A 72,089-nucleotide genomic window follows, 5' to 3' on the forward strand; every position below is an offset into this window, starting at 1 on the left:
CTATATGACGCCTCTATTTGTCACAAAAGACTGCTTCACTTTATCAAACGAGTACAAAACATGACAAAACCTTAATGTCACATAATATTATATGATGACAAATGACGTCACAAAAAACTCCTCATTTTCTCCGAAGCCATACCTAACACGACGGAGGAAATTGTCACATAATGATGTATGACGATCAGGAGTCGTCACAAAAAGTTCTCTAGTCAACACTGGCTACTTTCAATTTGTGACGGGTCATGTATTATATGACGCGTTGACCACTCTAATGTGACGACAGCTGGCGTCACAAATTATAGGAATATGTGATGAATAAGTTCAACCATCACAAAAGGTCTTGACATTTTGTGACGGCCTTCCATTTTTCGTCACGCGGTATTTTTTGTGTCGTTCATTTTGTGACGACGGCGTGACGACCACTTTTTTGTCACAAATTTCTTTTTATGACAATATCTGCCCTTAACATGACGATTACGCTTTGTCATACAATCCCAAAATTCTTGTAGTGAGTGTTGCCACCCGTTGAGCCAATTGACTTAAATTTTCAAACTCTTGCCCAAGCAGCTTCTCCCTCCATGTTGGCAACACTCCTTGAACAGCTAAAGCAGCTAGTTGATCATCAGTTAGATTCAATGAGAAGCATAAATTTTTGGTCTCTCGGAACCTCTAAAGAAACTCGGCACCCGATTTATTAGTTCTATGCCTTATGGTCGTCAAATCTATGATTTTATTTTCTCATGTCCTAGTATAGAAATACGTATGAAACTTCTTTGCTAGGTCAATCCAATTGGCAATAGAATTAACTAGCAACAATGAAAACCAATTAAAAGCTGGTCCTGATGGGACAAGGAGAACAAATGAACTTGATGAGCTTCTTCAATGGATGCTTCGCCCAACTGTGTAAGATACCGATTGACATGTTCTATTGTGCTCATGCTATCTTGACCAGTGAACTTAGCAAATTCTAGGAGCCTGTAATTTGTAGAAAGAGCAACCAAATCATACCACTCTGGATATGGACATTTGTACAAAAAGGTCTGCCCTTTTGGTTTTAAACTGAATTGATTCTTCATCATTTCGATTACTCTGAGCAACAACTCATCAGCATTTGAATCTGGATTTCTCTATAACTGCTGACCCATCTACAGATTAAAAATTCGGGTACCTTGATACCCTAGATTTGGAATCATATGAAGGGTATTGTAATATGTTCCATAATGATATCCTTGTGGAATCTCTATCTATTGGGTCCTTTGCTGATTTGTTGCTTGAAGTCTCTAGTTGTAAATGTTAGGATCTGTATCTCTACGAATCCTTTAAACTGATGGCGCTATTTTTTGAGCCAACGATGGTATTTGGCCTGATGTGCCAAAATTAACCATTTGATTCTGAACTTGCCCCGTCGACTGTTGCACATACTGCACTGATGATCTAGGATTATTTTGTATTTGATTAGTAGTGGTACCTTGAACTTGCTCAAATGAGCTCCGGGTTGGCTGGACATCATCATTACTAGTTAGTGTTGCTCCTTGATGTCTAGTACCGACTTGATTAGTCCCCTAAGTCGATGGATATGGAATATTGTAATAAGCTAGTCCAACCTGATCAATTGGACATCCATGAAACACCTCTTTTATGGTATTATGGAATGTGTTCAAGAAAGTTGTATTATGGTTCAACATGGCATCATGAATAGATTTGTTTACAGCATCTACAAAGAAACGCCTATCATCAGCTTCATCTATATCTAACTGCCCATGTATATAAACTCTTGGTAGTGGATATTTCTGAACAACTTTATTATCACGTGTCTTGGTGTAGGACAACAAACACTTGTTCTAAAATTCTTCTATAACTTTACTAATGACATCTTTATCCTCATTAGGTAAGTCTTCATAAGGCACCATAAGAATGTCCTAGTTGTTGTGAGTTGCCATGACGATTGTGGGGTCCCACCGAGCATGTCAGAACGCGTGTCGGTGCGAAAACATGGGAGCCACGCCGGGTAGACACGCAGCAAGCCAGAACGATCCAAAGATCTGCTTAGCTTCAACACAGGACTAGCCAATCCTATGAATCCCGAAGGCATACCAGTCAATTTGACCTACAATTGACAAGGAGAGAAAGTCTTATTAGTAGTTTAAGGTGGAACATGATGGTTTGCCTAAACAGTGCCAAGTGTGCCGCTTCAGGAGCAGCCAGATGGGAGAATCGACTAAATAGCCGATACAAGGAGAAATCGACTGTTAAGGACTATGATGTTCGTGGGTCACGACTGATTTATGATAACAAGTACAATGCACCTAGATATAAGTAACATCATCAGCTAGGTGGATATAACTAGTGTAAAGCATTAAGCCGATAAGTTTAACGAGAAGAGATATAACATGCAAACAAATTAGCTGTCTAGTACAAATGAATCTACAAACGCCCTGAATCTAATTTGTTACCATCAATAGTGAGGTTCGACCAGATCGATACAGCTATGATAATGATAACAAACTAAAGCCAAAGAATCCATAAAACTATCTATATATTGATAGGTTCATGAAAAACATGCTATATGTGTGAAAGCACAGGCGAATCGGCTAAAATAGCCAATTTAGGTAGAAAATGGATTATAGTATGTGAACAATCGACTGTTTAATATGGACAGATCTATAAACTCATCAAATCTAGCATGTTATCCTTAACATTGGGGTTTGACCAGATCAATGGCAGCCATGATAAAGATAATAGATCAAACCTTTAAAATAAACAGATATATTCACATTTAACTGAATCATGAAGACACACTATAAGTGTTAAAAGTACTAGCAATCAGCTATTTAGCCGATGCAGGCATAGCAAATAGCCAAGGTCACACCTGGTCAAAAGCAAATCTACCAACTAGTATACTCTAATTTAAAGTGCTAACAGTGGGGATCGATCGGATCGTTACAGCCATAATAGCGGGCTATAGACCAAATTCAACTAGCTAGTAAACCTTCTCAAGATCAGACATGCCTTAGCCGCATACTATGCACGATCAAGATCGAAGTAGAACGGCCCATAAAACATAATCCGTCGTTTAAAGTAAGAACATTCGCAATGTGACAAAATAAACGATGGACTAAAAGGATGTGAGGCCGATCTAGATTGATATCGATCGGGCAGGTTGATATTGCTGAAACTAATGACAACAAGAACATCAGCAAGATCGGTTACTTAATGAATATACCCAAAGGATGCCACCCTTAGGTAGAGCTGATAACTTGACCTTAATCTAATTCGAGCAGTGGAGGTCGAACTTAACCGATGCAGCCATACTTGAACTAGATAAGGATCGATAACTAACTTATACTAGAGATCATAAGAGGTTGGCCGGACCGATGTATCCTTACAAACAAAAGTATAAGCCATGATGGTACTCACAGATAAGCTGGAGGTCAACCGGATCGATGCAACCCTGCTTGTTCAAGAACTCGTCGAGATCTACATTACTCCTACTCCTAAGGGTTGGCGTGAAGCCAAAAAAGTAAAGACTGTTTCGATTGATTGAGAGATGTCTCTTACAATAGTTGGTGTCCAATATTTATACCCAGAACTTAAACATGAATCCTACGCAAACACGACTTATTACAATCTTTGAAATAAAAGAAAACATTCCTAATTTAAAATAACTTGGACTCTAATCCTTTCATTTTTGTAGAGTTCGACATATTTTCCTCCCCCGACGCCATCTGTACGTAATCCGTTGATGTTATCTACTGATGTCATCTATGAAATAGCCGATTTGCGATACTGCATCAAAACCGGCTGATATCGATTCACATATGATCGATCCCTTGATGATATAATCTTGGAAGCTTCGAGTTCCCATGATCTTCTCTTCCCAAATTGTGGTGTAAACAATAGCCTCTTATGATTATTAACCTTGGAGTTAAGTTCCTTTTGCTCAATCTCAAGCCTTAATCTCAAGTGGTTCATGGGAAGGGATAGAACCCTAATCACTAGATGCACTAGTTAGTGAAAACCTAAAACCTATCTAGCTCTAGCCTAGCATATTCCGAGAGTCATCGTAGAAGCTTGGTGCACATGCATAGATGTCTACTACCCCAAATTAGGAATCTAACCAACCCAAAACCTAGAGCATAGGTTCTGTTGCCCAACTCATGGAGAGTCCACCTAGTGCAGTGGAGCATCCGATAAGACTTCCCAATTTAGTAAACTTCCCTACAGAAACACCCATACCCTTGTCGAGTGGGAATAGCAGAGTGTCTGGCCATTTGTTAGAGCATCCACTGAATTATAAAGAAAAGTCACCCAGTAACCCGAGAGTACTCAGTTCATACCGGAGCGTCCGTTAGTTAGTCGGACCATTTGATGTTGCCTGTGAACCCTAGAAGTGACTAGGTCCTGAGTCTACTAGAGTACCCATGACCTCCATGGAGTGTCTGTCAACCTGAACAGAGCCAACCCTAGGATAACCACCTCGGCATCCAACACAGCGGAGTGTCCGTCATTAAGAACGGAGTGTCCACCAGCCCACTGAGATTGTGAAGATTGTTTAGCAAGCTTACCTAAGAGATCAACAACACCAGTTTACCAAATAGCATAATAGTAGAGCCATAGTAGATGTCCCTTCCCAAGTTCCCAGTATTGACCTATGCACCCATATCCTTTCTCATTATCTCGATCGTCGATGTATCTCCTAAGTCACGTCTCCCCTATTATTTTAGGAATGCCTCGAGCATAGATCGTGTACTTATACAAGTCATCATCATCAGCTTTGAGAGTTAGAGCGACAGGAAATCAGGCAGGGACCCCACTACTATAAACCCTATTTTGGATACTTATCAAGTTTTATTATGAGTCATGCATTACATGCAGTTTTTGTTAGTAAACTTGTTCACTCTACACTTAGAGTCACTCTTTAATCTGTTAGAAGCCTCTCATTTAAACAATGGGAATGGAAACACTTAATTGCTTATTGCTTAGTTACTTAGCTATGGTAGAAGTCGAGCACGAGAAGGGGACTCATTCTTGCACATGTAGGATGCTACACTTGGATAATTGATTACTAAAATCAATGAGGGTACAACTTGACTTACCTTACTAATCTAGTTAAGGCACAATATCACTAAAGGTTATAAACTTGGATACCACCTTGGTAACTTAGCTCATGCGAGGGGTAGGTCATTGTGAGTGTGGGATCTCAAGCGACATAGCCCGTGGAGCAGTTAAGGACCGTTTAGTGGGATACATGAGTTCGAGCAACCACCCATATAGACCACATGTCGTGGATGGGGTCGACAAGTGAAGTAACTAATTGCAACCAGTTTATCCATGAAACTAGCAAGGGGGTGGTGTCGGTCGGGAATGTCTGGGACATTGACCGGGCACCAGTCTAACCTTTCGTCGGACACTCAGGCCGGATTAGGGAAAGGTTGGAGAACATGAGGCAACCCTTACTACCGGACCCAGTGTATGGTGGTTAGTCCCATTTTTTGTGTGGGTATAGTTGTACACCTCTGCAAAATTTGAAATCCTAAAGCCCTTCAGGACGAAACCAATCGGTTGTTCCTACTTTCTATACCCATGGTAGTGTAAAGATGGAACATGATGATGTTGCAACTTATATGTGCTAATCACTCTTTTGGATACTACACCTGGTTAATGCTAACACCTTAAAATGAATCATGAGCATATCATTTAAGAAACACCATTGCATTTCTGCGACGTACAAATGCCTGATAATTCCTCTTGCATCCACCAAATGCTATATGTTGGAATTAAGCCCTACGAGTACGAAATGTACTCACGGTGTTGCTGATAAGTTGTTTTGTAGGTTAAGGCATTCCTCTGAGACTAGCTCCGATGAGTGCCACGGTTAGTAGACCTTGGAAGATTGTTTTCAGAGAGGAGCTGCGTGTAACCCGATGAGTAAAAGAGTGAATGAGATGTAACCTAGAATGATGGCAGTAGTTAAATAGAGGGTTAGTGTTGATAGTAGTTTCCCATCTTGAATCTATTTTATGGTCAATAACATTTCAGCTGTGTGTTGGAGACTAGAGTGTGTATGTAATTGAGTTGTTCGGCATGTCTTGTATTGGGTATGTGTGTGTAACTCGACGCAAAGATCCTGAAGAGGAGTTGCTAAGTGCACTCCTAAGGGCCTCGCGGTGGGGTGAGCGATGACCCCCAACAACATAACTCCATGTTATGTCTCATATGCAATGATCTCCTTCATCACATGTGTGAGCTTTGCAACATCTCCAAGCAATTTTCACCTCCATGGCATATGTTGCTCACACTAGTGCACCTGTGGACTATTCACCTATGTATCTCACATAAACACAAATTAGGCCACCTAGGTTGTCACTTAATTACTAAAACCAAAAAAGGACCTTCCACCAGAGAGTACAACGTATATGCACCACCCACAGGGAAGGCTACTAGCAACCAGGTACTAGTTTGACTTTGAGTGAAACTCATTCACAGAAAACTTGCAATTCATGGCGTAGTCCATTGTTCAAGTTATGGATGGGTGTAACTTGAAGCTCTAGGTGGATGTTTAACTTAACAGTCTATGCTGAAACACTCGTATATAAAAACTAGTGGGAGAAGGAAAATATCTATACTGGACATTTGAGATCTAGTGGGGGATTGTTGGAATTTATATGGTCTAGTTCCCTGAAGCCCAAATGCAGAAATTCTAATAAATCTCAAAGGCCCAATACTTGTGTTCCCTATTGGGCTTTAATGTTTAAGCCTATGAGTAAAGGTGGAAGGTACAACATTAATCAGTATCTTATTGCTAGTTGATATGGAGGTAGGGGTTCTCCTCCCTATATATGTACCAATACTCCTAAAAAACAAACACCAAAAACTAATATTGGAAGTTTTAGTTGAAAAATCCTAAGGTAGTCAATTAGTATTTTCCTCTTCTCGTTGCTGCGCTACCGTCATACTCTCTCCATTCCGATTGCCTACGTGCACCAGCAATCGGGAGAGTAGGTTTCCGAAACCCTCATCCTTGTGATCTTTGCACCAGGAGAGGACGAATAATGGAAAGCGCTCTTTGCGCGACTACTACAAACTTCCATGATGGGTCACCTTCCATCCAATACAGGCAACAGTATGTCTCGGCGTATTCGTCGTCAGCTGCTCCGAGCTCTTCCTCCACCGCTCATCGATGATTTTGCACCACCACCACCAATGACATCTCCCTCTGCATCTCCATTACCGGTAACACCGTCTTTCCTTGTAAACGAAAGGTACACGCCATAGGATCCAATCAATTGCTGTCGTTTGCCTACTGTGTTGATCATGATGATCTTTGTTATGTCACTGTTAACGTTGTCCAATAATCTAACTAGTATGTTAGTGGTTTATGAGATTGTCATGATTTATATTCTGGTTTAAATCTGAAAATTACCTAATTACTCAACAAAGTATCAAATATTATTGTCGTCAAGCTTATATATACATGAGGCCCTAGGTTTTAGTTTAACTTTAATCTTGAAAAGAATACATTGAATTTGATGTAAAGAATCAGTCAGATTCTCCTAGTAGATAAACAAGAATTGAAAAAGAATTATAGCGATTGTTATCCTGGTGGATAAACAGGAATCCGCAAGAAAAATAGTGACTGTACGAGTATATATAGAGAATAAATTTTTGCATTATAAGATAGCCATTGAAACAAGTTCAATTTTTTTTGAGAGAGCTATAAAGTACACCGACCATCTAATTGACAGGACCGATGATAAAAAAAACTCGACCCATGGTGGCTAGATAGACCTAGTATTCTGCTTAAGAAGACCTTACGTAGATCAAGAAAACTCTAGAACACTCCGATGGTAAATGTTATCATCATCATTTATTATACATGTACACATCTCTATCTCTATCTCTATCTCTACCCTTATAATACACCGGTTAGAATTATCCTAGATCCACCCCATAATTAGTTGCTCCACAGTCATAACCTTCGCAACGTCTATCAAACTTATGCACCCAGAAAAACAACATCCTAAAAATATATGGACATGATTTACTATCACTTATTCTCTCTCCTTACTCTGCAACGTCCAACGGCCATCCTTCGATGGATCTCCACCTCCTGTCGTCGCATGCTGTATCGTCGCACGCCCTCCCTCCAACAGCCACGTGCGAGAGCACCGACAACGGATCTGGCGTAGGTAAGCCACGTGCAGGAGGGCCACCGGCGGATCTGGCCGATGGGAGGGGTAGCGGTTGGCAGCGCGATGCACGGGAGGGGCCACGCCCTCGAGGCAACACGGACAGAGGGACGACTGCCGGTGGTGCGGTGCACAGGAGGGTGGCACGGGCAGGGATCCTGGAGGATGGTGGCGATCTCGATGTGCCGTGGCAACCTCCACATTGGCGGTCCCGACAGCGGCGCCCTAGCCGACCCTCGACACGAAACGGTTCCGCCGCCTCGTGCACAACTACTCCCGCACCGTCGCGCTCCTCGCCATTCACCCAAACCAGGAGGAGGTGAGGGTCATCCGAATTCTTCATTACCACTTTGCTATCAGTTCCTTGTTTGATGATCGGTATCCCAGTGTATTTGCTACGAGACTGTGCCACTGCTAACTGCTAATAGCAATCAAAAATTTAGAGAATAGTGTAGATATTGAGATTGTGTGTTGCAAGTTCAGCTGGAAAGAAATTAAGTGTTGCAGTTCCTAGGACTATAGGAGATATTGATGGATTTTGAGGAAGAGTTAGGTTCCTCGAAGGGATTGATGACAATAATGAGTTCTGAAAGTAGATTCTACAAATTGGCATCTACATACAAAAAATGGCAGCTATTTCCCTCTTGCAGTGAAGAATGAAACTTCTGATTGACCACAAGAGGATTATGCTCTTCTGTTAGTGTTAGGAACTTGGAATACTTGATTGCTACTAAATTCAAACTTATTTGAATTAAGACTATTGTATTACTTGGAGACTAACTCTGGTGCTTTGTGATGGCATAAGTACTTAGAGTAGAACCAAATAAGGCTACATATTGCTTGCATCTTAATAGGTGTCTAAACATTTGACATGTGTGCTTTGTTTTTGTTATGTTGCAAGCACTATCTATCTACGTGGCTTTATTGAAACAACCATTGTTTAACATTTATTCCAAGTGGGTACCCTGATGGAATTGACGAGAAGAAAAGAAAGCTTAGTATAAAGGCGATGGACGTCCTTAATAAAAAGAAGCATGGCCTTGTGTAGATGCTGATGGACGTCCTAAATAAAAAAGAAATCTTTCAGGAAATTTACTTGCCACTTTTGACCTGGATCACTCCGTCATGAAAAGCTTTTTTTAACAGGAAAATCTCATCATTTTTTGCAGAGATTTCAGAGGTTGGAAACATTCAACGTATATGGTTTGAATGATCACATTTCAGAGGATGAAAATGTTCTTCAATGGGAGCGACAAAGATGCACTAGCCAACTATGAGTTTGTCCTTACAGGCTTACACATTGTTTCTTACTAAGCTTTCCCTTTTTAGAAATTATATTTTTTATTTGAGCAATGGATACTCGATCATATCATGTTGTGCAATGTGTCACGACTAATTTTTTTTCAAATGTTCCACGGATATTGAAACACCATATGGCACTAATCCATATGATCTGATACATTTCTCACATTGCTCCTCACCATTTTCCTCATGCCAATGCTTTTGGTCGCTAGTTTACTTTGAATTTTGACACTAAAACATCACCATATTAATTTGCGTTTAGAATGGTTAAATAATCCGCTATCTGCTCACCCTACACCATAGGTGTTTGTGCACTTGTGTAAACCATCATTTGGTACTACCCTATTTGAAATTCATATCCTTTTTTAAAGGTTGGGTTAGTACAAGTTAGGATTTGGAATGGTTATTGTTTAGTTCTTGTTTCTTTTAGATATAGAAAAAAATTGCAGGTCGTTATAGAAAGACCAGCAAGGTGAAAAGAAATGGCTTTTGAGAAAGAGTCATACCTTGGCATGGCTCATGGTAGCCTTAAGGAGAGTGAGATCCCTACCTCCTAGGCGCCAGAACCCTTCAACGAACATCTTCCCCGCATCATGACCATGACTTGAGGCATTCTAGTATGACTACGGGTCCTTGATCCTGAATTTCTCAAGATGGTTGCACCCGCACTCTTCCAAAGCCTGAGCAAATGCATGGAGTGAGATGAAAGAAGTGTACTCCCACCCAACAGTCATGTAGTCGCTCACGGTGGCTAGCTCATTCGCCAGCCACTCCATGAAGTCGACAATAGGCGCATCGCTAGGCGCCTCCATCTCCTCGCCAACACTCTCAATGAGCTCCTTGTACATGTTCGCTGCTCTCTGGGCACCGGCGACAACCCTGTTACGCTCGTTGCGTTTTTGCTTCTGGTAGTCCTCAAAGTCATGACTCATCTTCTTGATCTACTCCTCGGTAGGTTTGTGGGTGGCTTCATTCTCTTCGGCTAACTTTTTAGCCACCTCCAGCTCCTTTTTGAGGGCTTGGATCCTTTCATCCTTAGCCACCAGATCTCTCTCTTGGCCCTAGCAAAAAGCTTGCCCTTGATGTTGAAGCCCTCGAGCCAGGAGCATATCCTGCAAAAGTCAAATACGCTACATGAGGCTTCCGCTAGGCAAAAGAGTGCAACAAAATGAATGCAAGTAAATACCATTCCACTTACACTAGCAGCATGAAAGTTTACCACCTCTATAAGAGATGAGTTAGGGACCTTCAAAAGGTCCCTCTCACTTCAGGAGCTGAGAACGAGCTAGCGCACACGTCGACGAAACTGGCCGCACTCTAGTTTGGAAGCAGACCAATCGTGTGATGATCCACGTTAGCAATCACCTGGGAGTTCGATGCGGCCCCTAAAGAATGAGCAATCCAGTAAGTCTCCTCCTTCATGGAATTCATTTCACCAGAAGAGCTCGACCCTAAATAAACCCGCATATCGCCATAATCCTCAGGCCAAGAACTCAGTCGTAGCTCCCCGTGACCGAATAGTTGACCATGGACCAAATTATCGCTTAAGCGAATATACTCTACGTAAAATCTAGACTTACCCAGTAGTTGAGAGCCTAAAACATCAGGAGACGCCATGGTAGTAAGGGTCGGGCGAGCAGAAGCTGCCTCTTCGACAGAAGTCAGTCTTGCCTTTTTCAAGCCAGTCTCCTTCGAGAGGTAGCTGGACTTCTGGGAATTCTTCTTAGGTTTTTTCCCAAGAACATCGCCAACGGACATGGTATCCACAAGCCCGAAGGTGTCGTATATGTCAGCAACTTTTGCTTTGCCGACCATTTTGTCAAAGCTCGAGGTGGCCTGTAACACCAGTAACAGCATCGCGTTAGTGAGTGGGCAAAGCCAGAATATACCGAGAAGCGAAAGGCACAGCCAAAAACAACAGCAGGAAAATTCATAAGGAAAATATAGCACTACCATTTTGGTCTAGACTTGCCCAAATCGGTGAATTTGTCTGATCATGACCTTTTTGCTATTGCCCACCTTTCCAGCAATCTCCCTTCTGATCCAGACATCGACAGGCTCCGTGAGACCACAACCTCAGCCACTAAGTTTTCGCTTGTGGGATTCCATCGCAGCGGTGTTGGTCCCACGTCCAACCATTACCTTCCGTGCTCTACCTCTTCACCCTTGGGCCCCACGACCACGGGGGGCAGTGTCATCAGCCGGAAGGCTGGTCGAAGGGCCCGACCGATTAGCGTAGCAAAGGCCCATCGTGTCGAAAACATGGTGCAATCGTTTTTATTTTGTTTTCCTAGTTATGCATCTTTTTTTAAATATAATAAAGACAAACTTGAAAACAAATAAAAGTTAAAGAAAACAAAATAGTAGAAAAGAAAACTTACCTTAGATAGCAGGGGATCCTCCTCCCCCAAGCTGGGTGTTGCTGTAGTCGGTCGATCAGAATGGCGGATCAATGTTGAGACCCTTGAATAAGTAGTGCCAATTCTCATTCTCCTACTGTTGATGTTGTTGGATGTTGGTGATGCGGTCTCCCATTTCTGCTTGCCACTAGGTGTGCTAGTGAAGCGTGTTCTGAATGTCGTGCTACGTCTCTTCTATGGCCATCAACCTGGTGTCAAGGCGGGCATGCTCCATCTGCTGGTCATGATAGCCCATAGGCTGATCATGGTAGCCACGGGCAGAGAAGGACATATGTCCACCCTGGTGGCCCCTTGAAACTTCTTCATATTGCTGCTACTAATAGTAGTTGAAGTTGTCATCCTGCCATTGCTCACTTGCACCCTGCAGCCAAGAGCTCTTAGAATGCTGAGGAGCAGGCTGCTCCCAACCAGCATGCTTAGGTTGATACATGCGGGTGGATCCTGGCTGACCCCAGCCTGCATAGCTGGTGAAAGCTAGTCCCTCCGAAATTTGATCATCGCCACGATACTTGGGTTGTGGGTTGTGAGTCAATCTTACAGAGGCACTCCTACGAGGGGCTGCCTCCTTGACCTGTAAATCAAAGACAAAAGAATCCACTGCATATAAACTGAGGTTCTGGTCTGGTAACGGTATTTTGGTTGTATAATCCGTGTACATCATGACAAGTTTCCCATCCTTATTCTTTTTTAACATGTGTGCTTGGACAAAATATTCATAGTCGATATACCAACGGGAAATGTCATCAATGTAAGCAACAGAAGCATTTTCCAAAAGACCCAAATTTTTGGCTATGCGGGTGACCAGAGAAGTACACTCAATATCTCCCTTAAGTTCAAGAATTTCTATCCATTGTTTCAAAATAAATTTGACCGGTGAAACCTTTCTTCTCTTAAACATGGCATAGAGCAGCTTAAGTTCATCATTCCTTATAGTGCAAAAATCATTTCTAGGAAATAAAGAAAATCCTAGTCATTTATGCATAAAGCGCAGGGCAGGGTGATGAATTTCATTTGTACGAGGACGGTAACAAGTAAGTTCTTTAGATATTTCTCTCCAAAATTTTGTCCTGTCGAAATCTTGTATAGCGGTGTCAACATCCACTACACACTAAGCATGGAATCCTAGAAGCTCACGAAATCTTGTATAGCGGTGTCAACTTCCACTCTTAAACCTTCTCACTTCTACTCTTAATTTCTCTCACCCTTGCTCAAACACTTTTACTCTAGAACTTCCTCTTCTTTCCTAATTCAAAAATCACTTCTACTAAGCAAATTTTCAAACTACGAAATTGGGAACTGGAATTTTGAACTTGGAGAGTTGGTTTGCAGTTGTAGTTGTGGCCGAGAGCAAGCAGGAGGGGTGGTATTTATAGGTGGCGCAGCAGCAGGCCAGTCGGCCAAGTGGTGGGGCTGGCCGGCCCCACATTGTAGCCAAATGGCCTCTTCCTCCTAATGCTTCTTTACTTCATGGTTAAGCAAGGTGAGTGCTCCTTTCGGTGGAAATGCACTCTGGATGGTGCAGAGTGGAGATGGAGGTGGAAATGGAGGTGATGGTGGAGATAGAAGTGATGGGTGGTGGTTGAGTGTGTCCCATGTGTCTGTATTTCTACCGTATACATACATATATATATATATGCAATGCAAAAATATTTTATAAAACTATGAAATATAAGAAGATCTAAGAATGGTATTTTTGATTTTTTATGCCTCCACGATAAATATTTTTTATGGTTTTTTTACGATTCATAAAAATTATTTATATGGGGCTTAAATTTTATAATGCCATGATGAAAATTTTTATTTTATAATGTAGGTGTTGAAAAGTAAATATGCTAAGATAAAATGATTAATGCAATGTGAAAAAGTAAATATGGATAACTACCGATTTTACCTCCCGACGATGCTTCGGGATTTTAAGTCCACCAAACCGGACTTCTTCTAGTTGTATTTATTCCTCGGGTGCATCAGTTGGTCTCAGTGATGGAGACCTTGATGGTTGTACTGGCTTTTCTTGCCACTCCAAATTAGAGCATTGTTCTGGTCATGGCTTGAAGCCAAATCGCTCTTCCTTGCAATTGATATGGAATTTGATTTCTCCGGCTCTGACATCAATGTGTGCATTTGTAGTGCTCAAGAAGGGTCTCCCAAGAATGAGGGGTGTCTTCATATCCTCCTGCATGTCAAGTACTACAAAATCTAGTGGAACAAAAAAATTTCATATTTTTACCGAAATATTCTCGACGATTCCTGTAGAATAGCGAACCGATTGGTCGGCTAGTTGCAGGCACATCGACGTAGGCGTGAGCGTTGAATAGTTGAGCTTATCAAAAACCTTCTTGGGCATGACACTAAAACTTGCTCCAAGATCGCATAGCGCATTCTCAAAGTTTTGGTTTCCGATCGAACAATCAATAGTGGGACATCCTAGATCCTTCTTCTTGACAGGTGTTGTGTTCAGGATGGCCGCACTACACTCCTTCATTAACTTGATTACCTCAGTGGTGGGCAGTAGTCTTTTGTTGTTTAGAATGTCTCTGAGGTACTTCGCATAGGTTGGTACCTATATGGCATCTAGCAGAGGAATATTGATATAAACCTTTTGAATTACCTCTACAAACTTATCGAACTGCTCATCCATTTTGGATTTTTGATTTCTGCGTGGAAACGGTAGGAAGGTGGAGTCATGAAAAATCTTGCATCATTTCCTATGCTTGTGGCTCAACTTCATCATCCTTCTTCTCTTCTTGTATTGATGCATGTGTCTTACCTGTCTTTGTCGGATATGGCGGATCACGAGTAGACTTGGCACCTCTTTAGTTATGGCATTAACCTGCTCCAGATTAGTGGCAAAAGGCAAGGCAGCAGCCAACTGGGCTAATTGTAATTCTATCTTTTTATTATAGCTAAGTTGGTCTTTTATGGTAGAAGAAAAACTATCTATTTTAGTATTTATGTTTTCTAGGACCTTATCATTAAAAGCAAGCTTTTTAGAAATATTCTCGTTAATCTTAGCTTGTTCTAAGATCACATCTTTCAAGGACGGTTGTTTAGGATTAGAAGAGTTATAGTAATTACCTAGGTACTTACCTTGATAATTTGACCATTGTCGTTGTTGCCCCCATCCTTGTTTCTGTTGTTGTGGAGCAGAGTTGACAATATTTGCATCTTCTTGATATTCGAGGAAATCAACCCCCAAATATTCTCCACATATGTTTTGGGAATTAAAAGCATCTTGTATGGCCTGATGATCCTTCTTGTGATTGGCTTGTTGTTCAAGCCAATTCAATAGTACGTCCATCTTGGTTGATAGTGCACACACCTCTTATGATACTTCCTCACTCTTATTGCATGCTTGAATATTGCATTGAGACCAGCCTTGATTAGAGGTTTTCTTCTCCATAAGAGTTTTAGCTTTTCCAAGGGTGAGTGACATGAATGATCCTCCAGCAGTTGCATCAAGTTGCTCATGAGCTTTCTTAGTCAATCCATGGTAAAAGCTTTGCATGAGCAACCAATCTTCCATCCCATGATGAGGACAATCTAAAAATGTATTCTTGGAAATGTTCCCATGCTTCTAGAATGCTCTCTCTTTTCTGTTGCTGGAAATTGGAAAATTTTCCTCTTAAGGCATTGGTTTTGCTTATAGGGAAAAACTTCGCTAAAAAGGCCTTCGAACATTTTGCCCATGTGTTGATGTTATCTTTATTGGTGTAGAACCACTGCTTCGCCCTTTCCACTAGTGAGAATGGAAACAGGCGGAGTAGTATGATATCTTGAGCAACGTCCTTGATGGTGATTGTGTTGCTTATCTCTAGGAAATTTTAAAGATGAGCACTAGCATCTTCATGTGTCTTTCCGCTAAATGGAGTAGCTTGCACCATGTTGATGAGGCTTGCCTTGAGATCAAATTCAAGGTTGTTAGTTTTGAGTGTTGGTCTAGTGCGGATGTTCTCAGTGCTTGGAGTAGAGAACTCACGCAGAGTCTTGTCAGCCATAGCTTTAGAAACTGGTGTTGAGCTTCCTCTTGATTGGTTTGATTTTGATGGATGGAACTTGTTGATGAATTAGAACCAATCCTGCAATACCCTATATAAAATATGAACAAAGACAAACAAGGGTAAGCCTGCTAAGGCAGAGGTGTTATGATTTTATCAATAAGTATTTATTTGATCAATTCTCTTAGCCTTGTGCCTCTCCCCAACAACGGCGTTAGAAATGCTTGTTGATATTTCTTAGCATCACTTCTTTACTAAGTTGTCATCCCTAACAATTATGCCAGAAATGTGTTGTTGGTAATTATTTAGAACACTTATAAATATATATATATATATATATATATATATAGTATCCGCAAGCACATAGATAATATACCATTATAGCATTTCTCTTGGGAGTATATCAGGTATCGTTATTTATATTTTATCCACAGGGAGGAGCAATGGGGTGGCTGGAGATATTAACAAATATGCATACTTATGACAAGATCATTAACTCACATGCTATAGCATGGGTAAGTCAAATGATAAATAAATGGTAAGTGTAAGGCATTGATAGTAATTCAGAGATAGGAATAGATACTCATAAATGTAGTATGGCTAGGCATGAGATTAATTACGAAGTAAAAGATTCCTAAGTCATTTCTTATTTACTAAGTCTTTTGTACACCCAAGTATATACACTTTCATCTATACATAATTAACTTTGTATCTATGCATAAGGAATATTACTAAGGAAGATCAAGAACAGAGCTTGACTCCCTTCGCAACCGGGTTCTACTTGCCCTACAAACGGGGAGTGGGCTACAAAGGACTCAATGGGAGTGTCACATCCACGATCTACCACATGACCCAGAGTGTAGAATGCATCCGTAGGTAAACAACATTTAAGCACCACGCTTACATAATATTGACCACTTAACTCACTCGAGTATTGAGCTAAGCGCTTTGCAAACATATGCATAAATTCATCATCAATCATAACTATATCAAGCATATAACTAGAGCAAACTAGGAACATAATAAATAGCAACATAATATTGAAGTAGCACAAAGTCATAAAATAAGAGGGATACAATGGATCTACCAGCCTCTAGACAACGAATCCGGAATCCTGAGCAATAGCCCAAACTCTACTTGAACCTTGCTAACTAGCCTATACTAGAACTTTGAAGAATTGGAGTTCTATTCTCTTCTCTCTGAAAACCTTAATTTTTGGTCTACTCTTGACGTATGGCCGATCTCTCAGGGCAGGGGTAGGGGTTGGTATATATAAGCCGGAGCATCAATTCTGGACCTTCGGATCAAACCGACTTGAATAAAAGGCGTAGATGCAATCCTTAAGGTGGTGGAGAACCAACATACGAAGCGGGGGCTGACACGTGGGCCCCAGGGGCCGGTAAGCCTCTATCATCCTCTGTAGGTCTGCTTTAGTGACGTGGCTTCTGGTGTCTTCTAGAACCTTCTGTAGTTGATTTCGCTGCGGATAAGCCTAATTTTATTTGACGTTTTGATTCACATTGACGGTTTTCTGGATAAACCCTACTAAAAACATAGATTCACCAAAACTCGTGGAAATTGTCAGTTTATCGAGATCAGCTTCCGTAACGCACGAATGGCTTATCCGATAGGTAATCGGAGTCAAATCCAGTTGGCCCCTTACGGCGGCTGGCACCGGTCCCGTAGTTTCGCCCTCCTCACCCTCCTCCACGATCTCCACATTAGTATCGGTTTCTCCGCCAGCATCATCATGAGAAGGGCCCAGGCCACCTCCAGCAGGGCGTTCCGGCGCCAAGTTATTGTCATGCGCTTTTAGTGACTGAGCCATCGCTTGCTCAGACACGCTTCGTGACTCGGTGCGAGATCTCGAGCTAGAGCTGTCAGATGAGCTCCCGCTAGACGAATTGCCGCCAGACGACGACTCACTTGACATCTATCCAAGCGAGTTACATACGAAAACCCCAAAAAACCAAAAATAGTAAAGAAGCAAAAAGAGCTAAAACGCTAAAATAATACAAGTGCGCAATAAGGAAATAAAAAGTGAATAGAAAAAAGCAAAAACCAATCTGTGGTCTAGGCGTCTAGGCGAGCACGAGCGAGCTACCGACCAACTCAAGCGAAAAGCCGAGAAGCGAAAGCTTCTTTCTTGAGTGGGACTGGAGGAAAGATGAGAGCGCACGGCTCTCCCAGCATGGGTGGGGCTTATATAGGCACCCACCGCGCGCAGCGCGACCCTCGAGGAACCGACGCTTCGCATAACCGTCGCGACGGTTCGAATTCCATGAAACGGCAATAACAGCTCGAAAACCGAAAAAATGGAAAATGGTCGCCGCCTAAAAAAAACCGATCGCCACATGAAGTACAACCATCGTTGTGGATCTCCACCCTTTGCCGGGGACAGCGTGCGAGCCCCTTGGCGCAGTGATCCCGTGAACGCGCATGGCACCCGCAGAGAGATGGAGAGCCTCTTCGCGCGATGTCGAGGGGCCAATGTTGGGGGCAGGCCCCACCTTTGGGCACACCAAAGGGCTCGTCCACCGCCCCACTCACACCCTACTGACGTAGATGGAGTCTCGCACCGGCGAAATGATGAACATCAAGGGCACGGGCGATCTTGGCCCGTCGGCGCACCTAGCATTTCGCGCTTCGATCTTGGCCCGTCGGCGCACCTAGCATTTCGCGCTGGCGAAATGACAAGTGTAATACCACAGGAGAAAGAGAGCATGTGTGGTGTGCTTCTTATCTCATCAAAGCGAAATGACTCATGGTAACCACTGCCCTGACTCCCTTTTCATCGAGGCAGAATGGTGGATCCGACGGTGAGGGCTCGCCCGAACCCCGCGCCGGGCTCAACTCTTTTCGCCTTGGCGAAAAGAACGACCCCACTTGAGTTTGCGTGGCCAAGGCATGGAGCCGACTTGAGCTATTCACTCGGGCAAATAGTAGTTAATGGTTTGTTTAGTCGGTTTTGCATGTTTCGCCAGTGGAGGGGGTCAGTCGCCTTTGTGTGGCCGACAGAAGGGCCCACTCAGTCGGTCACGGAAGCGACATGAGGCTAGGCTGGTCGGCTCTCCTCTGGTCGGCGCTACCCAGGGCAGGCGGGGACTCCGAATGGCGAACAAGCCCACGACGGCGTGGAATATTCTTCGAATGTGTAGTAGTTGTAAGGGCATTTTTGTCCCACGAGAAGCCTACAGGCGTGTATAAATAGCCCCGTCGGAGGAATGTAAAGAGAGAGGCACAAGATCAATAAAATTGTTCATCTTGCTTCGCTTGTGTTTTTCCTTTCGTCTCATCCCATTTTAAACTTCGTTTGCGCGACAACCTGGTGTTCGAAGTCTCGGGCCTTGAACAACAGCATGTATGATTTCAAATTCTTGGCTAAACATTAAGCTAATTACATTGTGGGTACAATCTGAGTACACATGGTTCTTTTCCTTATGTGCCAAATTCAGTTTTTTCCCTCAAAAAACTGAGCAGTTATATATGAAAATGCAAGTTCATTAATATTCAGTTGTCTTCCTCAAATCCTATCATGCAGGATTGCATGGATCGAAATACTAAAAAGAGTGCGTGGAATAGGGACAAATGCAATTGGCTTGCTGCAGTCCTGACTTTACTATTACCTTCAAGGTTATTTATTTCCTGATTTATAAGGTTCTGTGTTCGGAACTATAACTGCCAAATTATACAAGTACAAATCAGATTCACAAGGCTCTTATTTTCAATTTTTTCATTTGTTTCTCAGAATTTTCTGTAGATCTAAATTAAATTAAACTCCAAGTTTTTTTGGAGATTCATAAGGTTGTTAAGACGAATCTATTCGTACATTTTTCACATTTCCAAACTTAACACATACAAATTAAATTATACTTCAAGTGTAAAACATTTAATTTAGAACAATCTCATAGCATAAGTTATTCCAAGGCTGAAAGGAGTTGTCTGGTTATGTGTTGATGCTAGTATAACTAATCCAGTGGATCGAGCCACTCTGGCGCCGTGCGCGCGATCTGGCGAACGCTAGACCGCGGTCAGCCGGTCACGGCATGCACAAGGGCGCTGAAGACTCCCCCACTTACACACCTCGCGAGACGTTCGTAGGTCTGACGACGCACGCACGCGCGTCGAAAATGCAGGACGGGGCGAAGCCGACACCAATGCCAGTTGCGCCTCGCCCAGGAATAGGATAACTGCTACCTGCTATGCACGCCACACACGGACACGGACGCTCTCGCTTCCGCTACCGCTTCGTAGGTGCGTGTCGCCCGCCGGAAAGGTCTCGCCGCACACGCGTCGGCGCGGCGCGGTGGTACCGACCTCGCGAGCTGTCCCTGCGTCGCGTACGTCCGCGTTGGTGCACACGCGCCGGCGCCTGGCCGCCTGCCCTCGCGGCGCACCGCCCCATCTATCAGCTGTTATAAAAGGGCGGCGCCGGGTCCTTACCGTCATCAACGACAACCCCAGACAACACTCACCTGGTAGCTAGTAGCGCCGCTGACGTTTCCAGCAGAGTCCAAGACTCCAAGCACCTTGGTGAGCTAGCTAGCTATAGCTAGTTAGACGACAATGGCGTCCGGTCAGGAGAGCAGGAAGGAGCTGGACCGCAAGGTCCGCGAGGGCGAGACCGTCGTCCCCGGCGGGACCGGCGGCAAGAGCGTCGAGGCCCAGGAGCACCTCGCCGAAGGTACGTAATAATAACCAACTGCCAGTGCCAGCCATCTTTATTGATTTCCTGTTGTGATTGGCTAGCTTAATTGCAGGAGTGTGGGCATCCAGCACCATACCGATCTGAATTGTTGCTTGATTGCCCTCGACGTTTGCATGCAGGGCGCAGCCGCGGGGGGCAGACTCGCAAGGAGCAGCTGGGGCATGAGCGGTACAGTGAGATGGGGAAGAAGGGCGGTCTGAGCACCACGGAGCAGTCCGGCGGCGAGCGCGCCGCCAGGGAGGGTGTCGACATCGACGAGTCCAAGTTTAGGACCAACGAGCAGTCCTAGACGCGTGCGTATGTACGCAGCGTTCGTAGCTGTCTGTTAGTGTACCTTGGCCGTAGCTAGTACTGTACTTTGGAGAAGTAGCACAATAATAATCAGCCTGTTCGGTTGCTGGTTTGTAAAGAACTACTGGCTGGTTTGTGTGAGAGAAAAATACTATTTCGGATAAAAATTTACGATCGTTTACGACAAGCCACAGCCAAACGAACAGGCTGAATGTAGGATGTCTCAGCATGCGTGTAGGCGATCATGCATATGTGTACCTGTATGTATGATCATGCATGCTTCGAGAAGGTTTCAGTTAGTTCCTAATCATGTCAGTCGTCAAAGTTCAGTTGTTAGTTCCTAATCTTGGCGGTCGTCAAAGTGGCAGGTTCGCTTCAGGCTTTGTAGTTTGCTAGCTTTTTTGTTTCCTTAGGCGCTCGTGTCCACCTGGTCAAGTGGTTGAGCTTGAGCATACATATAGTCCTCTGTTTACGCTTTGTTTCCATGTTCCATGGCTCCTCATAATCAGTAATGTAAATCTAGTCTGGCGGTTCCTCGTCATATCTGCTGCTCTGCACTGGTTGCTCATGTTTTTTGAGAGAACAGGAGGGATCAGAGGCTGATCCCTACTGAAATTATATTAAAACATAAAGGAGTACAGCAAAATAAACAAGAACAGCGAACCAGTATCACCACGTCGTCGGCTTTTCTTGATTGATAGTACTAATACTACTACACACAAAACAGGATGAAATTGTTTTAAGAAAGGGAATTCATTATGTGTTGGAACTTTACACTCGTGGGCATTAGTGCATCACGGAGAATTTTCATCTTTAAGACAGTCAGGATCACAACATATACCGATATGATTGCAGTGTCATTTGACCCATTTCTACATGGCCTTTCAATAAATTCTACTCCTGACCAAAACAAAGAAGGTTTTGACGAACTATTTCCTTTTATGTATACGTTGGAAAGGAAAATGAGAAGACTAGTATGGCACTCTTGGCATTGCTCGTGTCTGTCTCCGTATGGGAGGACGACGACAGCGTCAGGACAAGATGGACGAGATGCAGGAGGCTTTAAAGGTGAAATAGGCGGAATCCTATCACGTATCAAAGAACAAGGGATATCGAAGCCTGAAAGAGTCTACTAAAAAGGTACGGCTACGAGGAAGGTTCAGTCACATATCTAGGACCATCTAAGGTGCTCATAAAAAAAACGTATCGTTTGTATGGTTAAACTCTTCTTCTTTATTATAATGATACCATCTAAGGCGCTCAAAAAAAACGTATCGTTTGTATAGTTAAACTCTTATTCTTTATTATAATGATATGTAAATCCTCTATGTATTTGAGAAAAAAGAAAGATCCTTATAAAAAAAAGAACAAGGGATGATATTCTTTTCTACAGACCCCAGCAAAGCTGCACAGGCAGATGGTCACATCGGTAGTAATTCAGTGGCGGAGCCGGCCGAAGAAATGAGTTAGGGCGATACATAAATAGAACTTCACCGATATATCGGTCTGTATGTATATCGTATATATGTCGGTGTGTCACGTAACAATTATATTCTAATATGTAATTCAGCAAATAAATGGCACAGAAAGATTAGTTGGAACATGGTTACCTTTCACATGAAAAAGACATAAGCAGAACTTTTGTTCCATAGTCCAAACAATTAACCATGTCCATACATCAAATGATAAAAAAGCATAAACAACCTGCAAAAAAAAGTCCGGCCTCTGGGCGACTGGGCCGGCCGGTGGCGCTCGGCGCGGCTTGGGGCTTGGGCGCAGCGGCAGCCGGCTGGGCCGTCGCCTCCGGTCGATTCCCGGCGTCGGTGTGCGGCGGGGCAGTCGGTAGCGGCAGCCGGCTTGGAGGCGCGGTCGCGCTGACCGGGGCGACGCGGGCGCGCGGTGTAGAGACGCGGAGTCGCGGAGCGGGAGCGTGGTGCGCGGAGGCGGAGGCGGGGCGCGGTCGAGTCAGCCGAGCGAGAGCGATTCGAGAGCGGAGCACCTATTGATTGACCTAAGGCCTGGCTGGGCTGCGCGATGGATGGGCCATTGGGCCTGGTTGCCAATGCCAAGACGGCCCAGCAGCGCACAGACTGCCCATCTTCAACCTTTGGCCGTCCGTGCCTCCTCTCTTCCGCTCGGCAGCGCTGCCGCGGACGCCGTCGACGCCCTGCCGGAGGTCGGGGTCCTAGGTCTGGTACTCGCCGGAGGGGAGGTAGGGCAGCCGCCATAGCTCGCCATATAGGTGGCTCCGCCTCTGTAGTAATTATAAAAAGGTTTTTGTTTGCAGCTAAACTATCATAGACGCTACATTGTGAGTTTTTTAATCCGCGATGGAAATTTTTCATCATGGATTAACAGGATTCTTATAGTATTGAGATTGTGATGGTTTTCTGATCCGCGATGGAAATTTTCCATCATGGATTAACATGATTCTTATAGTGTTGGTAGTGCCCTAGTAGTTCAAATTGAATTTCTCATCTAATAAAAATTTGAAGCTAACTCTCATCTAAAATAACTATTAGATCTAATAGATGTGAACAACTTAGCTAATATATTATACATCTAATATATGCCCTCCGTTTCAAGGTCATTTTAACTTTCTTAAATATATAATTTAAATATATACTATGTCTATATATATATATATATATATATATATATATATATATATATATATATATATATATATATATATATATAACATCTAAAAAATATAAAACGATTTATAATTTGAAACGAAGGAAAGGAGCAGTATTCTAGCTAACAGAAAAATATTAGCCGTCTCTCTGTGACTGCTATGTATTAAAACGAATAGTCGTCGAGAGACTGCTATATATAAAAACGAATAATCTAGACGACTAGACCCTTAAAATTGAGGTCAAGCTTTGTAAAACCATTCGTGTTTTAAGAAAGAACCTATCTGGTTTTTATAGGCACGGTAAATGCTTGTTGATTGTAGAAAAAACATTCTTATCCCGTGTGAAGTTTCAACTGCCATACATCTTTTTTGGCTCGACTTTGAAGAAAAATCTCCACCACTTACATTCGAACATGTCGTCCGGTCTGGAGCTATATAGAATATCCTAGAGCTATGTGGCTGAATTCAGGGGAATATAATTGTAACCCACTCCACTATAGACATGTATATACATATAATACATGGGCGAAACGCGTCATATATACACGGTGTGCCTCCATGGTGAGGGACCAACAGCTTCTCAGACAGAAAAATGCCAAGACGAAGTGGGGCAACAGGCGGTCCATGCCATCCCTGTACACTGTCTCGCCGGGCACCTGGTGGTCTCGTCCGGTCTGTCATGCCTCTCGGTCTCGGGTGCCGAGCGCATGCATACACGCGGCGGCAATGCAGCATGGCCGGAGCACCAGCTCGTCCCATGCTACAGTAGTGCTGCTACCAGCTTCCAGGCGCGGTCGTGCGTGCTTCCTCCAATCCTCCGCCTCCCGGTCGGATAACTACGGTCTACGGCGCCGGCGCACGCGCACGCATGGCATCTCTTCCCGGGGACATGCGTTCTCTCGCTCACATGCGCGCGCGCAGGCCCTCCTCGCTCGACACGCACGTACGTGTCGCCCTCGCAAGGCCTTCTAGCACACGCGTCGCGCCGCACGGGCGCCGAGGGACCCTGCATTTCGTCCGCGTCGGCACACACGTCCCCAGCCCGGTCGGCTCCCTGATGGGCCCGGCCTGCCTGGCCTCGCGACGCGCCGGCCCTTCCTTGCACGGCTATAAAATGGCGACCCCATCTGATCCTCCATATCACACAAGCAAGCGAGTAGTACGTAGCTAACAGTAAAACCTAAGAGCAGTCCTGCGTACGTCTAGCAACAATCCACACCGAGCTCGTGAGCTTTGTTCGTTAGTTTGAGGACGGCGATGGCGTCCGGTCAGGAAAGCAGGGAGGAGCTGGAGCGCATGGCCGAGGAGGGCCAGACCGTCGTCCCCGGCGGCACCGGCGGCAAGTCTCTCGAGGCGCAGGAGCACCTCGCCGAAGGTTTGTAACCTACGGCCGGGCGGCCGGCCAGCCTTTTTTATCATCTCTCTAGCTTGACTAGTCTACTATAGGACCACTACTACTTACTGCGTAAATGGCCAAGAACTGACCAATGAAACGACTGTGTTCCTCTGTTGATGTGTGCGTGCAGGGCGCAGCCGCGGCGGGCAGACCCGCAAGGAGCAGCTGGGCCACGAGGGCTACCAGGAGATGGGCAGCAAGGGCGGGCAGACGCGCAAGGAGCAGCTGGGCCACGAGGGCTACGTCGAGATGGGCAGCAAGGGCGGGGAGACCCGCAAGGAGCAGCTGCGCCACGAGGGGTACAGCGAGATGGGCAGCAAGGGCGGGCAGACGCGCAAGGAGCAGCTGGGTCACGAAGGCTACAGCGAGATGGGGAAGAAGGGCGGCCTGAGCACCAAGGAGGAGTCCGGCGGCGAGCGCGCCGCCCGGGAGGGCATCGAGATCGACGAGTCCAAGTTCAGGTCCTCCTAGATCTGATGCGTGCGTGCGTACGTGCCCCGTAGCATATCTAGTAGCTGCAGGAAGGTGTGTGTAGGCTAGTCGTAGCACGTGCCACTCCAGGTTTGGCACGTGTGCACTGAATAATGTAGGGCGTACGTCAGTCGTCGCAGCACGCATGTAGGCGGTCATATGTGTGCATACGATCATGCGTGCCTTGCTTCAGTTAGGTGCTGATGATGGTCAATTGTCAGTGGTCGTCGTGACTGTGTGTTGACTGTTGAGGCAGGTTTCTTCAGGCTTTGTCGTCGGAGTTTAGCGCCAGTTTAGCAACCTGTGTTCTGGCTCTACCCAGTGTGTGGTGGGTGGTCTAGCACCTGATGCCTCAAGGTCGTCGAGTTTGTTTGTATCCATGCTTTGGTTCGGTAACGTAGTTGTTGGTTAATAACACATAAGGATCTTCTCTGCTCTTTCGACTGCTGCAATTTGTTTGGAGTGATTCTCTTCATACGAGGAAGGATATAGCTAGTTTGGCACAAAGAGAAACCAGAACGGAAGCGAAACATAGCACCTCGCCTGTCCCAGACTCGTAGGTATAGATAGCCTGCGCAATATATACAGCATCGTCAGTAGAGCTTTGACATTCATCTTATTTCTCCCGATGAGAGTGCGCAAGCACATTGGAAGTAACAATTCTAATAAGGACTTTGATCTGCTCGCGCTCCCACCTCCCATAGTGTTTGCTTTGAGAGACAAGTCTTGAAACCAGACTGGGCAAACTAGTCAATTACATCGAAGAAACTCGATACACTACCGGGTGAATACATGGAGCCAGCTTTCCTGCTTTCACACATTTGATATGGTATGACACCGCCGATTGATGCTCTTTACGAAACCTGAATGCTGTGAACTCGTTCCATTGTGGATGGGCAATCAGCAACAATCTTTCAGGATTGATCATATAGCAACACGGTCGTTACGCAAAATGTCGCAGAACCGACCAATTTATAAGAATACAAGTATAATGGCAATCCGCAAGCGGTTGCACTGTCATACTTGAACCCATATAAACCCGGTAGTCCGTCGAGTATCACGACGGGTCTCGATAGACGATTTACAACAACCAAGATCGTACAGGATTCAACATACATGTCACATATTACATAAAGTTCACAGATACTTTTCATCATTAGAGTACGAATAAAAGTTATTACAAACCGAGTTTGATAATTTAAGCGGAAGCAAATAAGTTCGAAGATAAGTTTCCAACGTAGTTTGATACAGTGCCATGCCAGATCACGATCCACAAAAGCGAAGATAGGAATTACTAAGGAAGCCTGCCCAAGGCTTACTCCTCATCCACAGCGGGATAGAAGCAACTCTTGCAATAACCATGATACACAGTGCCATCTGCAACAATGGGAAAATAAACCCTGAGTACGAGAAGGTACTCAGCTAGACTTACCCGTCATGAACCAGAAATAAAATGACTCCAAGGATTATGCAAGGCTGTATAAGTGGACGTAACTTGACAACATTTTTGCGAAAAAGGCAATTAATCTTTGTACACTTGTGATTCCTTTATCAAGTTAATTATAACTATCCATTTCTAGATTAGCAACTATCCTGGGCCAAACATGTGGTATATTATTTAGAATCATACAATAGTAACCATAGCAGGTATTGTAATTCCATATTCATCTGAACCATCATGTTTCATAATACAGTTACTACGATGTTGGAGCTAGCCAAGTTTCTCACTATCCGGGAGAGACGGCGATTCGAATCGATTTCAACCAGCTGTGAATTTATTCCTAACACAAACCCAGATCTACCAGCCACGATAGTCTTAGGTCACCTTTGGTACAACTCAGGTACACATTTCGCGGGTCCGTACCGTGCCGCACAATCTGGAACACCAGATGCCAGGATGCTCAGGCCAAGCCTGCCCTTGGGCTCAGTCTGATCGTTCCCCGGAAGGAGCGCACAACAGAACGGTTCCCGGCCTGAGTTGAATTACTCGGCTTCGCGGTCGGAACGAATTATCCGGCCAGCTAAGTGAGAGGCATGCGTTCAATCTTGTCAGAAGTTCCAACAACGGTACGGTCCTTAATCGACACGGACGGGGATAAGTCCACACCCAAGACCTCCATGCCCTGTTGCTTCCCTATCGACCTCCCGTCCGGTCTCAATTTACTTTTACCTCATGGTTCTGTTCCACGATAGCAGATATAGCCAACCGTGCTCCGGTATCCACCTATATCTCGCAGGTGACAGGACATCACCCGACTTCTACCGGTCTAAGCATGGCTAAGCATATATATTCGATCCTGGACCTATACCGGTTAAAGGGATAATATCTGGACAAGGATTGTACATGCATCAAGTGGTTTCATTCAACTCTTATAACCTAATGCATCAATCATAAGTACGTAAGTAAACATTTGTAAATTACTGGGAGACTTATAATGCTCCGGGGCTTGCCTCGCAGAAAGGAAGTAAGGCGATGGTCAGGGCACTCCGGAAGCTCTTCAGGGTTCTGCTCCACGCCTTCGGGAGCTGCGGCTTGTGGATCCTCCTACGGGTTCCCTTCCTCTGCTTCTTCGAATTCCAGCAACGTGATCTCTTCCTCCGATCCTAGATGCATGAGTATGGTATGAGTATTACGAATGCATAATGTTAACAAGTGCATCGCGTTGTTGAGTAGGTGCATATCTCTTCTCGATTACTACTTAACTATTTCTACAATGCATCGACTACACTATAAAATAGCAGCTACTTGTTTCACTCATAACTGGAGTTCTACAAATCCAAAAACATTGATCCTGGACTTTCTGGAAAGCTTACCAAATTCTCTACAACTTTGTTATTAACCATTTTTACAGTCTACATCAGTTTCAATATGCAACTCATCATATTCTAGAATCAGTCCGGAAATGATTTAACATGCAAAATAAAGTAATAACACCTCTACTTCATGTAATCATTCAAAATTTGACAACCTAGAACCTACCAACAGTTTAAGCATACCAAATATAGTTAAGATAATATAATGGTGAAGCCCAAACTATTTATTAAATTGCCTTTATTATTTTATTTAGATATCTAGGTTAAATAATAAATATATATCAGATGTGCTTAATAAATTCCCAAAATTTTACAGAGCCTTACTAATGCTATCAAAGGACTACTATAAAAATTTCATGTCATTTTATTAAGTAGAACATTCTATACAAAAATGATAAGGAAGCAAGGCTTGAAATAGCATAAATGGAAAATCCTATTGAAAAGTGTCAAGCAACAGATTTCTTATTTTTCCTAACATCCATATGGTACTAGTATCACCTCCAACAAATTTCATAAATTTTGGACTCATAATTAATTTATAAAAATTCATGCAAGGATCAACTATTTATAAAAGAAAAATCTATAACTATAGATCTACACATGCACTGGTCTTCAAATTTTTATCCAAGCTCATATATAACAAGAATAGCCTACCACAAAAATTTCATAATTCTTGGAGCACAGGAACTCTAGATATAAAATAAACAAATTTAAATACATTCAAAAGCACATTTCAAATCCTGATTTAAATCTCCATAAATTTCTACTGTTGAAGCTAAGAACATATTTTTCCTAAATACTACATTTCCTAAGGAACACTCACAAATTTATGTCACAATTTTTGGAGCTATCAAACTAAAGATACAAAAATAACAAGATACATGAAATCAGGGTTCAAATCTGTAAAAATGAGCTAGCTTTCTATTTAACCGACACTGACAGGCGGGACCCTCCAGCCAGTTGGGCCCACATGTCACTGAGACGGAACAGAGCAACAGCGCAGGAATGACATGGGAACGGCGGAGCTCGCCGACGGCGAGGTTGCCGGCGGTGAGGTCATCACGACGTGCTCCTAGTGACCTAGCGCATCTATTGAGCCACTTGGCCGGCCCTATCGTCGACGGTAAGGACGACGGCGGCGGCAATGGCGGAGCGGCGGGGCTGGACCACGGCAAAACGCCGGTGTGGGCTACGGTGGCTCGAACAGACGCTGTGCCGAGCATCACCGAGCTACGGCGGAGCTACCTAGTGCCCTAACGCGGCCTGGGATGGACGGTGGTGACGTGGCCACGGAGACGGAGCTCACGGCGGAACTCCGGCGAGCTTAAACGCGCGGCAATGGCTTACCAAGCTTGGTCAGCGAGCACGGGAGGGAGCAGTGGGTCGCTGAGAAGACGGTGAAGCTTTGGTGGTGGTGCTGGAGTGGCTAGGCGCGGGCTGCGCGCGGCTATGGCGACGGCGGAGCTGCGGGCGCTCGGCGGCTGCTGCAGCGGGGAAGAAAGGACGCCAGAGGGAAATGGGAGCGCGGGGCGACTCAGGCGGACGCTGGCGGTGATGAAGGCGCGCCCAGGCGCGGCGTGGCCTGCGCGGACAGAGCGTTGGCGACGCGCGGCCGTCGCCGGGGACACGCGGCGCGCGGACTCTGAAACCGGTCGGCCATTCGAACGTCAATTCAGTTCGTCAGACACGATCGGAACAGCCTGACAGCGAGTTTTGGCGATGACTTAACTTCCAATCCGTGACGAATTAGCGCTAGGTTACTAAACCGACTTTGCAGACCTAAGTACCAGTTACAATTGTTGTTCAAGGATCGCATTCTAATTCTCACCCGAACTCAAGTTATAATGCCCTGAAGGTCAGCTTGTCAAGCTGTCAGTCAATCCATCACTTAGAAAATTTGTTAAGTGTTGAAAGCTGAATTTTGCTGGTTTTTGTGGGACACATTCAAGCATGTTAGGAGCTAAATCAGTCCATGACCCAAAAATCAAAGTTGTTCCTTATGTCAAACACTACAACATTGCTTTAGTGAACTCCTCCATGCAAGGTCCCTAACACCTAGTTCAACTTTAGTCAAACATGTCACTTTGAAATCATGATACATATTCAAACCATGGCTAAATGACCAAACTAGCCTTAGCACTAAATACCAAAGTTGTTCCTAATGATATCCTAAGCATGTTTGAGCAATTCGCAAGGTCATTTAAGCATTTCATGTAGTAGTCACTCATATAGCTATCCAGGTCAACACATGAAATATCACTTAAGTGCTTGATCAAGAAATGTGGCCTTCATGAACAAGGTTCCTTTGTTAACCTAAGTGTAGCTAAGGTGTTTTAGTGACCAACATTACACACTTGCATTTATTTGCACATGATCATATGAATATGTTCTAAGAAACACGAGATAACAAGCAATGTTTCATATGTTTCGATCAAATGTTTCAATTGTAAATGATGATTTATGAATGCTTGATGCTCATGCTCATGCTATGCAAGTCAAGTTATGCAAGGCTAACACCCGAGGTGTTACACAAAACTGCTTGTTCAAAGCATTGCCAGTTCAGCAGCTAACAATGGCACAATAACAATCTTACCATGCACCTACTGGCCCTACTACAACATCCAGTGATATTGCTAACGTTAACTTCTCCTCCCACCACATAACCCTTACAAAATCGATCTGTGTTCTAGAAGTAAAAGGACGTTCTCTTCCTACCCTGCACACAAGCAGCTACTAGCTTATTAACCGGTCACCACACTTGGAACAATTTGCCTCTTCGGTAGCAGAACGGTTGCGGGTTCGGTTTAAGTTGGATGCTTTCATCAATGGCTGGTTGCCAGGGCTGTCACCAGTAGGCCGAATACGAAGAACGGCTGTGCGCTTGCCTATCAGCAAAGTAAGATTGTCCGGATCAGATTATGGTTACCTCAAGCTGTTCCCTACTTGTAGGTTCCGACTAGCTAAGAGCTTCAGAACGGGAAAGACTGGATCGGAAGTAGTAAAAGAGTGGGAGAAGCAGCTGAAGCACACCTGATATTTGACATCATACTTCACAGGGTCCTTCAGGAAGTACTGGAACTGCTCCAGGAAAATAAGAAGTATTAGAATGCACAAAAACGGAAGTGGAACTGATAATGAAACAGAGTAACAGACAACCCTGTTACCTCCTCCACTACGTTGTTCATGTTTCAGACATGCAGTGTTAGACAAAAGAAATGTGCTTATCTGCGATGTTTTATTTAACACAAACCAAACCTATGTTCAAACTACTATTTGGAGGATTATAGTCTATATAGAGTGCACAAAAAAAAAGTGGATGTGCTAATGAATTAGGCAGCCCCTCTTGTCTCCTCCACTCTGTGGTATTGTTCGTGTTTCCTTTATGCATTGTGGATAAAAATGTCCTTAGTAGCAATGTTTCATTCAGAGCAGAGATATATTCAATACTGTTTTCTGGAGGTAACCAAAAGATACGCAGTTTTGCAGCCTTACAGATAAAGCTATTCCTCATAGGTCAAAAAGTTTGAACCTAGTACCACGCAGGGAGAAAGGGACTTTGCTTCAGACATTAAAACATCTGGAACAAAAAAAATCAACACACACAAAAAAAAGGTGCAACAAGAACAGTCAGGTATACCTGAAAGAACACCTGAGGAATTGTTAGCCCAAGCAACGCCAGGGCATAATACAGCTTACCAGTGCTCAATAGGTAACCTGAAAAGATGAAGAATGGAACATTAATGTTACAATTTCCTATCAAAATTCAACATAATAGCATCAAGCTATGGATGTGTTCCCTATTTTCTACTGGTAGAATATGGCAACATGCAAGACTTGAAGAAAATATAGCTACAAAATCTCGTGCATAGTGTGCTGACATTTCAAATCTTTGGAATCTAAGCTGAAAAAGTTTCAATAAGCACATCTTGTTCAAAGCTGTATTATCATGATATAGGGGAACTTCAAATCTGACGCATTATCATGATAGCAGGAGTAAGAAGCCGTGAACAGCATGACAACCAAAATATGGTATGCAGATCGAACTAGTACAGTAAGAATTAAAGTGAAGGCGGATTGTATGACAAAGGAAAAAAGCAACAGATGCCTTGCCTGCAACAGATAATTGAGTGATATCAATTGCTCCAACACATATCCATTTTGCAGTTTCCATCCCAAAAGCAACAGGAAGTGACTACAAAATTTTAAACAGTTTTTTTTTTAAAAAAAGTGAAACTGTTATTGAGAAGCACGTTAATGATAAATATTTGCACAAAAAAGGAGTATAACCTGAAGCCCCAGAGTTCTATCCCCTTCAATGCTCTTAAAATCATTTACAATAGCGATCCCTAGCTGCATAATCATAATCAAGAAAAAAGGTCAATCATCATGACATGTATGAATGATCAAAAGAAAGCCAAACAGGATGTGGAGACGAAATACCCCAGCTATGCTGTACAAAGTAGTCAAGACAATGATATCCGGTGTAAGAGTTCCAAATAACGCCTGGCCAGCCCACCTGCAAAAAGTATTTTATACCTTTAAGCTCTTGTGAATATAATGATGGTAGCATCAAAACCAACATTGTTTGCGCAACATGAAGAGAAATCAGCAATGTTGATCATACCAGGGCAAGCTGATGTAACTTGCACCCAGAGCGAAGTTCCCAATCCATCCATTCTGCTTGAGCTGAAATGATGAAGTTTTGTGAGCATCTTTCAATCAAAACGCATGTTGCGTCCCAAGGAAGTATTTTTCAGAGAAGAGAATCAGTAATAAAGAAGACACACTCAAGTACCTTGAGAGGTGGTGCTGAATATATGTAAGAAAGTAAGGAGCCACCCACAGCAAGATAAAACACAATAGGAAAATCGTGCCCAGCCTGAAATGGCAAAGCATTATAAGATGCATGAAAATTTTAATTTCACCAACTTGTTGGTGCACGAAAACAATTACTTAAGGACTTACCCACACATCTAGCAAAGCACCCAATCCAAGCCCTCCTAGCAATAGCACCCAGATCTGGGTTATTACCTGAAGAGAATAATTTTCATCAGTATTACAGGGAGTCAGGGATGACATGATAACTTAGCCAGTTGGAGTTGGCAAAACCCTTGTAAATGATACCAGAATATCATTATCATCAAGAGTCAATTTCATTTCAAATGTTACGCAGCAGCCAATGGCATTACATGTGCCACAATGGAAAAACAAATCCATTCAGGAATTAAGGCCAACTTGAAAGAGGGGATTCACAAATAGCTACAGGGCTACAACACCAAGCAAGATATCACATCTAACAACCAACCATATATATGACAACAGATATAACAACAAAGTACTAGCACTATAAATCAACCAAAGATTAAATGCAAGACCAAACAGGACGGATAGATTGAAATGATAAGCTACCTAGATTTCAAGTTTTGGAAAAACATGATGTCATTCAAAAGATGGCAACATCTCCAAGTTTATACTTTGTTTATCCACCCCCATAGACACATGTGTCCAGGTGGATACTTTTGGTGCAAACCAGTAGTGCCATTGTAAGACAAGCATGCCGGTCCTCAAACTCAATCTATTGTTTGTTGTCTAAATATAGTATAAAACCCCAATGCTTCAACTTGCAAAATAACATTCTGGAAAGGAAAGAAAAGAATGGCTCATTGATGGAAAAGAAATAACTGGTGTATGAATGGGTTTTATTTTGTGGATTGCTGGCATCCCTAAAATGGCAAGTTTGGACTCATGTACCTACAAACTAGTCAATAGTTGATGAAACTAAGCATGCATATAATTACATATGCCGACAAGGGATCCCATTTTCTCAAATATAGACATACCTCATTTTCTGATATAGCACCCGATGGAATAGGGCGATAAGGTTCATTAATTGCATCAATATCTCGATCATACCAGTCATTAAGTGTCTACAAGCAAGAATGTTTGGCTGACATACTTATTAGTAAAAATAGTCTCCCACACAGCATGTCTGAGGATATAAATGAAGGCCGACAAAGAGAATTTAAAAAGTAAACCTGTGTGTATCCTGTGAGGCATGGACCAGACATTATCATGCATACAATAGATTTTGCGACATCTTCAACTGTCCAGTGGAAATTTCCTGAATGTGACAGATTAGGGGAAAAACAACATAATCATACATACTAGTCATACGCCAAAAGGAACAGTGTTCATAAGCACAACAATTGGACACTGTACTCTGGTTCCTTTATCCTAAAAGCCTAGCCATCTGGATCAAAAGGAGTTTGATGTTGTTTTGTAAGTGCTGGGCTCGCTAGTTTGCACTCAACAGAAAGAAGGATGGACCTCTATTCTAGGCTACATTGCTTTTCCGATGCAATAAGTGTTGGTCGCTAAATACTTCGTTATAAGGATGAAGATTCAATAACACTATAGTTGATTAGCAAAGTAGGAAGCCCTTAGGAAGGTGGACAACCAACAACATAGTAGCAATGCACTACTAGATTTAATTACACAGGACAAATGCAGTTCCCAAAATTCACAGGTTGGGTTGTTTTTATGAAGTAGAGACACAAAAGCATTCAAGGAACAGATATAAACTGTTATAGGCAGCAAAGCATACCAGAGGCAGCTGCTCCACAGAGAACTCCCCATACAAGCGGAGGCCATGTCACTGGCTTAGTAAGTTGAAGACGGATCTTCCATATGTCCTGTGTCAACATATGAAAGAGGGCATTGGTGAATATTATTACAAGTTTCCAGTTTCTAGGCACAAATGGCTAGATTGCAAAAGGTTAAAGAGGTATTCATGTTATTAACTGCTGGAGATGGTAAACAATTAAAATTACACGTCTGGGAAAAGAATGCTCGAAAAGGTTTTCTGAAAAAAGGGTCAGGTTCACTTTTTTGGCCTCCAACTTGCACGACAGTTCGATTTTCAACATAAACTACGAAGTCGGGTACCGGACGCCCTCTAAATGTTGAAATCGGACCAATTTAGTCATCTTGCTCTAAAAATAATAAAAATTGGTTTAATCTCTAAAAAATCATTCTGAATTTATTTTAAATCAGAAAAACATGAAACTAGTACCAATTGTTTTCTAAAAATGTAACCTATCTGTTGGTGATTTATTTGTAGTTATTTGGATCTAATTTGTTTATGCTTCTAGTGTTTCATTAACAGGTGTGACTATAAGCAATTAAACACTAGGAACATAAACAAATACGATCCATATAACTCCAAATAGAGCATCAACATATAGATAACACTTTTAGAAAAAAAAAATCAGTACTAGTTTCATATTTTCCTGATTTAAGATAAATTAGTTGAAGGGCAGGCCTGGTGCAGTGGTGAGAGCTGTCTCACTGAGTCACCAGGTCGTGGGTTCGAAGCAGCCTCTTCGCAGATTTTCGGGGGAAAGGCTTGCCTCGGTTTTTCCCTTCCCCAGATCCCACTCATGTGGGAGCCTTTGGCACTGGGTCTGCCCTTTAAGATAAATTAGTTATGAATTTTTAGAGATGAAACCAGATTTTTATTATTTTTTGGAAAAATAGAAAACCATCTCTGAAATGAGCAAGAGACCAAATTTGTCCGGTTGCTACATCTGGAAGGTGTCCTATACCCAGTTTCATTGTTCAGGGCTGAAAATCAAACTGTTGAGCAAGTTGGAGGATGAAAAAAGAAAAAAAATAGACTTTACCCTAAAAAAGTGGTGACATGTCACTTGAAAACTATGTTGCAAGCTACGAATATTACTCAACTTTTCCATTGCAGGAAAATCCTGGCTATGTGCAGGATGAATCATTTACTGAATGTAGGGCAAAGCGTATCAAGCAATTCTGCCAAAATAATGTAACACATGCAACCTGGTCAAATGCTTAGCTTTTAGAGAGAAGTAACATGGTAGCAGCATGCACAGAAGGCAAAGCTTCATTTCCGAGAACCAAATTAGTTCTTTGTTTGTGGATCTAAGCCGCTGCTATATTAGTTGTTTGTACATACCCACATTCACCGGTTAGCAAAGACAATGGCGAACCAACAAGGCGACGACGTTGCAATGTGTAACTGTGTAAGAGACCAGAGACCACATTCAAATTAATTTGATTTCGCAGCAATAGCAATTTGGGCTTTCTCATTGTGAAGACCAGCGCATGGAAATTTGGAAACCATGTAGTTCTAAGATTTGTACTCCTATTTAATACCCAATTATCCACAATACCGGGCCAAAGTCACCCAGTGCAATATATACCCAATGCACGGGAGGAGGTTGAGGGAAGACTCACGCTCTCCTGCTTGGCACCCTTGATGCCGAGCAGCTGGTTGAAGCTGGAGCCATCCGCCGCCGGCGCCTTCTCAGGGGCCTTGGCGTTCGCCTTCGCTGCGCAACCAATCAATCACGCCCTAAAAGAGTTAGAGAGCAACGGAAAACGGCAGAATAGCACACGGAGGGGCCGTGAAAAGCACGCACCGTCTTTGGCATCGGTCTCAGCCGCGCGTACCACCGGGAACGGCCGCCTCCCTGCGAATGGAACCGACATGCATCAGGGGGTCAGTCAAACTTCTCTCGACAGTGTGTTGTTGCGTAGGCTGGAGAGAGACTACGGCAGTACCAGTTCGGTTGAAGCGGAGATATGGTGGATGCGCTGGAGAGCGGAGGCGGAGAGGAGGGCGGAAGGCAGTGGAGGAGGACGAGGCGGCGGCGGAGGCAGCGAGGAGGTGGGCAGCGGCCATGGTGAAGAGCCGAAGCGGGGGAGTGAGGCCGGGAGGGCCTGAGAGGGGAACCGATAAGGTGGCGCTCGTGTGTCGCCACTCGCGACGAATAAAGAAAAATAAAAGAAAAAATAAGAAATGTTCGCAACAAGCAGAGTGGAAACGAAGCCCAGCAACGGCCTGTTACCATTCAGGCCCCATTTGCAACACGGGATTTTTTTTTTTCCATTCCTGCATTTTTCCATGAAAAATATATAGAATTCCCCTGAAATTCCTAGGTTTCAAAGGTGCCCTTAGGCGTGTTCCTGTCTCCCACTGGGACACCACTCTCCTCCGTTTTCATCTATCTCTCTGATCATTTTTCCCTAAAAATAAGATTTTTATCTTTTTTAAAGAAAAAAATATGTCGGGGACCAATACTAGGTATCCGAAGAGAAGGAGCTAATGACCATTAACATTAATTCATCCGAACAGTCAAGAGCGCGACTACAGCTCCACCCGATCTAAGGCCGCAGGCTCCGCCTCGCCCGACCCCGAGGCCACGGGCTCCACCTCACCCGACCTCTAGGGGCTGGCTCCGCCTCGCCCGACCTCGAGGTCACGGGCTCCGCCTCACCCGACGGGGACCCATACCACCGTCAATCACTCCAGGTCCAAACATATGGCCCTGGGCCAAACTCTGACACCAAAGAAGAGACCGGCACGTCCTGATATAACGCGTGGCCATGACGGGCCATACCTAAGGATTCACATCAAGAACAGCATCGGGCGTATCGGTGTTGTTCTGCCTAACCCCCGTATGAGCGCTGACAGGCGCGTCAGCTCACCACGACGGCAGCTGCGACGGAATGGAACGCCATAACCGGCGGACGACGCCTGCGCATGGCACCAATAACGGACAGGGCCGCGATACGGAGCTGTCCCTGTTGACATCTACAGGGTCAGCGGGACCCACATGAAGGATAAGAAGAACCCGGCGATCCTGAAAGACTTCTTCCCTCTCATTCTTCTTTTTTTCTCCGCTATAACTCGTGTTTTCCCTTGACCTATAAAAGAAAAAGTGGGGTGTCCCATGAAGGGGGCCGATCCGATTAAAATCGATCAATCGAGATCGACACAAGCACTCGGCTGAGCAGCAATTGAGCTCTCAGCACCCGTTCACTCCTTTCACCAGAGACTTGGGATCATTTTCCTCTCTCGTCCGTTTGTACCACCTACTATAAACTTTCAGTGCTAGTAACACGAGCAGCAGCGATGAATTGGACGTAGGGACTTTCTGTCCGAACCAGTATAAACCTCATGTCCTATAAGCACCCCATCCGAGCCAGACGCGCAATAATACAAATTTATTCATCGGTGGTAACTCGAAACACCGACAGTTGACGCTCTAGGTAGGGGCCTTTTGCGTGTCTCGACGTCCACTTCAGGTCTTAGATGGCCAGTCACGGCATCAGCTGGGTCCCGGGCGCGCACGTGCGCTTTGGGAACTTGGACTTCATCATTACGATGGAGGGTGGGTTGGTGCAGGCTCCCATCGCCATCCAACCTTTCCACCTCGCTGGCATCGACAAGATCGCCGAGGCGCTTGGGGAGCTACAGCTGCGCGTACCGGAGCCTCGTGTCCTCGGGAGCGACCAGCTCCTCGACTTTGACTACGGGAGGTTAGAGCGCCAGCTCGACACCTTCTTAAGACATCGATCATCCTGAGAGGACATGCGCCACCTCACCTTCTCGTTCATCAACGTCATGACGCAGCTTGCCGGAGGAGAGTCACTCTCCCCGAAATACCTCATCTAGAGCGCCTCGATAGGGCTCCTGTTCGACCTCCGCAACACGCATGCCTCCATCCCCCACGAACGACAAGTTCGTGGGGATAACCGAATATGTCGTGGAATCTTTTCACAACCTCCTCATGGGAGAATTGGGGTCGCCCTATGACTCTAACTCTAGCAGGGGGAGCCATCACCCTTCTCATGAATGTTTCATAGGAGGTACCCTCGAGGGACACATCGAAAGCATCCACGAGGGAGAGGCTACCACAATGAATGACCTCGATGACGAGGTCGAGAGGGATGCAGGGGGGCCCACCTCGCCTGCGTGTGGAGCAACTGAAGGCCCAGCACCAAGAGCTCGAGGAAGCACGACTCTAGCTTGAGCAGGTATGCACGGTGCTCGAGCAAGAGATCGAGCACCATGGAGACGGCGGGCATGCGCATGCCGTGGCTCGCGACGTGAACCGGAGGATCATCGAGGATGATGAAGCCCTTCCACACTTCACTCGGGCAAGCCACAACATTGCTGCTGCGGCGGCCTTACTCCAGGGGCTTCTAGGGCCTGCGACGCCCGAGAATAGCCGGGCCCATCGTGAGATTCCCACGCTGCTCGAGAGTACGGTGGCACAATAGGCTGAGAGCTTGCTATCCCGACGATGCAAGCTCGATGCCAGCCAGCGTGCACCCTCAGAGCGACCCAATATGGACGTGTCAGTCCGCCAGGTGTAGCGAGGCGGTAAGCCACGCACTGCGGTCCCGATGCATGAGCGTCTCGGCTATAACCTTGACGCGCGCGACACCCTCGATGCCCGTTGGCGTGCCTGCAGTGACGCGAGGGAGGGGGCTAACCATGGCTACTACCCTCGTCATGGCAGACGCTACGACAGCGACGAGGATCGAAGCCCGAGCCCCCACTTGCTGGGACCTCAGGCCTTTGGCCAACACATCCTCAATGCCACCTTTCCACTATGGTATCGACCGCCGACCAACATCCCAAAATACTCCAAAGAAATGAACCCCAGACTGTGGCTCGAGGATTATCGGCTTGCTTGCCAAGCCGGTGGAGCGGATAATGACAATTTCATTATCCGCAACCTTCCATTGTTCCTGACCGATTCAGCGCGAACGTGGTTGGAACACCTTCCGCCCAACAAAATCTAAAGTTGGGCAGACCTAAAAGAGATCTTTGTGGGAAACTTTCAGGGCACATACGCGTGTCCTGGAAACCCATGGTATCTCAAAAACTACTGACAGAAAGCTGGGGAAACTCTTCATGGGTATATCGGGCGCTTCTCCCGGCAGTGCAGCGAGCTGCCTAACGTCGCCGACGCCTACGTCATAGGAGCCTTCTTGTCTTAGACCACTGTGGGGGTATTAACCCCTATACCCTTACGGCTAAGCTTAGGCCAGCCCGGATCAATAGGTTCGGTCCACCCGAAAGACGACGTGCGGCCCAGCCAGCCTGATCGAAGTCCCGCACAAGGAGTCAAGGTGGATTTGGCGATCAAGCAGGATCTTGGTCGGTTAGAATAGGAATCCTTATCCGGCCACATATGGCAATTGCAACTGACTAGGATTGGTTTCCAGATCTGTAATCCTGCCCCCCGGACTATATAAGGCGGGCAGGGGATCCCTCTAAAAAACATCTCTCATTGATATACAGTAATACAAATTAGACATAGGATGTAGGTATTACGCCTTCTTAGCGGCTGAACCTAGATAAAACCTCGTGTCTGTCTTGCGTCACCGTCTTGTTTGTGGCTTGCGCATCTGTCTGCCAACAATCTACTACCTTGGGCATACCCCTAGGTAGACTGCCGACCATATTTCATTGACAGTGGCGCGCCAGGTAGGAGGTGTGCATACTGCTCTCCAAGCAAACAAGATGGTCATCATCTCCGGCTCCATGGCTACGCCGAACGGCCTCACGTTCATCGTCGGCCAGATCACCTGGACCACCAGCTTCGACGACTTCATCGCCATGACCACGGAGGAGGCGTGGATTCAGTCCACGTCGACCACTACTTCACCTGCATCGGCTACGGCTCCGACCACTACGGATACGGCTCCGACCACGATGGATCTGGCTCCGACCATGGTACATCTGGCTCCGACCACGCCTATGTCACCTTCAGCCACGCCGACAACCCGTCATTCGCTTCCCCGCTACAAAGGGAAGCAGATCGACAACACCGACCTGCTCGACTCCATCGATCGGGTTGGCACCAAACTCGCTGAAACCCTAGCTCTGGTAAGTACGATTCAAAGTCAACCTAATGAGCAGGTAACCGCTCCCCACAATAGATCTACCCGACCAGCTCGGACCAGTCGTCCTGCACGACTTGGTACAGATCTCATGGTCACATCTACTCCTGAAGGGCGCTCCACTCGTCGCCGGCCAGCCTCTGCGACGGGTCTTCGGCTCTCCGAGTACAAAGCCTCGATGAAGAACCACCAGGTCCAGCCCTACGGCCTACGAAATGCTGCCTCCAGCTACGCGTATAACCTACAACGTCGCTTGGATCTGTGTTTTATGCACCGACCTCAGCCGAAGCCGCGCGACTTCGTCAACATGATCCGGACTGAAGATTATCAAGAAGGATCCGTCCACACAGTCCAAGAGGGCGACTCCAGCTCCTCGTCTGGCATCACATCTAAAGCATCTATACACACCGAGCTTTAGCATCACAAAGACGACGGCACCAAGTACGATCTGGATCTGCCAGACCACGCCCTGGGGTTTTCGCAATTCCTGTCTTTTCCGCCAAGACGAGGGGATTTGATCCATGTTGTCAGCAATGATGAACCATCGGCGGTTGGCAAAACAGAACAAGAAAGGACCACGCGTGAAGCACGCAATATTGACCGGTTCAATCACCGACAAATCGAAGCCAAAGCAGACCAGGAAGCGCGACGCATAAGGGTCCAGCCACGTGACCTCAACGATGCTTTCGATAGGGTGGGGGACAAACAGGTCTTCAGGACTCCAAGTGCCAACGTAGCCGTCGCCATGGCAATAATGCAACGGCTACCCAACACCCCGGAAACCCAAGCGGTTCGCGATGAAATACAAGCCTATCTGACGGCTACCATGGCCCAGACCGCAGAGATTGTAAATCAAGTCCGGGCTCCATCCATCTCAGTCGAGTCAAGCCACAGCCGCCAGCTTCCAAGTCGCTCACAGCCACTCAACCCACGTGGCTCGTGCAACAATGACCCATCAGACAATCGTCAAGGCGGAAACGGTGGCCATGACGGTGGTCGGGATGACAACCGCCGTCGGGAGGACAACCGTCGCGACGTCCGGGACAATAATCACCAAGACAACCGCGACAATCGCCGCGATAACCACGGTTGCAGGGCTAATACAGATGGCAATCGAGATCACCGCGATGGCAATAATGATCTCCGCCATTACCTCGGTGAACGCGACCTGCACGCTCGCATCAACCAGAGAGCCGACGATCGAGCATCCCATGAAAGCTATCGCCGTATGGAGTATGACACTGCCCACGGTCCGCCAGGTTTGAAGCAGTTTACTCCACACCTTCGCCAAGTCATATGGCCCAAGAATTTCAAGCTCGGGAAACTTCAGAAGTACGATGGCAAAGAAAACTTCGAATTATGGGTCATGCTCTACGAAACCACGTGCAGATCAGCCATGGCTGACAAGCACATCATGTCTAACTACTTCCTAGTCACTGTTAGCCATGCAGGTCACCAATGGCTGGTCAGCTTGCTGGTGAACTACTTTGATTCTTGGCAGGAGCTTAAGCAAGCCTTCATCGACAATTTCATCGCTACTTGTGAACAACCGGGCAACAAGTACGATCTGCAACGGATCTGAGATTGGAAAGATGAGCCACTGCGCGAGTATGTTCGGCGTTTCTTGGAGATGCGCATCAAGGTCCCATCAATCTCCGACAACGAGGCAATCGAGGCTTTCATCACTGGCCTCCGCTTCCACGACGCCCTAAGAGACAAGCTCCTCCGGAAGAGACCTGAATTGGTCACAGCGCTCCTATCCACCGCTAAGAAATATGCGGACACCGACGACGCCAAGAAGATAATTATTGAAGAAGCAGCAAGGGTTCCACGCTCCGACCACCATCCACACCGCGACGATTACCACGGCAATCGTGGTCGGAACGACAATTTTGACCGCCGCAACCAGCGCAATGACTCCCGCGACCACCGTGACCAACGTAATCAGCGGCGCAACCGCCGTGACGATTACAGGAGCAAGCGTGCCCGGGAAGACGACGGCGAGGTCAATACCGTGAAAAAGGGCGGCGGACGTCGTAACTATGAAGATGACTACGCCAAAGCATTGAAGGGGCCCTACCAGCTCCATCCTAAGTCGAACCATACCATGGAGAATTGCCGCGTCCTCAAGTCTATCTATATGCGTCAACAGGCTCTGGATACATCCGACAAGCCTAACGATGCAGCGGAACAGCGCAACGAGGATAACGATGATGACGATGCAGACCCTCGTCACAAGTACGTCAAGCCAACCGATCACGTACACACCATCATCAGAGGCAAAGTGTCCATCGAGACCAAGAGGGAACGCAAGCTACTCGCCCGTGCTTGCTTGAACGTGGCCAACGCCGATAACCTCCTCACCGATCCCCGGCTCCCTCTGTGGTCTCACCGCGAAATCTCTTTCAGCAGGAAGGACCAATGGGCTGCAATACTGGAGCCAGGATGTTTTCCCCTGGTCCTCGATCCTTATATCAACAAGGTCTAGTTCGATAGAGTACTGATCGATGGCGGCAGCTCCATCGATATACTGTTCAAGAACAGTCTGCCCGCCCTGAAGATAGCTTAGGCGGATCTTAAGCCATACGAGGCATAGTTCTAGGGTGTTCTCCCCGGACAGAGCTCTACACCTCTCGGGCAGATCATGCTACCTGTCCAGTTTGGGACCCCGGACCACTTCCGCACCGACTACGTCAACTTTATGGTCGCTGACTTCGACGGCACCTACCATGCTATTCTTGGTTGGCCGTTGCTCACCAAGTTCATGGCCATACCTCATTATAGGTATCTGGTGCTCAAGATGCCTACCGAGAAAGGAGTCCTAACCCTTCGAGGTAACGTGTACGCCGCTTACACCTGCGAAGACGATAGCTTCAAAATAGCAGAGGCCCACGACCTCTCTATTCGCATGGCCGAGACTGTGCTCGACGCTAAGAAGACCTCAGCCGACCACCTAGAGATCCTAGAGCTCGAGGCTCCATGCAAGAACATCAGGTCCAAGGAGCACAAGGCGATCCAGCTGGTCGATGGCGATCCCAGCAAAATGGCCCTTATCGGGGCCAACTTGGATCCCAAATAGGAAGACACGCTCGTCAGGTTCTTAAGGAGCAACGTGGATGTGTTTGCATGGAAACCTTCCGACATGCCCGGTGTACCTCGGAACTTGATCGAGCACTCCTTAAATGTCAACAGCAAGGCCAAACCAATCAAGCAGAAGCTACGACGGTTCGCTCGTGACAAAAAGGAGGCGATTAGGGTAGAAGTTACATGGCTTTTGGCAGCCGGATTTATCAAAGAAGTGTATCATCCGGAGTGGTTAGCCAACCCGGTTCTTGTACGCAAAAAGAATAATGAATGGAGAATGTGCGTTGATTACACTGATCTCAACAAACACTGCCCTAAGGACCCCTTCGGCTTACCTCGCATAGACGAGGTCGTAGATTCAACTGCCGGTTGCAAGCTGCTTTCCTTTCTCAATTGCTACTCTGGTTATTACCAGATCACTCTCAAAAAGGACGACCAGATCAAGACGTCTTTCATCACGCCTTTTGGCGCCTACTGCTACACGACTATGTTGTTCGAGCTCAAGAACGCCGGGGCTACATACCAACACGCCATTCAGGCCTGCCTCATAGATGAGATAAAAGACGACCTTGTAGAGGCCTATGTGGATGATGTAGTTGTCAAAACCAAGGAAGCACATACCCTTGTTGACAACCTAAGATGCACCTTTGCAGCCCTCAATACATTCCAATGAAAGTTAAACCCAAAGAAGTGCGTCTTTGGTGTTCCTTCTGGTATATTGCTAGGCAACGTCGTCAGCTACGACGGCATACGCCCTAATCCGGAGAAAGTCAAAGCTGTCTTAGACATGAAGCCCCCTAAAAAGGTAAAGGATGTCCAGAAGCTTACCGGATGCATGGCTGCTCTCAGCCGTTTCATATCAAGATTAGGAGAAAAAGGGCTACCGTTCTTCAAACTGCTCAAAGCATCCGAGAAGTTCGAGTGGTTGGAGGAAGCAGACGCTGCCTTCATGCAGCTAAAACAATACCTCACATCACCTCCGGTCCTTACTGCTCCCAGAGAAGACGGAACTCTCCTAATTTACATTGCGGCAACCAATCGGGTGGTCTCCACTACCATGGTGGTCGAGCGCGACGAGTCGGGCCACGCCTATAAGGTACAGCGGCCAATTTATTTCATCAGTGAGGTCCTCAATGAATCCAAGACCAGGTACCCACAGATTCAGAAACTACTCTACGCCATACTGATAACATCCCGAAAGTTGAGACATTACTTCGACGAATATCGTGTGGTGGTCATGACCGAGTATCCTTTGGGGGACATCATTCGCAATAAGGATGCGAACGGGCGCATCGTCAAATGGGCAATGGAGCTATGCCCCTTCTCCTTGGAATTTGCAAGCCGTACTACAATCAAGTCTCAGGCACTCGTCGATTTCATCGTCGAGTGGACAGACTTAAGCACGCCTGCCTCTCTAGGATCCGACAAATATTGGATGATGTACTTCGACGGCTCTCTCAACATTGATGGTGCGGGAGCAAGAGTTCTTTTCGTGTCACCATCCCAAGAGCAGCTCTGGTACATTCTCAGGATTTATTTCCCAGCATCTAATAACGCCGCCGAGTATGAAGCATGCCTGCATGGTTTACGCATTGCGGTTTTGCTTGGTGTTAAACATCTTTATGTCTACGGAGACTCGGCTCTGGTCATCAACCAACTCAACAAGGACTGGGACACGACCAGCGAAAAGATGGACGCATACTGCAGATTGATAAGAAAGCTGGAAGGCAGGTTCTATGGCATCGAGTACATACACGTGGTCCTGGACAAGAACCAAGCAGCGAATGCGCTGTCAAAGTTAGGATCATCCCGAGCCAAAATCCCACATGGCGTATTTATCCAAGACCTGCTCACGCCTTCCATCGAAGAGGAAGATTCCACGGTCGACAAGGCTCCGGACCAGCAATTGGTGGCTACGGTTCCGGCGCCGAGCACAACCGAGCCGCCTCCGACCACTCATGAGCCTGACTGGAGAGTACCTTTCATCAAGTACTTAACAGATGACATCGGTTATACTGATCGGACAGAAAACGAGCGCCTGATGCGTTGCAGTAAGCAGTACCTGCTCGTCGATGGCAAGTTATGGCGCAAAAACACAAAGGAGGAAATCTTGATGAAGTGTATAACCCAGGAAGAAGGCGAACATCTCCTGGACCAAATCCACTCTGGCTCCTACGGCAACCATATGGCCTCAAGAACACTGGTCGGTAAGGCTTTCTGAGCAGGGTTTTATTGGCCGTCAGCAGTAGCCGATGCAGAGAAGCTAGTCCGCCACTGTGAGGGTTGTCAGTTTTTCGCTAAGAGAATCCATGTACTAGCACATCAGATACAGACGATACCAGCCTCTTGGCCCTTCGCATGCTGGGGACTGGATATGATCAGGCCCTTCAAACCAGCTCCTAGGAAATTTACATGCGTCTTTGTGCTGATTGACAAATTTTCTAAGTGGATAGAATACATGCCTTTGGTACAGGCATCTTCAGAAAAGGCTATCACGTTCCTCGACCAGGTCATCCACCGTTTCGGCATATCCAATAGCATCATCACTGATCTAGGTACTTAGTTCACCAGGAACGCTTTTTGGGACTTCTGCGATGAAAGGAGCATAGTAGTAAAATACATCTTGGTGGCGCACCCTAGAGCTAATGGACAAGTCGAGCAGGCAAATGGAATGATCTTGGATGCATTGAAGAAGAGGATGTACAGAGAAAACGACAAAGCTCCCGGAAGATGGCTCAAGGAGTTACCAGCCATGGTCTGGGGCCTCCAAACTCAGCCCAGTCGTAACATAGGCGTATCACCATACTTTATGGTTTACGGCGCTGAGGCAGTCCTCCCACCAGATATAGCTTTCAGATCAGCATGGGTAGAGAACTTCGACGAGGGCAAGGTCAATGAAGTACGGGAGCTAGAAGTTAACAGCGCAAAAGAAAAAAGGCTCGATTCCTGTGTATGTACGGCCAAGTACCTTGTTGTTTTGCGCAGGTATTACAACAAGAACATTAAAGAGCGTTTCTTTGTGGTCGAGGACCTGGTCCTGAAGTGGAAAATGAACCAGGCTGGCGTCCATAAACTCGCAACCCCATGGGAGGGACCCTTCATGATCAAGGAAGTCACACGACCAACGTCTTACAGGTTAGCTCACCTAGACGGTACAGACGTACCAAACTCGTGGCACATCGACAAGCTTAGACGTTTCTATGCTTAACTACTGAGATATGTACTCCTCTTGTACTTTTGATTTACTTCAATAAAGCAATTATGATTTCTCCGACCACTCTAATGTGTCACTTCGAATTTCATGATTATTCTAACTTAGCCAGTAAAAGCCGATCACCACTCCTTCTACGGTTTTCGGAGTAGGCCTTGTCTCTAGTTCCTCCCAACACGTGCATGGGATCCGCTCTCTACATTATGGGTGATCGGTAGGTCCCCCTTGGTTTGACTTGTCCGCGTCTACGTGTGCACAGGTCACTGTGCCTCACACTCCGACCACATGACAAACTAAGGCCGCACAAACTTTCCAGGATGATGTGTCGAGCAAAATGGTACAACTAAACAGAACGTTAACATGTTCTCACTTAGTTACACCACATAAAGTTTCAAGCTTAAATATGTTTTATACAAAGCAAACAAGCTTATAAGGATATACAGTTACGTTATTACAAGCTTGCCTAAAGAGGCTAAAGTTTACAATAACACAACTATGTCCTCCTTCTATAGCTCTAAGCCTATTACATTGGCTGGTCGGGGCACGTGGCACTTACTGCTCGCCGATTCCAGCATCCTACTTGAGTCTCGGGGACTCTTGTGCTAGTCGAGCTAAAGGGGATGGCCCCACCGATGCCTGGCTGGTCGAGACCGCAGGCTTCGTTGGTTGGCTTGCAACTGATGGCATTTCTAGCTGACTTGTCAATGGCGTACCCTGTACAGGTGTTGCCCCACCTCCACACAGGTTAATGTCGCCAATTATCTTCGATGACAAGTCTAGCTAGGCCATCCGAAGCTCCTCCGCCTTGTCTGGGTCTACCTCCTTCGGGTACCCAGCCTCCAGGCGCTTGAGATTGATCAGGGGGTAGTGAGCACGTACTATGCTTAGTAAATGGGCACCCGTGTACTCACCCGCCTCCTTCACGAACTCTTGGAACCATCCCCACGCTTGACTGCATCTCTCGACCAGTCTAAGCTGGGGCGTCTTTGGCTCTTCCTCTATGAGCGCCAGGTCGATAAGGTTGAGGACGGGGACAATGCCAGTTGCCACTTCTTGGCACCGATTCTTCCACATGTCCCGCTCCTCAGTGACCTCGAGGCATCGTGCTTTCCAGCCGTCACGCTCTTTGATCACGGCCTCCAGATGTCTCTTGGCATTGACTTTTAAAACTGAACATCGTACAAGACATCAAATGTTATGGCACGACAAGACAAGGCGGGCAACAGAATGAGAAAGGTGGTCTGGAATACTTACTTTTCAGTTCCTCCTTCATTTTGGTGGTGTGGTCCTGGAGTTGAGACTGGCTACGTGCCAGTTTCTCGTTGTCTTCCTTTAGACGACCACACTCTGCGGTCACGCGGCTATTCCCCTCTTGGAGGCGGGTTACTTCAGGTTCTAAGCCTGCGTTACAGCTGTCACTACCAACAACACAACAATACATGTTACACACTTGCTGTGATAAAGTGACAACTTACTTATTCTTTCCCACTCTTTGTTATTAAGCTGGCCGACCAGGTTCTGGTTCTGTGCCTCTAGCTCTGCCGTCTTCTGGTTGGCGGCTTCAAGTTGGCGGCGCAAGTGTTCCACCTCGGCCACCAGTTCTTTATTATTCGCCGTGATCCCCTCAATCTGGTCGAAGCACCTCTTTCGGTACTTCGCGGTCTTCATCAAGTCCTACACATAAATAAGCTAAGTTAGACAGATCGACTACATAACAGGGTCAAGTGGTCAAGCCAAACATACCTGGACTTCTGTCACCAGACGCTTTGCTACCCGTTCGACTCTTAGGGTCTCTTCGACCTCTGGGATTTCTTCGTGCATAACCTATTCATTGTTCCGCCAGCGCGACACATATACATGTTGTCGCTTATCTTGGGGATGGCCCAGGACCTCTTCTACTTCATCCTCTTCAGCCTCCTGTTCGGGGGGCGGCGCTGGTCTGGAGTCTGCAGTCTCCATGACCACCATGGCTTTTCCACGAGCTGTCGCATTAGCAAGAGTGCTCTGTGCCACTTCCAGCTGCTGCTCCTCGGCTTGATTCAGTTTCCTTGGCGCCAAGGTGTCCGCCTCAGTAGGGTTTGTGCTCGGAGTACTTGTACTCTGTTCGGCTGTCTTCTCGACCAGCCATTTGGGGATTGATATCTGGTCGTCCGCCTGCTGAGGTCCTGGCAGAGTTCCTTCTATAGGTTCCTCCACGGCTGGTTGCTGGGCAGTTTTTCCCGCCATTGCTGGCGAAGTTGTGTCACACCCGGCTAGCCGGTCGGGGTTCTCGGTGGATGCCGACCTAATGTATCAGAGAAAAGTTCAGAAGATAATAGTATTCAATACAAATTACAAGCTTACATCAAAGTTATAGATACTTATAGCTTCGAAGCGCGGAATGATGTGGCGAAGGAGCGTCTCCTCGACCGCCCCTGCTCCGCGTTCTCGGCAGGTTCCACCGGAACTTTTTCCACCACCGGCACAGGGGTCGGGGTTGGATGCTCGACATTTCCCTCGCTTGTCCTCTGTGTTGCAGTGGTCGGTGATGCGATCACTGCCGGCACAGAGGAGCCACCCTGCTCCGTCGACCCCATTTGTCTCCTCCTCTTTCGAGGGACGAGTCAGAAGATGTCCGCATCCTCTGCTTCGTCGTCCGAAAGGGGGAAGATGGCCTGGCATCGTTTGTTGGCAGCCGGATGCTTGCCAGCGGCTCTGGTCGATGCATCCTCCACAGCCTCGAGTGCCGCCCAGTGGACGTCGTCGGTCCTGGCGCTGGTCTGGGCGGCTGGGCCGACAACTTGCGGGTAATCCACACCGGGGGCGGAGACACGAAACACTGCTACCCGGTCACGACCATTAATCTGAGACACATAACGGAGACAACAGTCAATTTCTTGTTACAACATGACTCTACAGTTAAAAGGAAGCATCATTTACCTTTGGGGGAGGTCGGGCTAGCTTGAAGGCGTGCTCGATGTCGTTCAGCCTGACATAATTGGGATCGGTCAGGTTGAATAGCTCCCCAATCCTGGCCTTGATTTCTATCTTGTCGAGCGCCTCTTTCCTGGTCCTTGTTGGATCTGTGCTCCCCTAGTACTCGAAGCCAGGATGAACCCTCTTCTGGTAGGGCTGGATCCTTCGACTGATGAAGTTCCCGACCACACTTGGGCCATCTAGCTTTCCCCATGGGATCATCCCGAGCAGTTCGGCGATCTGCTCCAAGTTCTCGGGCTTCTCTGTCCAGCTATTCTTCTTCTCCGAAATCAGCCCCACGTCGCACAGGGTGATGGTGTTCGGCTCTTCATGGATGTAGAACCATTTCTTGTACCACTCGTCCAGTGAGGTGTTCCAGGGGCAGTGCAAGTATTGGGCTTTCATACCATCGCGCAGATTCAGGTAGATGCCTCTAGCTATCTTCGAGCCACTGCTCCCTTTCTTCCGAAGATAGAACAGGTGGCGAAAGAGGTCGAAATGGGGTTGGAAGCCACCATAAGCCTCGCAGAGATGGATGAAGGTGGAGACAAGAAGAATCGAGTTGGGATGCAGATTGCAAATCCCAATCTCGTAATACAAGCAGAGACCCTAAAGGAAAGAGTGCACTGGAATCCCAAAACCCCGTTTGAAGAAGTCTTCGAAAACCACAATCTCACCTGGTTGTGGATCGGGGAAGCTTTCTCCTTCTGGCGCATGCCATCCCGCGAGTGCCTTGTTGTGGAGCACTCCCATGGCGACGAGGTCTTCGATGGTCTGCTCATTGCTCCGTGACTTCCACCACTCCTTCGCCATGACTCCGCCCTTCTTCTAGGCATCTCTCTTCGCCATTAATCTGTCCTTACTAAGGGGGTGGATGCGGTGGCGAGGGGGTTGGCGATGATTTTCGGAGGAATAGGGTTCGGCAAGAGGAAGAAGAAGGTTGCGGCAGTGAATGACAATGGGGAACGGTGTGAGTAACTTACCAGATCTACATTATAATAACAAAGAGCTTATTGGGAGATGTGCGCACGCGCCGCAGACGGTTGTTCACACAACCTCGAGATCTACGCCAATAAACGCGCCACTTCATTACCAGTGTACGCGCCTCTTTGTTGATAGTGAAAGAGGGTCTACACTGATGCACCTCCATACAGGTGCCAAGCGACTGTTTGCTAGAAAAGAGTAAGAAGACAGAATGACGTACTATACCCATCTATTTTTTTGACCAGGCGTGTCAGACTGGACTTAGCAGAGAAAGGAGATAAATAAATACACCAAATAAATACATCAATGGTGTTCGTATTTTCGATGCTTGTTTTGTGCTCAAGGATGGATCAGACTCCTACAATGCTCGGGGACCGCCCAGACCACTGCCGTGCTCGGGGACTGCCCAGACCACTGCCGTGCTCGGGGACTGCCCAGACCCCTGATATGCTCAGGGACTGCTCCAACCACTACCATGTTCGAGGATTGCTCCGACCACTGACGTGCTCGGGGACTGATCCGACCACTGCCGTGCTCGGGGACTGCTCCGACAACTGATGTGCTTGGGGACTGTCCCGACCACTGCTCGGAGAATGGTTCTCCTTGACTACATGTGATTTGTACTCATATACAGTTGAGAGACATTTATTTAGACCTTGCTATAGGGCTCATATTTCACCTTTCAGCAAGCTCGGGGACTACGTCGGTACGATGCACCTGCCGGTGCATCTTGTATCGCCTGTACAATGATTGGATTTTTGACTTCGGTGGAAATTCTTTTTTAGACCCTAGCACCACATGCCTGCGTCACCTACTACCAGGCTCGGGGACTAAGTGGGCACACTTCACCTTGCGGTGAATGTGTTTTAATTGACCCATGTGCTTTGAATGATTGTAAGGATTATCAATGTGCTCGGGGACTGTCCCGACCAATGCTCGGAGAATGGTTCTCCTCGGCTACATGTGAGTTGTACTCACGTACAGTTGAGAGACATTTATTTAGACCTTGCTACAAGGTTCATACATCGCCTTCCAGCAAGCTCGGGGACTACGTCGGTACGATGCACCTGCCGATGCATCTCGTTTTTGTTTGTACGACAATTGGGTTCTCAACTTAACTGAGAATTCTATTTAGACCCTGGCACCACATGCCTACGTCACCTACTACCAGGCTCGGGGACTAAGTGGGCACACTTCACCTTGCGGTGAATGTGTTGGTTTTTTCGACCCCCTACACTTCTGACGATTCAAGGACGCTATGCTTCAAAGACCACTTACATTTCTTTCTAGAAATACAAGTGGGCACACTTCTTAGGACAGAAATCTTTTCTTTTTTCTTAAGAGCACCATACATTCTTGGACAACTTACTTCTTCGGCGATGACGGTGGTCAGAAATGTCAGAACTCAAGCCTTACTTGTTGGAGAAGGTTAAAATGGCGTGTCTCAGCATAATACATGGTGCTCGGGGACTAGCTGTGGGGGTATTAACCCCTATACCCTTACGGCTAAGCTTGGGCCGGCCTGGATCAATGGGTCCGGTCCACCCGAAAGACGACGTGCGGCCCAGCCAGCCTGATCGAGTCCCGCACAGGAGTCAAGGCGATTTGGCGATCAAGCTGATCCTGGTCGGTTGACTACTAGTTAGTTTCAAGAAAGCATAGGGGCATTTTTGCAAAATCGCCAGACCGGACTGAGCAGGCCGCGGGACGTTTTGCTGGGCCACCGCCTGCGCAGCACCGCGCCACGCTCGCTGTGCCGTGGGGCGCGGCCTGTGGTCGCGCGCCACCCCCGTGCGCTGGGCTATCCTACCGGTTACTATCGTGCGCTGGACCGACCGTGTGCTGCTCTCGCGCCCTAGGCCTTCCCTTCTAGGTCGGCCTAGTCCTACGCGCCCGCATGGGGCCATCCACTCCGTTCCGCCGTCGCTGGGCCATGCCTGGCCAGCAGGCCACGCGCGCATCTACCCGGCCAAACTGAGCCGCATAGGTCCTTTTCTTTTTGTGTTGATTTTCATTTTGTTGATTCAGTGTTATTCAAAAATTGAAAATAAATCGTACAAAGATCATAAAAATGCCAAACCAAGTTTGTTAAGCTTCTAAAATCATAAGGTATCTAATAGTGTATTTTGTTCGCATAGGTTCGATGTGTTTTTAGGGTTGCTTTAATTATTTTAACATGCTTAATATTGTTAAAAGGTGAATTTGTAGGAATTTCCATTATAAATCGGTGATAGTGTTGACTCTAAAAACTTACAGTAAATTACTAATATTATTAGCTGCTCAATGTAATTTTTGTAGTTCCAGAATAATTAGTTTGTTAGATAGATAATGATACCCTATTTCAAATCAAAATTAAATTGATAAAATGGAATAAAGAAACAACTTGGGTTTGTATAACTAAAACAATTATTGGGAAATAATGCCTTATTCGACAACATGGATACGTAGCCTAAGTACGGTCGTCATTAGAACTAGCTTGTTAACTTAAGAGGCGTAAATTGTATTTTACGAGTCACGGCTGTAATCGATTAATTATGTCTTTGCATTGCATCGCATTGCATATCATAATAGGGACGTTCGATGGATCATGGAGTCATCGAGAGTTGCTAGAGAAATGGTGCTTTTGGAGATTGTGTCGCCATGATGGAAAGCTAACTTCTGATTATATTTTACCTAGGCAAGCCCCCAGTGCATAACCCCTATTTTACTGCACTTTAAATTATATTTGTGCATTAAGTTTTAAGGAGTTGAATGAAACCCATTTGCATATATATATATATATATATATATATATATATATATATATATATATATATATATATCCTATGAGTCTTACTAGTATGATATGATCGTGTAGATTGCTATGCTATAGGGACTCCGGTAGAAGTCGAGTGATTGCCTGTCACTTGCGAGATATAGGAAAAATGTTACTATATCATTATCACTTGAAAAATATAAATGGTGGAAAGGAAAAATGGTGACCAGGCAGGGATATAGTTGGGTATTGGTAGGTGTAAGAGGTTGTGTCCCGTGGCCGCGGGGTATAGCTTGGTTACACTACTTTCTCTATCTGTGTCGGTTAAGGACCGGCCATTGCATAAGACCTAGGCAAGTCATATACTTATTATCCCGAGCACAGACTTGGGTATGGGCGCTTGAAAGACTTGTTGCTCTCATTGTCATGGGTTCCAGCTCTTTCCGGACCGACTAATTGGAGGCGGGGATGGTGGAGGTCCTTGCACCGCACTAAGTCCGGGACTTAGGAGCGGGGGCTTGGATTCCAAGTTTGGACAGGGACCTGGACCCCATGATAGAAGGGTGATAGGTTGGTTCTATTTATGCCTAGGGTCTAGGCGAGGCATGCGTTTTTGGGATACCCAGCCGGGGGCATTGATTCGCGAATCGTCGGGCGATCCGGTATGGCTTGTCTGCGGTCTAGCACCATAGTAAGAACTGAAAGATAAAAGATTGGAAAAAGGAAAATCTGATTGCTTACCACTTGCTTGAAAAGTAGCACAGGTGCTTACATAGAATGGTTGGTTAATGAACTAATACGACTGCTAATAAAAATCAAATATAAAGGATGCACTTATAGTAATGCTCCTGCAGATGCAATAAACCCACCAGCCAGATAGCCTTGCATATCCTTGGAGTCTTTTCTTTCCTCCTGTCAGGTAAGTCTTGCTGAGTACAATTGAGTACTCAGGGTTTTATTTCCCCCTATTTGTAGGTGAAAGGTGGATTAATGGAGATAGGGATCCCGATCTTCTGTCAGGTGATGGTAACTATCGTTGTGGCGGAGAATGACACATTGATCCGGCTTCAGATCGAAAGATTGAACCCTGCAATCTTAGCACCACGGCACCTCTGGTTATCAACCAAGTCATAGATCAGGTGACCTCGCCAAGAAGGCTAATCCTTGCCTACGCAATGAAGAACATAAGCAAGAACAAGAAAGAACACAACCAAATTGCAGATGAATGATTATCTCATGAAGTTGGGGTCTCACAAGCCGATGAACGACGAAACTGTTCTTGACAGAATAATCTAAATAAAACCCCCACCCTAATGGAGGAGTGGTGGCTGTTTATGAAGACTCTAGGGTCGTGCAAGACCCCTAGATGCGCCCCTAGTGGGCCCAAACATGATACATGGTCCAACGGACCAAAAGACGGTGTCGTAGCACCCTGATAGATTCTGGATGCTGACTTGTTTTGATGATTTCTATTGATTCCGAACTGCTTTTGATGTGAGACTACTTGGATTGGTTTCCTTATCAAATTAGCTTTCCATCCATATGTGGATCTTCAAAAATGGAGTCTAGATGCATCCTGGGTGACCAGTTTAAGGCAGACTGGTCCTGAAGGCTGAGGCAGATCCGAATTCTTGTTGGACTGGGCCTCCGGCTTGTGTTGGACGTTCTTGCTGGTCATCATCACCTCCACCACTTCCTCTAAGTCCTTCATGACCCTCTCTAATGTTCCTAAGCAAGATAACATCATTAGGTAGTAGTCTATTCTCAAAAGTATGAAAAGTATCGCTTAAGAACGAGCTCACCTCTAAATTGAGTTGTTGCTTTCGAGCCCAGGTCATTGGACCTTGCATGACGGTTGGAGGACCAGTGGGTACCTCTGAAGAAATGATGTCCTCATCATCCTCCCCCTCTTGAAGTGGAGTCATCCTCGACTCAAGCTCATCTTCTTCTTCCCCAAATAAGGTTTCAAATCTGCAATGTTAAAGGTGGGACTAACCCTGAACTCGGGTGGCAATTCAAGTTTGTAGGCATTATCATTTATTTTCTCAATGATCTTATAAGGACTAGCTGCTCTTGGCATTAATTTAGACTTACACAGCTCAGGAAATCTATCTTTTCTCAAATGTAACCAAACCAAATCACCCGGTTCAAGTTTAATCTCTTTCTACCTTTACTACCAGCAATTCTATACTTTTCATTCATTCTTTCAATATTTGCTTTAGTTGTTTCGTGCAACTTATGAATAAAATCAGCACTCTCTCTAGCATCACTATGTATTCTCTCAGTGGTAGGTAAAGGCAAAAGATCAATAGGAACATGGGGGTTAAAACCATACACTACCTAAAAAGGACTTACCTTGGTGGTGGAATGTTCTGCCCTGTTATATGCAAACTCCACATGCGGCAAACACTCTTCCCACATCTTGAAATTGCGCTTCAAAATAGCTCTCAACATGGTGGACAATGTTCGATTCACAACCTCAGTTTGTCCATCAGTTTGGGGATGACATGTTGTAGAAAACAGCAGCTTGGTCCCCAATTTATTCCACAATGTACGCCAAAAATAACTCTAGAATTTTGTGTCATGATCTAAAACAATAGTAGAAGGCATACCATGCAAGCGAACGATTTCTTGAAAGAAAATGTTAGCAATATGAACAGCATCGTCGCTCTTATGACAAGGAATAAAATGTGCCATCTTAGAAAAACAATCAACCACCACAAAAATACTATCCCTCCCCCTCTTAGTCCTTGGCAATCCGAACACAAAATCCATAGATATATCTGCCCAAGGAGTAGAAGGAATAGGAAGAGGCATATACAAACCATATGGGTTCAACCGCGACTTAGCTTTTTGACATGTGGCACACCGAGCCATGTACCGCTCTACATCTCGCCTCATCCTTGGCCAAAAGAAGTGTGTGGATAGCACCTCCTCCATCTTCTTAGCACCAAAAAGTTCCATCAATCCGCCTCCATGTGCCTCCTGCAACAACAAAAGATGAACGAAACCAACTGGAATGCATAGGCGGTTAGCTCTAAACAAAACTCATCATTGATCATAAACTTATTCCATACACGTCCCTCTCTACAATTAAGCAACACGTCCTTAAAATTAGAATCAAGCACATATTGTTCTTTTATTGATTGAAGACCAAAAATCTGACAATCAAGTTAGGACAACAATGTATATCTTCTAGACAAAGCATCAGCAATCACATTAGTCTTCCCTTTCTTGTGTTTGATAATATAAGGAAAAGATTCAATAAATTCAACCCATTTAGCATGCCTACGATTCAGATTATTTTGAGAGCGAAGATACTTAAGCAATTCATGATCAGAATGAATAACAAATTCTTTAGGCCACAAATAATGACGTCACGTCTCTAAAGAACGAACAAGTGCATACAATTCCTTATCATATGTGGAATAATTAAGAACAGGACCATGCAATTTTTCACTAAAGTAAGCAACTAGTTTACCATCTTGTATCAAAACACCACCAATGCCAACTCCACTAGCATCACATTCTAGCTCAAAAGTCTTACCAAAATTTGGAAGCTGCAGCAATGGTGCGTGTGTAAGCTTGTCCTTCAAAGTGTCAAATGACTCCTCTTGTGTCTCTCCCTAATGGAACACCACTCATTTCTTCGTCAACTCATGCAATGGGGCAGCAATGGTGCTAAAATCTTTGACGAAGCGGTGGTAAAATCCTGCAAGACTAAGAAAACTCCTCACCTGTGTGATGGTTTGGGGAATCGGCTAGCTCTTTATGGCTTTAATTTTCATCTCTCCACCTCAATTCCCTGTGGAGTTACAACATAGCCAAGAAAAGAAACTTGATCCGTGCAAAAGATGCACTTCTCAAGGTTACCAAATAAATGTGCATCACGTAAAGCATTAAAAACAACACGTAAGTGATCCATATGTTCATCAAAAGACTTGCTGTAAATCAATATATCATCAAAGTAAACTACCACAAGATGAACAATAAAAACTCTTAAAACCTCATTCATTAAGCGCATGAAAGTGCTAGGTGCATTTGTCAAACTAAAAGGCATAACTAACTACTCATACAACCCAAATTTGGTTTTAAACGTAGTTTTCCATTCATCTCCAAGTTTCATTCTAATCTGGTGGTAGCCACTTCGCAAGTCAATCTTAGTGAAAATTATAGAACCACACAACTCATCAAGCATGTCGTCTAGCCTAGGAATAGGATGACGATACTGAATAGTAATATTATTGATGGCTCTACAATCAACACACATACGCCAAGTTCCATCTTTCTTAGGAACCAAAAGTACAGGAATGGCACAAGGACTAAGGCTTTCACGTACATACCCATGGTCCAAAAGGTCTTGGACTTATCGCTGAATTTCCTTAGTCTCCTTGGGATTGCTTCAATAGGCAGCATGGTTGGGCAAGGTTGCTCCCAGAATCAAATCAATTTGATGCTCTATTCCTCTCATAGGTGGCAGCCTCGAGGGTATCTCAGCTGGAAAAATATCCTCATACTCCTGCAAAAGGTTAGTGACAGCAGGAGGTACCGAGCTAACAATATCATCAAGCGAAAACATAGCTCGTTTGCATATCAAAGCATAGCAAATATCATCATCAGAAATTTCAGCAAAGTCACATTTTGTTGCAAGCATAACACCACCCTTCAATTTAATCCCCTTAGCCTTAGAAATAGATGTAGACTTATCCTTTTTAGGTGGGAAAATAGAACTAGCAACTTGCTGATTTTCAGATTGAATATCATTGAAACTAGCAGCGTGTTCTCTATTAGCTTGTACAATTTGAGCAGGGGTCAAAGGTACCAAAGTAATTTTCTTTCCTTTATGCACAAAAGTGTATTTATTACTTCTACCATGGTGTGTAGCATCATTATCATGTTCCCAAGGACGACCCAATAAAAAGTGAATAAGCTTGCATAGGTACCACATCACAATCAACAGAATCAACATAAGAACCAATGGAAAATGAAAATCTGCAAGTTTGTGTTACCTTTGCTTTACCAGAATCATTTAGCCACTGAATATGGTATGGATGTGGGTGTGGGCGTGTGGTCAAGCCAAACTTCTTGACCAAATCAGAACTCACCAATTATTGCAGCTACCTCCATCAATAATGACACGTGCTCGACGGTCGCTGATGACGAAGAAAATCTAGAACAAGTTATGGCGTTGTAGCTTCTCAAGTTGCTGGACTTGTGAGCTGAGCACCTGCTGTACAATGATGCTCCTATAGGATGCCATGGCCTTGTCACTAAGGACTTCGCCATCGTCCTCATCTGCATCTTGGTCTTCTTCATCCTCAATGTCAGAGGTGCTGATGTAACCATCTTTTGTAGCAATATATGCCCACTGACTTGGGCAGTCCTTCTACACATAGCCAATGCCATGGCAGCGGTGGCACTGAATACCTGAAGTACGTCCCGTCGATGCAACGGATGAGGAACTCTTGGTAGGCACCTGCAAAGAATTTTACCTAAATCTGAAGGTCGTGCGGGTGGTGCCTTAGGTGTAGCGGAAACTCCAGAGGCTGCTGGTCGCTTGGTCACTGGTGGAGGCGCTCGAAAAGTGGTTGGCTTGGTCAGTCCCGAAGATGGTGCCGAGCGTGGCGTGTATGTGCTGGTGCTGACCTTGCTCTTGCCCTGTTGTTCACGCCCCTGCAATTCCTTTTCTGCAAGCATAGCAAACTAAAACAACTGGTTGACAGTGTTAAATTCTTTATAATCAACAATGTCCTAAATCTCACACCTCAAACCCGAATAAAAACGACAAATGGCATCTTCATTTCCCTCCACAACACTACAACGCATCAATCCCTTTTGGAGCTCACCATAGTAATCCTATACAGATTTATCTCCTTGTTCTAAACGCATCAATTTCTTACGCAAGTCTCTATGATAAGAAGGAGGAACAAAACGATCACGCATAGCTACCTTAAGTTCTTCCCACGTACCAGGTAAAGCATTCTGTGCAGCTAGCCCATTCCACTAAATAATAGCAAAATTCTTAAACTCACTAGTAGCTTGTCTAACTCTATGCTGCTCAGGTACAAGGTGGGCACTAAACTTTTGTTCTACCGTCATCTCCCAATCAAGATATCCCTCAGCATCATAATGACCCAAAAAAGATGTATTGTGAACTTAATTTTAGCATAAGGATCATCGGGCACACGGTGATTATTACCTTGACAGTTGTGGACACCACCCATACCTGTCGTGTTGCAGTGAAGGCGTTGTCATAATCTCTCTTGCTGGAAAGCTGCTCGACCTATGTTCCCGTTGGCATCATACACCATGTCTTGACCATCGGTGTTGCTGCCGGAGACGTCGTTGTTGCTCGCCACAAAGGTTTCCAACTCAGTAACCTTATCGGTTAGCGTGGAAATTCGCTTGTCCAATCTCTCCATGCTATTGCCAATGTTGAGTTCAATGAGTGCGTCAGTGACGGCCTTCCTAACGGCCTCATTCATCCTTTTTTTGGGCATCCTCTACAACAGCCTGTAGTTGCTCTTGACTACCACACTCGCTGAAACCCTTAGGATTGTTATCTCTAGTCTGTTCACCTCCTGCCATTGAAAACACAAAAACAGGAACAAACGGTGAAAGTTATCCCTATCAAATGACTACATGGTTGTAGTGGTGTCACTTTTCATAGCAAGTGGAAGCGTCTTACCAAGCTCTTACAAAGTTCTTACCAACACAAGCAGTGGGCGGTACAACCGGCGGCTGGTTCGTGATACCTATGAGGCAGTGATACCGAGATTGCAAGGCCCTTTGTCTGTACTGATCTGAAGAGTTTGTGGAGCTTGGAAGGCACACAAAGTGTAATATGTATATCTGGTACACAAGTCAGTAACAGAAAGTAATGTTGAATTATAGTCCAAAGTACTTGTTCTCGTTGCTGGTCTAAAATGTTGCAAGTACTAGGTGTGTGACAAAAGTATGGTGGATAGCAAGGTGATAGGTGTATGAAAAACAAGTATGGTGGATGGAAATAGCAACACAAATAAGGAACCAGACAGCACACGCAAACACAGCTCACTTTGGTCTTCTCTATGTGCTCCTGTAGATATTGTTCCTCTTTTGTCCCTCTCTTTTTTTCTATTTTTTTGGCTGTCGTTGTTTTTTTGGGAAATTTCAACTTTTTATTTTATTTTTTTGATATTTTTCCTTTACTTAGGAGCACAAAAGAAGTAACCACAAAAAATATAAGCATAAACAAGTGAAAGACGTGGCCTGTGAAAATTCAGAAAACTTGCTCAAAATCGACACAATCCTTGTGACCACGAAAAGAGGATCTTGTGACCATTTTTTGACCAATTTAAAATTTTCGAACCTCGATTACGCGGAGGATGGACGGATCCGAATTTTTTTTCTAATTGATTTTGATATATGGAACGTCGAAATCAGAGTTCGTATGCGAAAACTAGACCAGTTTTAAAAATTGGCTTTGTTGTTGTTGTTGTTAGAGAACAAAACGGGAACAATGTGCGCAAAACTGGTCACAACAGCAAAGATTTAATGGAAACGATGGGGGAAAACACACTAATTGGACTCTAACGTGACCTAACCAGCAACAAGACCTCGACCAGGACACAAACTCAACACGACGGACTCTGAAACTAAAATATGCAAAGGCTATGGCGCGAAAGGTTCTAGGATAGGACAAACGAGTATAGCACTGGACTATGGGATGAATGTGAAACACTCAAAACTAGGGAATAAAAGTGAACCTGATGGTACACCTTAGCTCTGATTATCACTTAATGGAGATGAGGATCCCGATCTTTCGTCAGGTGATGGTAACTATCGTTGTGGCGGAGAATGACACACCGATCCGGCTTCAGATCGAAAGATCGAACCCTACAATCTTAGCACCATAGCTCCTCTAGTTATCAACCAAGTCATGGACTAGGTTGACCTCACCAAGAAGGCTAATCCTTGCCTACGCAATGAAGAACACAAGCAAGAACAAGAAAGAACACAACCAAATTACAGATGAATGATTATCTCACGAAGTTGTGGTCTCACAAACCGATGAACGACGAAACTGTTCTTGACAGAATAATCCAAGCAAAACCCCCACCCTAATGGAGGAGCAGCGGCTGTTTATGAAGACTCTAGGGTCATGCAAGACCCCTGGACACGCCCCTAATGGGCCCAAACATGATACACGGTCCAACGAACCAAAAGACAGTGTCGCAGCACCCTGACAGATTCTGGACGCTGACTTATTTCGACAATTCCTATTGATTCTGAACTGCTTTTGATGTGAGACCACTTGGATTAGCTTCCTTATCAAATTAGCTTTCCATCATATGTGGATCGTCGAAAATGGAGTCCGGATGCGTCCTGGGTGACCAGTTTAAGGCAGACTGGTCCTAGAGGCCGAGGCAGACTCGAATTCTTGTTGGACTGGGCCTCCGGCTTGTGTTGGACATCCTTGCTGGTCATCATCACCTCCACCACTTCCTCTAAGTCCTTCATGACCCTCTCCAATGTTCCTAAGCAAGATAACATCATTAGGCAGTAGTCTATTCTCAAAAGTATGAAAAGTATCGCTTAAGAATGAGCTCACCTCTAAATTGAGTTGTCGCTTTTGAGCCCAGGTCATTGGACCTTGCATGATGGTTGGAGGATCAGCGGGTATCTCTGAAGAAGTGATGTCCTCATCATGGATGCTAGAGTTGACTCTTGTGTGTGGATTCCTCCTGGTGGGCTCAGAGAGGATTTCCTTTGCGCTGCGATCATAGTTTTATTTATAACTCTCACTAAATGTTTTTATAAATGAGATTTTTATAATCTATTGCCATAATTTATATATCAATATTTCATCATGTCATGAATAGATAATTATTTCTGATGTAACTCTGTTCACATGTTTATATGTTGCTGTTCAATTAAATTGTTCATAACTCTAACAATATGATTATATTTCGCTGTTATAAAAATAAATATTATACTTTGATGTTGTATTAAAAGTAATGTAAGAAATGGTTAAGAATGATGTAAGCTTTATTATCTCATTTGTGATCCTGATGGAAAAATGTAGATTTTTTGGTTCTCCCTCGGGATGTGCCTAATGAAACTACGTAATTTGGTGTTCTCCACTGAGTACTTAGTGTCTAATAGAAGACGAGTACTCCTGGGAGGCATTAGATTAGGCAGTTCTGCCACAGGTGGTATCAGAGCATAAATGAGGAAATAAAGCTTCAGAACCTTTTTCTAAATAAAATTAGACAATAAATTCTTTTCAAAAGAAGGGGACGTTGTATGCGAAGTTATATAAGTAGCCCTATTACTATGGTTATGTATCCAAGATAGATGGCACTCTGTTGACTTAGGTAGGCTTAATCAATTTTCTGCAGGTACACTGACCCTGAGCATAGTTCGATAGTATCGACTAGCTACAGGGAGAGAACGATGTGCCAAAAATCTGAGAACAATTGCCCTATATGTTGGCAACAGTGGAAGGACGTATAGAATGTGCATTCATGCATATCCTGTTTGTGAATTGTAGCGCTCGTATTACTTATAGATATGCCATTCATAGGTGTCACGCGTGTCGTATTATGCAAGACTGAACCATTTCTGTTCTGGAATTATTCTGCACTATGGCTTCGTGCTCTGCGTTTGCACGTGGTTGGCGCCTGTCGTGACCCACGTCTTCCTATACTCATTTTCTGTGCTCTTGTTGGACCCTTGCCCTACAGTCATACTGGTCAGTAATGGCCTCGGACATCACTCACCTCGAATGCGCGAAAAATTTGGTCGATTCATTCGTAAGCGATCCCATGCATGAACCCTAGACCACGCTAGGACCACTGAACGCTCCGCCTTTATAAGTAGACCCTGGCTTAGCCATTGCTACCACCACTCGGTGCACTTTAGCTAGTCTAGCTTTGTAACACCCCAGTGTTATGCCAGCATTTAGGCACAGCAAATCATGCATATCATGCATCATCAAGCATCCTAATCATACATGCCTAATCATGTAAATAACAACTGAAACACTGCTTCGAAACATACAAAACATGTTCGTGAAACGTAAATGTTGCATACACCTGTTTAAGAGTTGTTTTGCCCAAATTATGCTTGCTAGGATAGTAAAACATGTTTGGCTATGCTTGTAAATCATCTAGAATTATTTAGCACAATTTTTGGAGCAAAGTTTGTATTCAGATTTTTGCAAAAGTTTGCTTTAAAAATAATTCCCCAAAAATTAGGGTTTTGAGTTAAAATTTACTTTGAATTTTTAATTCAAAATCTAGATAGAATTTGTAACACCTCGGGTGTTAGCCTTGCATAACTTGACTTGCATAACATGAGCATGAGCATCAAGCATTCATAAATCATCATTTACAATTGAAACATTTGATCAAGACATATGAAACATTGCTTGTTATCTCATGTTTCTTGGAACATATGCATATGATCTTGTGCAAATGAATGCAAGTGGGTAATGCTAGTCACTAAAACACCTTAGCTACACTTAGGTTAACAAAAGGAACCTTGTTCATGAAGGCCACCTTCCATGATCAAGCACTTAAGTAATATTTCATGTGTTGACCTAGATAGCTCTATGAGTGACCACTGCATAAAATGATAGGATGACCTTGGAAATTTCTTAAACATGCTTAGGATATCATCATGAACAACTTTGGTATTTAGGGCTAGGGCTAAATTGGTCATTTAGCCATGGTTTGAGTATGTATCATGATTTCAAAGTGGCATGTTTGACTAAAGTTGAACTAGGTGTTAGAGACCTTGCATGGAGGAGTTCACTAAAGCAATGTTGTAGTGTTTGACATAAGGAACAACTTTTATTTTTGGGTCATGGACTGATTTAGCTTCTAACATGCTTGAATAGGTCCCACAAAAATCAGAAAAATCAAGAATTCAACACTTGTAAAATTTTTCTAAGTCTAGGTTTACTGACCGACTGTCGGGCTGACATTGGTGATGATATAACTTGGTTTTGGTTGCGAAATAGAGCATGATCCTTTAAGAACAATTGAAGCTGGTACATGGGTCTACAAAATCTATTCAGGATGTTTGCACGAAGGAGCCACCGATTAGCCGATAAATCAACTTGAAAACACGCTGTCAGGCTCGACTTCGGGACTTAACTGACGAACTGAATCGTTTCGGTGGCCGACCGGCTTCAGGCTTCGCACGCCGCGTGGCGTGGGAAACGGCTGCGCGTCGCCGCCGGTCTGTCCGCGCAGGCCACGACGCGCCTGAGCGCGCCTTCATCACGCCAGCGCCCGCCCGCACTCAGCCGAGCACCCATTTGCTTCGCCTCGGTCTCCTTCGCCGTCTCGCAGCGCCAGCAGCAGCCGCCGAGCTCCCGCAGCTCCGCCGTCGCCATAGCCGCGCACAGCTCGCGCCTAGCCACTCCAGCACCACCGCGATAGCTCCACCGTCTCCCCAGCGACCCACTGCTTCTTCCCATGCCCACTAACAACACTTGGTAAGCCACCGCAGCGCGTATAAGCTCGCCGGAGTTCCACCGTGAGCTCCGTCTCCGTGGCCACGTCGCCACCGTCCATCCCAGGCCGCGTCAGGGCACTAGATAGCTCCGCCGCAGCTCGATGATGCTCGGCGCAGCGTCCGTTCGAGCCACCGTAGCCCACACCGGCGTACCACCGTGGTCCAGCCCCGCCGTTCCACCATGGTTGCCACCGTCAGCTCTAGGGTCGGCAATAGGACCGGCCAAGTGGCTCAATCGCTTCGCTAGGTCACGTAGGTCGTGTAGTGAAGATGTTACCGCCGGCGAAGCTCGCCGTCGACGAGCCGCAGCCGCGCAGTGCCCAGCAGCGCCGCTGCTCTACTCCGTGTCACTGACGCGTGGGGTCCCCTGACCAGCGGGTCCCACCGGTCAGCGACAGCAGTATTGAAGGCTAACTCATTTGATTCCAGTTTTTGATTTGTTTTGTGAATTTTGTATCTTAAGTTTGGTAGCTCCTAAAATTGTGAAATAAATATGATTGTGTTGCTTAGGAAGTGTAGTATTTAAGAAAAATATGTTCTTGGTTTCAACAGTAGAAATTTCTGGAGATTTAAATAGGGATTTGAAATGTGCTTTTGAATACATTCAAATTTGTTTATTTTATATCTAGAGTTCCTGTGCTCCAAAAATTATGAAAATTTTTGTGGTAGGCTATTCTTGTCATATATGAACTCTGGTAAAAATTTGAGGACCAGTGCATGTGTAGATCTATAGTTATAGATTTTTCTTTTATAAATAGTCAATCCTTGCATGAATTTTTATAAATTAATTATGAGTCCAAAATTCATGAAATTTATTGGAGGTAATACTAGTACCATATGGATGTTAAGAAAAATAGAAAATCTGTTGCTTGACACTTTTCAATAGGATTTTCCATTTATGCTATTTCAAGCCTTGCTGCCTTATCATTTTTGTACAGAATGTTCTACTTAGTAAAATGACATGAAATTTTTATAGTAGTCCCTTTTATAGCATTAGTAAGGCACTGTAAATTTTTGGGAATTTATGAAGTACAGCTGATATATGTTTATTATTTAACCTAGATATCTAAATAAAATAATAAAGGCAATTAAATAAATAGTTTGGGCTTCACCATTATATTATATTAAATGTAATTAGTATGCTTAAACTGTTGGTAGATTATATGTTGTCAAATTTTGAATGATTACCTGAGTAGAAGTATTCTTACTTTATATTGCATGTTAAATAGTTTCCGGACTGATTCTAGAGTGTGATGAGTTGCATGTTGAAACTGATGTAGACTGTAAAAATGGTTAATAACAAAGTTGTAGAGAATTTGATAAGCTTTCCAGAAAGTCCAGGATCACTGTTTTTGGATTTGTAGAACTCCAGTTATGAGTGAAACAAGTAGCTACTGTTTGTGGCATAGTCGATGCATTGTAGAAGTAGTTAAGTAATAATCGAGAAGAGATATGCACCTACTCAAACAACGTGATGCACTTGTTAACATATATGCATTCGAAATACTTATACCATACTCATGCAATTAGGATCGGAGGAAGAGATCACGTTGCTGGAATTCGAAGAAGCAGAGGAAGGGAACCAGCAGGAGGATCCGCAAGCCGTAGCTCCCGAAGGCGTGGAGCAGAACCCTGAAGAGCTTCCGGAGTGCCCTGACCATCGTCCTACTTCCTTTCTGCGAGGCAAGCCCCGGAGCATTATAAGTCTCCTAGTAATTTACAAATGTTTACTTATGTATTTATGATTGATGCATTAGGTTATGAGAGTTGAATGAAACCACTTGATGCATGTACATTCCTTGTCCAGATATTACACCTTTAACCGGTATAGGTTCAGGATCGAATATATATGCTTAGCCATGCTTAGACCGGTAGAAGTCGGGTGATGTCCTGTCACCTGCGAGATATAGGTGGATACCGGAGCACGGTTGGCTATATCTGCTATCGTGGAACAGAACAATGGGGTAAAAGTAAATTGAGACCGGACGGGAAGTCGATAGAGAAGCGACAAGACATGGAGGTCTTGGGTGTGGAATTTATCCCCGTCTGTGTCGATTAAGGACCATACCGTTGTTGGCGCTTCTGACAAGATTGAACGCATGCCTCTCACTTAGCTGGCCGGATAACTCGTTCCGACCGCGAAGCCGAGTAATTCAACTCAGGCCGAGAACCGTTCTGTTGTGCGCTCCTTCCGGGGAACGATCAGACTAAGCTCAAGGGCAGGCTTGGCCTGAGCATCCTGGCATCTGGTGTTCTAGATTGTGAGGCACGGTACGGACCCGCGAAATGTATACCTAAGTTGTACCAAAGGTGACCTAAGACTATCGTGGCTGGTAGATCTGGGTTTGTGTTAGGAATAAATTCCCAGCTGGTAGAAATCGATTCGAATCGCCGTCTCTCCCGGATAGTGAGAAACTTGGCTAGTCCCAACATCGTAGCAACTATATTATGAAACATGATGGTTCAGATGAATATGGAATTACAATACCTGCTATGGTTACTATTGTATGATTCTAAATAATATACCACATGTTTGGCATAGGATAGTTGCTAATCTAGAAATGGATAGTTATAATTAACTTGATAAAGGAATCACAATTGTACAACGGGTAATTGCCTTTTACGCAAAATGTTGTCAAGTTCCGTCCACTTATACATCCTTGCATAATCCTTGGAGTCATTTTATTTCTGGTTCATGACGGGTAAGTCTAGCTGAGTACCTTCTAGTACTCAGGGTTTATTTTCCCATTGTTGCAGATGGCACTGTGTATCATGGTTATTGCAAGAGTTGCTTCTATCCCGCCGTGGATGAGGAGTGAGCCTTGGGCAGGCTCCCTTAGTAATTCCTATCTTTGCTTTTGTGGACCGTGATCTGGCTCGGCACTGTATCAAACTATGTTGGAAAACTTTATCTTGAACTTATTTGCTTCCGCTTTGTTTATCAAACTTGGTTTGTAATAACTTTTATTCGTACTCTGATGATGAAAAGTTTTCCTGAACTTTATGTAACATGTGACATGTATGTTGAATCCTGTACGATCTTGGTTGTTGTAAATCGTTTATCGATACCCGTCGTGGTACTCGACGGACTACCAGGGTTTATATGGGTTCAAGTATGATAGTGTGACCGCTTGCGGATTGCCATTGTACTTGTATTCTTATAAATTGGTCAGTTCTGCGACAGCTGGCATCAGAGCAAGATTTAACGTTAATTGTCACAAGTGTATTTAAAACAAAAGTTTTTGTTTTCCAAAAACCCTTCTCTAGCAACTAATAGTCAAATAATAGGTATTTGAAATCTAAAGTGTGCCAGTGATCACTTTCCTTATGCCCAAATTAAGGACTATTAGGTGGCTATCTAAGTACTAACATGGGGGTTTTTACTTCGTCGTCCATACGGCGTGCTATAGTATGGATACCATTCACTTGAGTGGTAATGTATGGATCAGATGCCTCTACGCCAAGGTAAGATGAGTGTATGACCGCAAGAGGTGAGCGTGCGGTCGGGAAGAGTTAGCTTTGGTACGGCTATGTATACATGCGTGCATGTGTATATGGTACGTATTTAATTGTGGGTTTAAATTCTTGTCGGGTAGATTGATACGGAAATATATGTATGGGTATACATATATGAAAGTATTTACAATTACATTCTACATATTTCATTATGGGTTTAGGGCTGAAATGAAATTTTATGCAGGTACACTAACAACGAAACGTGTAGCTCGACTAGTTACGCTATTTATGAGAGAACGTATGTATGCCACCAGTGTCTACCGTTAGAAGCAAATTTTTCCTAAGTTTGTGAGGACGTACGGAATGAGCATGCATCATGTTAAATTACCATTCACATAACTACATTGTTCCTCCCCTTATAAAGATTCTTACTCGGTTATGTAACTCTTATCCATTATGGCATTGTCTCACCAAGGGTACATGTTAATGGTGCAGATGGCACGCACCAAGCAGACTGCTCGCAAGTCAACCGGAGGCAGAGCTCCTAGCCGTCAGCTTGCTCCACGTACCCGTCAACGTCACACGTTCCTTGGAGAGTTTGGGATGCCTACACTCTTATGGAGAGTGCTCAGCTATGTAGGTTATCCTTGATGGAATGGAACCCCGCTACTTCTGGGTGAATGAGCAGTTGGGAGAAGGTCTCTTAGTTACAGTGGAGGCCGTTGTCCGTCCCCGAGGTGACGATTCTGAGTGGACAGGTTGGTGTTATGAGTCGACTGGCAGGACTGCTGAAGAAGCAGCTGGCTAGGGCAGCCTTTGGGATCTTGAGGAATATCATGGATCGTTTTCCTCAGGAGCTGGCAGCCGCTTTGGTTGGAGTTTTTCCGAGGGGCAATCCCTCCACTGACTCATGGCAGCAGGCAAGAGGAAGATCTTTGGAGATTGGTGCAGCAGAAGGGCAGAACAGCGATAACCCTTCCATGAGCGCCATGTTCGCAGTGATGAGAGTGTTAGATGGAGTTGAAGGTAGCCTCAGACGTGTGTCTGGCGCTCTTGGTCATGCCCGCGAGGACCGACGTCAGCTTCAAAGGGAGCACGATGCTGAGATTGAGAGGCTCACTGAAGAGATGACTCGGTTAACTCACCAGTGAAATGCAGCTTGGTCCAGGGAAGATGTCCTGAGGGCTCGACAGTTTGAGCTGGGACAGCAGCTGGCCAATGCGGAAGAATACAATGATAATCTGCATGAAGAGGTTCATTTACTGCACAATCAGCTCCACCCTTATGTACCACCTAGAGCCACAGAAATGGATCTAGAAGGGTACAAGGAAGAAGAAGAAGTGGCACCTGAAGAAGAAATAGAGCCTAAGGAAGGAGATGATTCTGCGTCTGACCTTGATAGTGATCATGATGAGGATTAGATCACTTAGCATTTAGTGGAAGGACTAATGTATCACCTTTATTTATGTAATGGACCTATAGTTCCAAGTTGGCATTAGTAACCAGACTATCATGTAATATTAATCGCACGTTTGGATGAACGTCAATGCAATTCCAGTACTTTGTCGGTAATCACGCTTTAAATTTGCATGCGTTATGAGCACGATAAGTGGTCAAATTGGCGATGTCATGTTGCGAGAATGAATTGTTATGCCTCTGTTTTTATTGTGCTTTTGAGAATTTTCTCCAGTAATTTCAGTTTGGCATGAGTACCTAATTCATCTGCAATCTCTTGGCATCAACCAATAATCGCTTATTGTTGCAACTTCGCAGATGACGCGCACCCGTGCTGGAGCTGGTGGCAGCTAGGATGGCAACCAGGATGACTTGCCACCCCCACCGCCACCTGTCTGCTTCAGGAATTCTTTACCCAGTTCCTAGGGAGCCAAAGGACAATGGAGGAAGCTTTGCGCCTCATCGCGCAAAACACTGCTCGTGGCCACCCACAGCAACCAGGGGCCGAGCCAAATCAGCACAGTTCATTCAAGGAGTTTCTGGACACGAAGCCTCCGATCTTCAAGGTGGCTGAGGAACCACTGCATGCCGATGAGTGGCTGAATACCATCGAGCAGAAATTTCAGTCTGCTAAGGGTCACAGAGCACCTGAAAGCTAAATATGCTTCTCATCAGCTGCAAGGACCAGCAGGAATCTGGTGGACACACTTCCTGTCGTCTCTGCCTGCTAACGCGCGAGTTACCTGGGATCAATTCAAACTGGCTTTTAGGGGACACCATATTCCCCCGGGCCTAATGCGCATGAAAGCAGCCGAATTTATGAGGCTCACTCAAGGAACAAAGTCACTCACAGAATATATGCACGCATTCAACAACTTGTCAAGATATGCTCCAAGTTTCATGGATACTGAAGAGAAAAAGATTGAGAGTTTCAAGCGAGGTCTGGGTACCAAATTAATGAAGACTATGGCAAATTCTCGATGTGCCACGTACAATGAGTTTATTAGTGATGCCTTGACCCAAGAAAACCACAACAACATGCATGCAGTTGCTAAAGGTCGCAAGAGGGCATATGAGGCCGGTGCATCCGGATCTTTCCAGTCAAAAGCGCCTATCGCAGCTAGGCCACAATTCCGTCCACCTACACCCAAGTTCAGGCCTCCACCACCGAAAGCTCAGAATAACAGGCCATAGAAACCGTTTCGTAAGGCGTTCACTATTGCCTTACCAAAAGGAAATGGCAATCAGGACAGCTCCACCGGATTCAGAAGTAATCAACCTTGTTTCAACTGCAACCAACTAGGTCATTGGTCCAAGGAGTGCCCCCACCCCAAGAGGAATGGCAATCCAAATCAGAACAATCAGAGGCAGGTGAATGCCAGGGCACATCAGGGACAAGTGCATTATACCGCTATAGAGGAAGTGCCCACCGGAGAGGTTGTCACGGCTGGTATGTTTCTCGTCAACAAGCATCCCGCTGTTGTTTTATTTGACTCGGGAGCTTCTCATTCATTTATGAGTCAAGCATTTGCATCTAGACATGATCAAGAAATAATTGAAGTAAGTAAAGGGGGTTATAACATAAGTTCAGCAGGGGGTACTGTTACTACCAAAAAGATAGTCAAAAATGTACTCATCTTGATACAAGGGAGGGAGTACACAACAGATTTGATAATATTGCCGGGGTTGTCGATAAGTGTAATCTTAGGCATGAATTGGATGAAG

At 45.2% G+C, this 72,089-nt stretch overlaps 3 protein-coding genes and 1 non-coding gene across 4 annotated transcripts; 3 read left to right on the forward strand and 1 right to left on the reverse strand.

Moving 5' to 3' along the window:
- Positions 1-15,435: 15,435 nt before the first annotated feature.
- LOC136519149 (small nucleolar RNA R71) lies at positions 15,436-15,544 on the forward strand. Its single transcript, XR_010774711.1, has one exon. It is a non-coding gene; the product is annotated as a small nucleolar RNA R71 (small nucleolar RNA).
- Positions 15,545-20,105: 4,561 nt separating this feature from the next.
- On the forward strand, positions 20,106-21,052 carry LOC136518642 (late embryogenesis abundant protein EMB564). Its single transcript, XM_066512316.1, has 2 exons — positions 20,106-20,593; positions 20,737-21,052. The coding sequence occupies exons 1-2, from the start codon at positions 20,476-20,478 to the stop codon at positions 20,904-20,906; spliced, it is 288 nt and encodes a 95-aa protein (XP_066368413.1). The 5' UTR covers positions 20,106-20,475; the 3' UTR covers positions 20,907-21,052.
- Positions 21,053-24,708: 3,656 nt separating this feature from the next.
- On the forward strand, positions 24,709-25,943 carry LOC136518406 (late embryogenesis abundant protein B19.4-like). The gene is made up of 2 exons (XM_066512066.1): positions 24,709-24,921; positions 25,073-25,943. Exons 1-2 carry the CDS (start codon positions 24,804-24,806, stop codon positions 25,411-25,413), a joined length of 459 nt encoding a protein of 152 aa, XP_066368163.1. The 5' UTR covers positions 24,709-24,803; the 3' UTR covers positions 25,414-25,943.
- Positions 25,944-30,752: 4,809 nt separating this feature from the next.
- LOC136516454 (chlorophyll synthase, chloroplastic) lies at positions 30,753-37,009 on the reverse strand. The gene is made up of 15 exons (XM_066509854.1): positions 36,820-37,009; positions 36,678-36,728; positions 36,493-36,587; positions 34,832-34,919; positions 34,263-34,348; positions 34,068-34,154; positions 33,193-33,258; positions 33,023-33,106; positions 32,852-32,913; positions 32,668-32,743; positions 32,515-32,577; positions 32,338-32,419; positions 31,865-31,941; positions 31,258-31,305; positions 30,753-31,112 (listed from the first exon to the last, which is right to left on the reverse strand). The coding sequence occupies exons 1-15, from the start codon at positions 36,938-36,940 to the stop codon at positions 31,050-31,052; spliced, it is 1,149 nt and encodes a 382-aa protein (XP_066365951.1). The 5' UTR covers positions 36,941-37,009; the 3' UTR covers positions 30,753-31,049.
- Between the last annotated feature and the right edge of the window lie 35,080 nt (positions 37,010-72,089).

Source organism: Miscanthus floridulus, chromosome 17 (assembly GCF_019320115.1).
Source record: "Miscanthus floridulus cultivar M001 chromosome 17, ASM1932011v1, whole genome shotgun sequence".
Classification (NCBI taxonomy): Eukaryota; Viridiplantae; Streptophyta; class Magnoliopsida; order Poales; family Poaceae; genus Miscanthus; species Miscanthus floridulus.

Excerpts from the sequence above, each read along its gene's own strand:
- LOC136518642 (XM_066512316.1), top strand. The coding sequence starts at position 20,476 with ATGGCGTCCGGTCAGGAGAGCAGGAAGGAGCTGGACCGCAAGGTCCGC. Across the intron at positions 20,594-20,736 it reads CCAGGAGCACCTCGCCGAAG|GGCGCAGCCGCGGGGGGCAG; the intron begins GTACGTAATAAT and ends GTTTGCATGCAG.
- LOC136516454 (XM_066509854.1), bottom strand. The coding sequence starts at position 36,940 with ATGGCCGCTGCCCACCTCCTCGCTGCCTCCGCCGCCGCCTCGTCCTCC. Across the intron at positions 33,259-34,067 it reads GTGCTATATCAGAAAATGAG|GTAATAACCCAGATCTGGGT; the intron begins GTATGTCTATAT and ends TATTCTCTTCAG. Across the intron at positions 32,914-33,022 it reads ATTCAGCACCACCTCTCAAG|CTCAAGCAGAATGGATGGAT; the intron begins GTACTTGAGTGT and ends TCATCATTTCAG.
- LOC136518406 (XM_066512066.1), top strand. The coding sequence starts at position 24,804 with ATGGCGTCCGGTCAGGAAAGCAGGGAGGAGCTGGAGCGCATGGCCGAG. Across the intron at positions 24,922-25,072 it reads GCAGGAGCACCTCGCCGAAG|GGCGCAGCCGCGGCGGGCAG; the intron begins GTTTGTAACCTA and ends GTGTGCGTGCAG.